The sequence below is a fragment of the Mchenga conophoros genome, linkage group LG15 (assembly GCF_057382185.1).
Source record: "Mchenga conophoros isolate Kocher_MC1m ecotype Shallow Benthic linkage group LG15, M_conophoros_male_GT1.1, whole genome shotgun sequence".
NCBI classification, from domain to species: Eukaryota; Metazoa; Chordata; class Actinopteri; order Cichliformes; family Cichlidae; genus Mchenga; species Mchenga conophoros.
This window is the reverse complement of record NC_140540.1, coordinates 18,585,981-18,646,533: the sequence shown is the minus strand read 5'-3', so window position 1 is coordinate 18,646,533 and position 60,553 is coordinate 18,585,981. Positions and strand designations below refer to the sequence as shown.

Here is a 60,553-nt window from a genome sequence, read left to right as displayed (position 1 = left end):
TGTAAAGAACAGCTTTATTACTTTCAGCCTGTGGCCTTCATAGTATTCAGTTAAATGTAAAGGTTTTTTCAGGGAGCTAAAGGAGCTTTTATTTTTATAGCAACAGCATAATGCAGCAAGAGTCAGATTAACATAGTTTTAGAGTAAATATTTTACATGCTTCAGCATCCCCACAGGGCTGTATATCGCAACTGTTTGTAAAGTACAAATGACTCTTTTATAGGTTTTTTGGTTTTTGTATTTGTACACTATGTTTTTTATTTATTCATTTTTCTCATTTAATTCTAATTCACGTTTTTTTGACACTTGTGCTGCTGTGATGTCTGCATTTCCCCAATATGGCATTAATAAAGTCTGCTTAATTTACGCCTAGTTTTCTAACCCACCTCCACCTAAACGTCTCTTTCTAATTCTATATCTGACTTGATATCGATTATTATTGATGTCTGCTGGTCTCCTCATCCAACGCATGCACAAAATATATTAAAATACTATATTAAAGAATTTTTGCAGTGCTTCTGGATAAACCAAAGATCGGAATATTCTTCTCCATTTTATTTTGCCCTGAAATCCTAAATTGGTGTGTATATTTTTTAGGTTACTGGGTCATCTAGTCTAAAATAGATGATGCCTTTGTTTTCCTAATGACCCAGAACTTCATGTGAATGATTAAAAACACTCTTCTCCATACACCTCACTTCTCAGGTTTCTCTGGCCTATAGTTTATTTTTCTGGTGGTTCTCAGTGAGTTGCTGCAATATCCACAGGATTTAGAAAAGCTGTAAACCAGATGAGGGAAGTCAAGGAATTTTACAAATGGATCACTTTCCAAGAATACAGCGGACTGCGGTCTCCAGCTTGTTTTACAGATTTATTACATTAGATATGTTTGTTTGGCCAAACTGCGCTGCATAGAAGACCAGAAGGGGAATCGAGGGCTGAGATCATGGAAGAGGTAATTATATATACACTTTGGAGCCTTGCTCGTCCTCCAGAGATCAAGACCAGCGCACACAGAGACCAAAGAAACTCCTAGTTTGATGTTAAATACTATTTATTGCAGATCAAACACAGATGCACACTTATCACTCACACCATCAGCTCCAGCAGGCGCAGAGCTGAAGGTGTTTACAGCTTCATGTCAGGACGCGCCTGACCTGTCGCACTCAATTTCTCTCACTCACTTACTTACTTTCTCACACACACATACACGCAACGAAACGTGAGCTCATGTATTTATTAACTCACTCACACAGTCAGTCAATCATTTGGCAGACTCGAAAAGTGATAATCCCAGTCGCAGTAAGTCAGTCAAACAACCTGGAGGGCTGATGAAAGGGAGGGAAACCGATCTGAAAACGTACAAAACAGTAAAGAGAGCAAACCAACAACCTGTACAGGTGTTTAAAAACATGCTGCGGATAAAATAAAATCTCTTTGGATTTGAATACAGACATAATTTTTGGGGTTGATGGGCGGAGAAGTTCGACTCCTGCAAATCCCCTGCATTTTGGAGGAAGCTCTAAAAGGCAGTAAAAAGTAGCAAAGGATTGGATTGTTTTGAATATTTTAAATAAATCCCTTCTGATGTCTTTGGTTTGAAGTAAAGTTAAAGTAAAAACAGTTTCCTGTGTGGTTCAGTCAGAGCATATATGTCTTCTCAAACTTTCTGACTTAAATCAAAGCACTTATAACCCTTCATAAGAGGCAGACTTCATCTTGATGATGTGAAAGTATTCAGATTTTCACACGGAAAAGCAAAAAGCTACAGAAAAGTCCAGCAAAACTGCTCAAAACTGTTGATATGATGTTTAACTGTTCATTTGGTGGGTGTAAGTATTTCCAACTTTGCTACTCTTTAGTAAAATTGACCCTGTTGAAGTTACACACACTGCAGTACCAGGATACACAGGGAGGCCTGAACACCCTGAGCTGTTATCATTACCGGCAGGTTTCACATACAGACTGTATAGAAAGATGGACAACATGCAGCAGTCTCTGAGGGATTTGATTTGTGATCAAGATCAGGCAGCAAATCAGTTCAGAGACACGGAAGCGGTTCTTAAGCCTTGTGTTTTTTTGCATTTGAGCCATCTTCATCTTCATTTTTTTGGAGCTAGAAGTCACCATATTCAGATGAGATGGTGCACTGTATCCACAGACTGTACGGGGGCAATTTAAAGACTCATACCTGCTATTTAGAATACTAGAACTTCACTTGCTAAAGCTGGAGCACAGGTTTCTTTGCACAGGCTTTTAGCACAGTTAACAGCACAGCAAGCAAGGTTATCAGTGCATAAAAATGCCCCCAATAACACCAAACTGAAAGGCTCAATATAGTTCAAGTAGGTGCTTTATTGAAATGGTACCCCATGTACAGCTGTCTTAAATGGGTATGGTTGCTATAGAGAATAAAAGAGGCTGTAAACATGCTTATTTCTGCTGTGAAGTTGGAACTTTTCAGCCATCTAGACAGAGCAGAGAGAGCAGCCGCAAATAATGCTGAACTAGAAAGCCATAAGCTGAAGATTTTCCACTTTTCCACAATATTTTCTAGATTTTGTACAATGGAAGAAAGTTGTGACACGATGCCCATCTTCTACATACAGCCTGTGTTTTTAGACACCAGGACTTTAACTCTCCACTCTGCCGGACTTGACGCAGCAGTAGACATCCCATTAAAGCTTATCGTCTCAGCAGGACCCGACGACACTCGTACACACAAAAACAATCAAACCGGAAGAATAAATGGCAAAAACCTCAACAAATTAAAGCAATAAATACTAAGCACACAGTGCCAAATCTTAAAACTTTACAGCTCGCCTCTAGTCTTTGACTTCTCCTCTTCCTCCACCTCATATGTTACATGCTTTATCTCCTTCCTCATCCTGAAGCCTTCATGCTCTTTACACCTTTACAAACATCTTTCTTCTCACTTACTCGAACCTTACTCGTGGCTTAAAAAAGAAAAAAAAAAGAAAAATGCTGAGCGCACACACATGCTACAGTACAGATCAGTAGGTTTCAGATTCCTCATTTAGCTATGCGTGATCAAATCAAAAATAATCAAAACAAAAGTAAAATCACAGTGAACAGACGCACACAGAATCACATCTATACATCAGTAGTGACCCAGCGGCCGTTTGGTGTCCAGCATCGTGATTGGTTGATTGGGAAGAGAAGCTCTTCCCCTCCCCGTCGGCTAAAAACGAATATCTGAAGATGTACTCCGTCAGTCTTCTTTGGCCGTGATGAAACATGACTCCACCTGAGGGACAGGCCAACCAATGAAAAGTTACCGAGGCATGTAGGAACGGTAAAGCGCTGACACACGTTATCACTTTATGCTCTTTAATCTGTTCGGCCGTGATTCATCTGTTTATGTTAACCAATTACAATCTGCTAAACCATTCGTTGGTGTGCGTCAACATGCAGACTTGGGTCAGGAATAAACTCCTGGTGTGTGATCGTGTGTAACTAGTCTCACAAAGGTTTACAAATGTGTGCGTAAATTTTGATGGCTCACAAATGCACGCTCCAAACCTCGCAAGCATGATGTCGAGCATGAAAATCAGGTAATATGACAAGAAGGGCACCTACAGTAAGTGTCAACCATATCCAGCTGAGCAGCTGTTTTGTTCATTTTCAGTTTATACACAACAGGTATTTTTTATGTTAATGCAATCTTGTCATTTGACTCTTGGAAGGAGAACAGAGTACCAAACTTCTACTTAATTTAGCCTAAAAGCCACCAAGGCACCATTTTTAATTTGTTAAACCCCAAACTTAAAAAATGGATTCCTAGAATAAAACATATCCTTAAGCTGTTGTTTGTTACTATGAAATTAGATGATTTATGATTCAGACACACACAAAAAAAATCTCATTGGATAAAAAAAATATATGATTTTGTTTAAAACAAATAAAAATCTGTGACCTAATTTCAAATGCAATAACCTTGATTTGTGTCGCTTCTTTTAGTTAACAGCTGAACATGAACTAAAAATAAGATTTGAAAACCAAAACTGCTCCTGTAGGAGGATTTTGTTTGCCGCACACAAGGTTTTTCCTCAGAACTGCTTGATTTGTTTTCTGAAGCGGAACCTTCCTGTCGAACACTGGGGTGTGTTTGCCTCTTTGATTGCTTCTGCATGAAGCAAAATTAAAAACCTCACAAAGCTGACCGCGAGGAACCAGAAACAAGCCATTTGGAGGCCTGTGCAAACAAGTTCAAACACATAAACAGCTCGATTGAGTCATCAAATCAACCCGTTTTCCCCCATAAAACATGAACGCAGCATCTTTCTTGCCTTTCCTTACATTTCCTTTTTTAGAGGACGCCGGACTGAGTTTGAAAAACTGCCTACACAGCCCTGTTCTTCTGCTCTAGAGTAGTTCTGATTATCATGCAATTAATAAGAGGAAATGCATGAAAATACTTACTTTTAACATTGTGTCCTGTCAGCATTTTAACTTGCTAAACACACAGAGAAAGAGAGAGAGAGAACAATTCATTAGTGCACAGCAGAGCAGTCTGAGGCTAAAACAAGTGCTAAAGGTTCCTGCCAGAACCTGTAATAAGAAGCAGAGCAGCTCCTAGCACAGAAACATAAAAGAAGCCCTTACTTAGCAGGTGCCACACAAATTAACTCCAGAGACAAAAACTCTATTGTAGGCAGCTCTAATGCAGTAGTTTTATTTATCCTCCAAGACTTAACTGTGGCCTCCTGTTCGTCTGTCTGTAGGGGAGGGGGGGTTTGGATTATTATCACAGGTTAGTACTCTAACGAGCGCTCAGGCCGAGACCAGGAAGTAGTTTCGCCACTTCTCCTCCGCAGGCGGTCCCCTCATAAAGAGGAGGGGCTCCATAAAGCATGGCTAATGAGACGGCATGCTAACGAAGCTTGCTACGGTGCAGGCGAGCGCACCTGGAGAGGAGAAGGCGAACAGGAAAAGCTGCGAGCACGAGCGGATTTAAAGTGTAAGCAGAGAGACAGCGATGCGATCCACAAATCAGATTTGGCTCTATCATCATCAGAAAAAGTCGAGAAACAGAGCAGAGCTTACTATCTTATATCTGGAATTGCTAATGCTGGCTGTATTTCACTAGAAGACATAATAGTGCTGCACTACTATATCATGATTAAATTATCTTGGTAACATTTTTCAACAAAATTTCCTTTCCTCTGCACAGATCAGCTGTTTGCACCCGTTTAACAGTTGTGCAAATAAATACACATAATCCTTTATTACATCCAATTTCCAGGCACGTTTCAGAAGGAAATATCGCCCTTTTCCTTCCACTTAACTCAACTGTAAAACACAGCTACTCTGATTTTCTATACAAACCATATGAGCAGATGATAAAATACGATGCATTACTGCAGATTAAAGGCCTTTTTCCAGACAAGCATGTGTTTTCAGTTTTGTGGCTTGTTAAAATTGTTCGGATTGGAGTTATGTAAAAGCACCGCTGGGATTTATGTGAGGTTACCAGCATGAATACAGGCCCCAAAGGAAGAGAGCTATGCAGGCCCACGTTTGCATGCTGTGCCTGTATACAATCACCAGGGGGCAGTGTCAGAAATAAGTGGATCGAAGATTTATGTGCTCAAGTTGGTTGTTCAAGTTCAGCCCCTGCAGGGAACTCCCACTGTTTGAACTTTAAGATAGTACAGAATGAATGGGTCTCTAAGGAGCTGTAGAGCAAGTATAAATCATGATTTTTATAGGACTTTTTAAAAACTAGATTCTATTCTAGTAATTCTAGTTCTATTCTTCTTTCTGTGGCTCGTACAGGCGTAACAGCACCATGAGCCACTAAAATTTTGATTTTAGGCATGAAGCGGCACAGAAATCGCTTCTACAAAAATAGAAGCTTCTGATGTGGCGCAAGTACTCTTCCAACATCTAGTTATTGTCTGAAAATGAGCGCCATTAAGAAAGTGTGTCCGCCTCTAAATTTTTAAAAGACAAATCAGTTTATGGACAAAATTTGCCGCACTGTAAAAGAAAAACTTGCAACTTTATGCAAATTCGGGCATTTTACAGAACCTGGATTTCTTTTTGGTTCATGAAGAAGTTTCACCTCTCAGGAGTAAAGAGAGAGAGAGGAGTCCCAAAAGTTTACCCCTAGTTGAGGTTGTCCTCGCGGTCACTGTCAACATAATCGTTAAGGGTGACATGAGATAAGGTGTGAATCAAAGGTTTGGGTCGTTATAGTCACAGCAACAACTCCACCTCATTGTAAGTCGATTTAAAAAACTTTCCTCTACATTTTGCCGCGACGTTTCAAAGAGTCGTAAAGTAAATAAACGGCAGACAGAAACAACGCAGGTCGAAGAATATTACGTTTCACGCATGCGCAATACAGGAACCTAAGTGCTTCAGTCGTTCCAGTGTGCATGAACAACTGAGCTGAAACGACTGAAAACGATAGTGTAGATGCGGACCGTTTTCAGACAAAAACACTGTTTTTGAATGTATCCGGATAAGTCACATCAGTCTCCATCAGTCTTTATAACTTAAGAAGCTTCGTGTAGATAAGATCTTCATAGTAGATCGAGGCGCGGGTCATTACAGTCACAGGGACCAAGGCGTGACTGCTTTGTGATAAGATCTTCATAAAGATAAGAACTCCAAACTTTACTATTCAAGCCAACTTTTCAACCAATCAGCATTCTGCCTCACTCAACATCGGCCTACGTGTTCTTGGCTTTTTGTAGGAAACATGCAACTCCGAAGCATTTTATGCTGGTTTAACTGCCACAGGCACTCGCCATGCATATCCGAAGCACTACACAAACAGACGCCACATAAATCCCACAACATAATGACCACCCTGGGTCTCGTGGTGCTACAAAAACAACAAGGAAAGCTTCTGAAGACTTGAAAACCTACATTTTTATCAACTTTTGCAAGAATAATCCCTGGTTAAATACTGTTATTATAATCATACCTTTTCAGGATATTGAGAACACTTTAAAAATAATATAACCAAATATAAAAAGAACATTTTGAATCAAGTAGAAATAATTAAATCAGTCAATTTAGCTGTATGATTCCTTCAGTAATTGCACTTAACATATATACAGGTTTTGTTAGCCAATTAAGCGATTCAAAACAGCATAAATGCAATTAAAAAAAATGTAGGTAACAATACTGTACCTCTTTCCTTCCCATTCAGCAATCTCTCCTCCTCCTCCCGACTGTCATCTGCTCAGAGGAGACAGTAAAAAGTGACGTTATTGTAGAAAAATGTGAAGACTTGGTTTTAAAAATCTAATTTCTTGTCCATGTTTAACAGCTTTGCACGCAAAACTACAACAAAAGGAGTGCGTTTCTGTTTGTGTGAACCTGAGTGAAGCTCTTTGACCAACGAGGACACGGTGTTGGTGATAGAGTCGGCTGCAACCAGGAGGTCGTTTCTCAGGTTTCTCCTCGGGCCTGGAGCAAAGAAAACAATCATTATTTTATCCAGCACTTGTATTTACAGTAATTAGACAGTTTTGTTGTTCCCTGATTATTTGTGCTGTTACTCTGTCTCGCTGTGGCAGCAGCATATAATCTGGTGTGAATGAAAAGAGCTGTTTAAATGATGATGGAAAAGAATAAAAAGGGGCTGAAATGCGAGCAGAGCAGACGTGTGAAAAAGCACTTTGAGGCCAGTTTGAGATTTGTGATGCTGGTGTGCTTAAATACAAGAGATTTAAATGTTTTTCCTCCAATTTTTAGGTAATGAGGAACCTGTTAAGCTCATTTTCGTCTTTGCACTTTTATTCTTAGTCTCTACTACAACAGCTTTGCATAATTCACAGCTCAAAATAATCCTTATTTGTCTTATGCTCAGTTAATTTCTTCTGAAAATTAACCGACTTATAGTTTTGCATAATTAGTGAATAAAGTGCAAACTGTGTGTGGCATTGTGACGGCAAAGTGCATGTATTTATTTGATGAATGAGAAAATGTATAAAATGCCTTTATTGAGGATTCTGACTTGCTGCCGAGTCTCTTTCACACTGCTGGAATTGCAGCAGTCAGGACACCGAACACACACCAAGAATGCCTGATCAATCAGTCAAACCAATTTCAGTTTGATCTGCCGACAAATGGAAGTAATTTCTACGTCCATATGCGGGGCATATCCCTTCTCGTTATAGGGAAGGACACAAAGACAGAAGGTTAAAAAAAGATTTGACGAGGACAAACAGGCACACCGAACTATTTATGCACAAAGAGCTGAGTAGGAACAACCTCAATGAGATAACAAGACACAGGTGAAGACAATCAGTGGACACAGGACTCGAGAGAAAGCAAACCTCCAAAGTAACAGAATACAGATGTAAATCCTAACACAAACACCAACAGAGGAACAGGAAAGACTAATTCTTATAAAAAATAAAAATACCAAAACTAAACAATACTAGAGACAAAATTGTCAGGGCTCTGTGTGCGGGCAGGAGGAGAAACCACAGCTTTCTTGCTGGCAAAGAACAAAAGCATAAACTGAACAATGAAAGCTGAGACCGGAAACACACAGGCAAATCTGAGGGTACGACACGACGCTGAACACTGGAGGACACGCACTATAAATACACATCAAGGAATGACGAACAGGTGGGAACACAGCCGGGAGAAATTTTACCTAACAAGACAGAGGAAGTGAAACTAGAAACACTGACATAAGACATAAACCTTCAAAATAAAACGGGAAACAATTCACTTTTTTTTTTTTTTTTAAGGTTGCCATGTGGGAGAGAAATGAGTCCTACCTTGAGCAAAAGCCTCTTGTACATCACCTCCCACCCCAGCGAGGGAGTCCTGAGGAGGATACATGTGTGCCTGGGAGGGTACAGCACCTACAGAGCGGACGGCTGACGGGCTCGGCCGAGAGGGAGAGGAGTGAGAAGAGCCGGCTGCCTGCGCCTACAAGATGAGAGGAGTTATCAGAGCTGGTTAATGTTACTTCGAGAAGGTTTTAGATTACAAGATCACACCTTTTGCATTTTGCTTGAATATACGTCCAGTGTGTGGACTTATCTAACTTAACCTTTTAGTTTGGATAACAATTAATTACTAGAACCAGCTGACATGGCTTGGGCATCTGAACAGGATGCCTCCAGGCACGTCCCAGGTGACCTGCTTAAGCTTGATTTAGACTTCTGCGGTAAATCTACGTTCTAACCGGAAACCAGTTTTAACCCTACATCACAACCTTCCGCACCATTCAAGTCATTTGAATGGCATGAGGTGGCGTCGACCCAAAATATAGTAAAATTTCTCATGGGGGGGGAAGGTCAGGTTATGGCATAGGATTAAACAGAGTTTCCAGGTACGTCGTAAGTTAGGACGTAGATTGCCTATAAGTGGCATAAAATAGAAGAAGTTAATTATTAACTTAAACGATGAGGATGAAAACGAGACCAGAGTATTACAAAAACAGGCACACTTAGAAATGGATGGTTCAGGTTAAAAACCAGGCTTTGCTTGACTGGAGTCATCACAAACACACTCACTCTAACGTCACTGTGTTTCCAGAGTTGTTCACTTGCTTTGTGTTAGCATGTTGCCTGTGCAAGTGCTTGCAAAGAGTCATGAGTCACCTTAGCGGCTGTTGTTTCTGGTGTGATTGTAGTTTGCACTTTACCATGACGCTCTGGGCCTTTTTATGCGCTGAAAATAAAAGTAACGTCCAAATCGCCGCTCATCCGCTCAGCTATTTTCCTCCCTGCACATGAACTGAAGTCAGCTGATTGTTGTGCAAGTGTGCAGGAAAAGGGAGTGTTTTGGTTTCTTTTCTGTCGTGAAGAGGTTTTCAATCTTTGCTCACCTCCTGCCCTACTTTCCGTGATTTTTTTTCCTCTTCCCCGAAATGACTTTAAAGTTTAAAGACTGGGTTTGTGTGGCGGAAGCATCGTGACAGGGATCGCCAGAAAAATAACTGCAGTGATGCACATGGAGAGCGCTCTGAAGGCGCGATCAGCCACATTTAAATCATGTACAGGCCTGTTTTTGATTTGACTTTTTGATTGCATGTGATATTTCAGGTGACTAATAAGGACTGAATCCCACAGTTACTTCAGTGTTTCCAACAAAAAGGTATGGACTTACTGCCTGTCGCTGTTCCTCATCCTACAGGGACCACAACATGGGCAGCCGGAAAACAAAGAGGGCGGAAAAGAAGAATGGAAAACAAGAGGTCAGACACAATGAGAGCCAGAAAAGTCATAGAGGAAGAAACATCAGAGGGGAAAATGAGGCTTGTTACTGCAAGGACAGAAAGAGGGGGGTGTGAGGAGCAAGGGAGGCTTTGCCCTCTAGTGTGAGAAAATACAAACTGCTGGAGATTTAAATCAGTGTGTGTGTGTGTGTGTGTGTGTGTGTGTGTGTGTGTGTGTGTGTGTGTGTGTGTCACCTTGAGCAGCTTCATCAGTCCTTCCAGCTGCACCATCAGCTCCCTCCTGCTCTCCTGCAGCGACGACATCCTCTGCTCCAGTTCGTCTTTCCTCTGTCTGGAACACGAACACACACACACACACACACACACACACACACACACACACACACACACACACACACACACACACACACACACACATTACAAAGGCTTTCTGAAGACAGGAGCTGGAGTAAAAATAGATTTAAGTCCCAAAATGTGGAGAAGATCAGAAATGCAACATGAAAGAAAAACAAGAGATTAGATTCACAGTCCTGAAGTGCTAAAACAATCTGCAGAAGCAGCTGTGTGATGAGGTTAATAAATAGATGAATAAGAGAGGAGAGATGTTATTGAAGAGCATGTAGGAGAGCCTTTCCAGGGAAAAAACCAGCTAGATTACGTGAACTTTTAGTCAGAAATCCTCAATGTTTTGTAAGATGGCAGGGAGAGAAACACCAAGTCTGTTTGAGGACTTCAAATTAAGATGAATATATACACAAAAGTGCACTCAAAATACTGATAAAATACTCTGCAGCAGCAGGGCTTTCTGGAAACAAAGCTTTAACAGCAGGCATAGAGTTTAACATTCACAATCTTTTCCCACCAAACAGTATGCGGTCTGGATGAGACATTAAAGCGAAAGCAGAGCTCGTCTTTCTTTCCTGGCTTCCCTTCACGTGGCAAGATAAATGAGTAAATAAACAAATGAAAACAAGAGTCTGACTCATTCAGTAAATAGAGTTTTGTTTTATTGTTATCCCAGAGTAACGCTTTACCCGCAAGCTAGCCAACAAGTTCGCCAACAACCTCAGAAACGCCACTTTATCTGTATTATTTAAGATATAGCTTAGCAGTTTTCTCCAGTAACAATATCTAGCTCTGAGTCTGTAGCGGAAACACGAAAGAGATTACGAAGACAGTAATATTACTGATTACAGGCTTGTTAAGACATGAAGATGGGTACCAAATTAACTCTAGTTGGACATAGCTGGTGTGGTCAACCATTTATTCATTAAGTCCTGTCCTGAAGAGCATTTTCACCGCTGTCATTATGAACAAGGGGTGGTTGTGACTGAACCGGAGGACCCTGCGACAGTCTAAAGCGTGCCCTACCTTACCCTCCTTTTTGACTAACGGATACCATAATTTACAGAATGATCACCACGGTGCATTCAGTAAGACTGGAAACTAGTGACTCATAAAACCAGACCAAGGGCAAGAGGGAAAATTGCTGGCAGATTCACTTTGCACTGGGTGACATTTTCTTCTTTTTTTTTTAACCCTAATCTCATCCTGTAACAGCTGGAATAGCCTCCAGCTCCCTGTGACCCGAACTGGAAAAAAGATTACGAAAGAAGATGGAGAATTCTGAAAAATTGGCCATCAGAAAGAATGCAGGTTTTCAGTAAGAGGAAACACTAGAAAAAGCACTATGTTAACTTCACTGCAAGACTACCTCATACCATTTTAAATTTGGAGAGATTTTACCTCATTTGGAATCATGGCCACCAGGAGGAAGTAGAAAACTCCAGACAAACAGAAACAAAATAGAAAAGATGGGCTCTTACGTGCTGAATCTGAAAAATGTTTACTCTACTGCCGCCATGTGGCTGTTTTATCAGGTATGTTAGCGTGAAAACTGGAATAAAAACTAAAAATCTAATATAACAGCTCTGTTTCACACTTTAAAATATACACTTTTAAAATATTCGACCGTGGTTCAGGGGGTTGGGAAACTCATCTTGTAACCGGAAGGTTGCTGGTTCAATCCCCTGCTCTGTCTGTCTCGGTCGTTGTGTCCTTGGGCAAGACACTTCACCTATCGCCTACTGGTGTTGGCCAGAGGGGCCGATGGCACGATATGACAGCCTCTCTTCTGTCAGTCTGCCCCAGGGCAGCTGTGGCTGCAACTGTAGCTGCCTCCACCAGTGTGTGAATGTGAGAGTGAATGAATAATGGAATTGTAAGGTTCACGATAAGCGCTACATCTATATGCAATCTATTACTATTATTATTATTATTATTATTATTACATATTTAAATTTCCATAACATGCTGGAAAAAATGCCTGACTAACATCTCTCAGGGCAGAAATGTTATCGTTTACGTCAAAGCCAGGCAGTTTCCATCACTTTCAAGTTCCTCTCCTCTGCTTGAAGGACTTGTTTTTACTGAAAACCGCAATAAGTGCGTTGGAAGGGATTCCTTCTTTGGTGTTTTTGTGAACTCCACCATCTGTTGGTACCATCTGCCATAAAGAACTCTCCCTCTGCGCCACAGAGCAACACGGCAAGTTTTCTCGCCAATTCTGACCGCGGCGGTGTGGCAAAATCCGGAAACTATAGCGCAGCGAGCGAAAAAGCGATTGTTTGTGAAACATATTTTCTGTGGGTGTGACTGACAAAGTTAAAAGATGTACATTTTAACTATTATATGTATATTTTCTGTACAGAAACAGCAGGTCTCAAAGGAACTGCGTTCACCTGAGCAGACGGAGCTCGGCCAGCAGAGTCGGGTTGGTGCTGCTCTTCTCCGGGCTGGTCTGGCACGCTGCGTCATGCTCTGCACGGAGACGTTTGATCTCTGCCAAGATCTCTCTGGGAAATGAAAATCACACGGGTCAGCTGAAGCCTGATACCACAGTATTTTAGGAATGAACAGCCTGTAAATAAGCGGGGCAAGATGGCGAACTTCAGCAGGCTTTAGAGGAATCTTTTTTTGGAATGATGCACAAGTTTAATTTAGAGAGTAAAAAACAAACAAGCTAACAGCCAGACCACAGATGTTCACACAAACAGTGCTTTTATTGTGAAAGAACAAACTGTAAAAACTGATCATGCCCCCTTTAAAGTAATTACTTGGTAACGGTTAATCAAATATACGACCACAAACCATTCAGCTTCTTTCTGTCACTTTTTATTGATTTCGCTCTCATATATTAACCTTATATCTTTAAATAATTACATCTTTTTTTATTTGTATATTTTATGAGACCTTAAGCTCAAAAGTTTTTCCCCCCCCAACAAGTTAAATTCTCCACCTCGCTCCTGTTCACATATTTCTACCTGTTTTTAGACTCCAGCTGAGCAATGAGCTCCCTCTTCTGTTTGTTCGCGTCAAAGTTGATGCTCCGCGTCGGGATCACCTAAAACACAAGCAAACGGTTGATGGGTTTCATGTACAAACCAGAACAAGATCCCCGTGTAGTCGGAGCATATGCATGCATATGCACTATTAAAGTTAAAGGCTTAGAGGAGATGCGCTCGACTCACTCCTGTGCCTTCGGTCTCTGCCAGTCGTGTGGTGTAGCGAGCGATCAGTTTGTGCTCGTCGTCTTGCCTGCTGGGGCTGTCAACACTGAAACACAGGAAATCTCTAATTTACTGAGTCTAGTGTAAAACTGTATTTAAACCAGCAAAGAGCATGACGCATGAATTTAATGCAGGTAAATATGATCACTTTTAAGTTTTCAGAAATAACCCATTTAAGTACATAAATGTGGTAAAATCTGTGTCTCTCTGCATCTCTTTATCTCTCAGAAAATACTTTTAGGAAAACACCTCTTTTCACCATCTGTGTAAGAATGAAATGCTCTGAACACAGACAGGAAAAAAACTACAGAGTTTGTAGCTAAGCATGGCTCAGAGGGTGAGGACACCCAATTTTTCAGTAAGCATTGGAGGAAGCACAATTAACGGGGCAAATTTTTAACTAATAAGTATCACCAGTAAACGTCCCCAGGTGATTACTTACACCAAGACTGTACATCCTGATGTGGGGACATTTTGGCTTTTTAGCACCATATACATCATTCTGCTCTATAAAGTGTTTTATACTTTGTTAAACAAGCATTTTATTGGTTGTACTGTAAAATAAACCTAGTGTCCGCATATGAGGACCTTTTTTAATTAACTGCTTTCTGCTGGGTTAAATTAAGATAGCTCCCAGATCAGGTTTTATATTATAGTTTGCTGATGCATTATATCATTAAACAAGCATATATTTGCATAACAGTACATAAAATAGCTTTTTCTGCCTGTGGTGTCTCACCTTATTTTGTAAACATGTAAAAGCAATTTAATATTTTTCATAACACTGTTAGCAGGTTAATGTATGAATGAGCACTCAACACTTAACCATTTGCCGTGTGCGTGTGTGTCAGATTATTTATTTTAAAGCAGGCAATGTTTTTCTTGTGTTGAAAAAAATCCTCAGAGCTAAAACAGAAGACTACAGGAAGAAGGAAGCTTTTGCTCCTTCTGGTTTCTGAATTTAAAAAATAAATGAATTACTTCATAATTTTATTTGGTCTGTATTTTATAATGCCAGAGACACACTTCCAAGACTGCTAATTGTCCTTTAACGGAAATATTAGGCCGATATTAAACACTTCTGCATTATTCCTGATTCTCCTAGATAATATTCTATATTTTGAATTGACCCCATCTCTGAACTGAGGCCCAATATCTATTTTATTTAGCCCACACTCCTGGTTTAATTAGTGCTTCTCACCTGTTAGGATTAGTACTAATGCTTGTTTTTGTACTTTGTTAATGTTTTATAACAATGACTTATTGCATTATTGTGAAGCACTTTGATCTGCCTTTGGTTTTAAATGTGCTATATAAATAAAATTGTATTGTATTGATATTTTAAAAATGTATCTGTGTGTTGTTTCCAATGTAAGGCAGTCATAACTGTAATTTTATTGTATTGCAGTATTAAAAAAAAAAAAAAAAAAAAAAAATCCAAAACAGGATTTTATTGTAGATTAGAAAAGTTATTACAAAACCTGGGCAAATGGAAATCATCATTATTACAGGAAAACAAACTGAATTAAAAGCTAAGAAGTAACACATTAATTTAACAGGTTATTCTGTAGCTGCAGATTTCTCTCTTCATAAGAACTATAGCAAACTACAGTATTACACTTGGCTTCAGCTAAACTGTGCAGCACGGTGCCCTCCTCCTTACTGCCTCCCTGACTCCTTTACGTAACCACCCCTCCCTCCCTTCTCACCGCGGGCTGCCCTGGAGGCGATTCACATACGCAGCGATCAGAGCATGCTCCTCGTTCATTCGCTGAGCCGCTGCCAAGCTGGACGGACACAAAACAGACGCAGAGTAATCAGCCAGCATCAGATAACAGTCTGTCTTACAGGAATTACATCAGTTTAACTTCAAGTCAACACAAAATCTCTCTTAATAAATGTGCATATGAGTAAAAAGAAAGAATATTTTCATAACACCTGAAAAATGCATGTAGATTTTTATATGCAATGAATATCTTTTATTATTTCAATTATTCACTAACATGCAATGTTTCTTATTAGTTCATTTTTGGTCCATAAAATGCTAAAAGAAGTTCAGAAGAACCCAACGCACCAGAGTTTAAAGTGAGCCTTTTTTGCTTGTTCTGTCATATTAATCCAGTGCTGGATGCTCATATTAAACATGACTAATAATCATGAGGTCAGTGTATGTACAAGCCAGACATTCAGCCACCAGACAGCTTGAAAAGCTTCGTTTCACACAGTTTTTTTAACTACTGCAGCAGCTGGATAGCGTAGTCGTAAGACCCCCCATGCTAAAAACCAGCCCTGGAGCTGCGCGGCTATGTCTGCAGCCTGTCCGCAGTTCAGGACACAAGCATTTCACTGCATGTTCACAATGTTGCACTGTGTATGTGACAAATAAAGTTTGCATTTATTTATTTATACTGGCGATGTACGATGTCACAGAGGGGATAGCCCTAATATGGACGTCTCCTCTGCCTTTTAAAGCTGGTTGTGAGGGACAGGCAATCAGAAGAAAGTTGGATCAGTAAACATTGAATAAGGCTTAGTCTGAAGTGTGAATCACGCCTCTAACGGCACATTTTTCCACTGATTATTGCTTAAATGGTAAATGGCCTGTATTTATATAGCGCTTTACTAGTCCCTAAGGACCCCAAAGCGCTTTACATATCGTTAGCTTCATAGCATAATTGCCTAAGTCATTTGACTAAGTCAATGACTTAGGCACTTATGCTATGAAGCTAACGATATCCAGTCATCCACCCATTCACACACACACATTCACACACTGGTGATGGCAAGCTACATTGTAGCCACAGCCACCCTGGGGCGCACTGACAGAGGCTTCTGTCAGAGGCTTCTTTGATTAACCTTATTAACCTCTGTGAACTCTGTTTTTCATACCAAATATTGATTCACTGTGGAGGCTCACCTTCATGTATACAAACCCAGAGAGGGTGGAGAAGCTAGCATTCCTAAATCTGCACCAACTTTTCCCTTCAGCTGTTTTTTTAAATAGCTTTGCATCCTTTAAGTTACCACTGTCCACTGTGTGATTGGTTTACGGTAGGGCTGAACGATATATCGCATTTGCGATAATATCGCGACATGATCAAGTGCAATTTTCTAACCGCAAAGGCTGCGATTATACTCTGGACATGTCCAAATTCATGGGCTGCATCCTCCTGAGGCCGCATTTGTAGACCGATTACGTCACAGCAACGCGCCGAAGGCTGTCCAAATTCGTAGACTCCTCCGAATGTAGCCGACAAATGCGTCCTCCTTTTCCCCGAATTTGAAGGATGGGTCGGGTGTGTCCTTCGTGGCCTACCATATCCCAGAAGTCATAGCGCGGCCCAGCCAAACTCCAGTTTCCAGCAATGGCGGCCGCTACTAAGTTTTAAAATTACTCATACTAATCTTTCTGGGTCACAAAATAAACTTTTAACATATTTTCAGGCGAGAAAGTAGTTGTGTAAACATCAAATATCTGCTCGGTTTATCAAGATATCCCATATTTGCAAAAGTGCTTCGACGTTTTCAGAGGCGTCTGCTACCCACCAGCTCGACAGCTAGCCGGGAGCTCGAGGGTTACTGATGCGGCCGAGAACGGCACAACTCCCGGCACATCATTTTCAGATCACCGCGGAGTTTCGCTGCTCGGGTTAAACGTAATATATAAGTCACTTAGACAACCTAAAAATGTTATTGTTGGGCTTTTTTCAGTGTTTTGTTTGTTCGTGAGTAAATCGGTTTGGCTGAGATTAAAGTTATTAGATTAGATAAAAGAAAACTTTATTAATCCCCCGGGTGGGTTCCTCCTTGGTTTTCACACAGCTGACTAAACGTCAAACAGAAAACTTATTAAACAGAAGTATGAGACAGTCGAGAATTTACGCCAGTGTCTGGTTATATTTTAGATAGCAAGAAGCAGACGGCTGAGTTTATTAAACTCCACCGAGACAGCGGTGACGCTAATCAGAACTAGACCGTCCAATTTCACGCCTTTAAACTTTAAAGGCGTGTTTGTGTGTGTGTTTATACAATTGCTATTATGTTTGCACTTTATGTGTAATGTTACTGACTGCAGAGATCAGTAAGATGTGTGTATTTTTTATTTATTAGTTTTATTTATTTAATATTATTTTTTAATTGAATGACTGTCTAGTAGTTCACAGATGTCGAAAAACTGAGTGTGGTAAAGCCACCGATTTTTTTTTATGTATATTTCTGCAATCTGCACATTGTACTGACTTTCATTTTAATGTTTACACCAGGGTTCCTTGTCAGCACTTTATGCTCAGATGTTTGTAAGCTAAAAATAAACTATTGTGTATGTTCAAATATACTGTTGTGATTGAAGAAGTTAAATAAAAATGTCAGTCATCAATTCATGCATCACCTCATGTCATCATAACAGAGGTCTGTCTTCCAGGAAAGAACAGTTTAAAATTAATGTAATATAGTATTGGCCATACTATATGATGTATTGCTTGTCTTTGTTTAATAATACAGAAGACAAAGACCTTAAAAAATAATCGCATATCGCATCGCAATCGCAATATTGGGGCAAAAAATCGCAATTAGATTATTTTCCATAATCGTTCAGCCCTAGTTTACGGTGTTCTCTCTCCCTTGTGTTTTGATCGATTCTTCCTTATTTGTGATAAGTTTTGTAAGCAATTATTTCTGTACTATTAAAATGTCTTTTGACTGGAGCAGTTTCGTGTAAAGAACGGAAATAAGGAGCTGCAAACGAGCATTAAAAACTATTAAATCATCTTTCCATCCATCTTTTTCCACTTATCCAATTCAGGGTTGTTGCGAGGCCGAGAGCCTATTCTTACTCTTACAGGACGAGAGACTTAAATACACAATTTTTTCATTACTTGCAAAATAATAACGGTCTAAAATCTTACAAGCTATGTAGTGGAGTACGTGTTTTGGTTTTAGACATACACCTGTATGGTGGTGTCAGAGATGGCTACTGTCGGCTTGCAGGAAACTTCACAAGAAATGTAATAAATGTAAAAGTAATGGAAAACTAAACTTTTCTTTTAACTTGCACTTAATTCAACAGCTCTTTCACAGTGTCAGATCAAAGACACTGCAGACTCCTTCACCTCTCCACCTGCTTCCTACTCTCACTAACCTATGACAGCATCGTTTTACTGGCGTCGAGTTGGGCTGAATCTCGTATTAGTTTTTATTCACCCACCACGAGCCCTTAAATCGCTGTGAAGAGTTCACATCTATTTTTAACTGCGTGCAAGTGAAGCGCTCATGCTATCGAGCCCTGTGTCACCAGTATAGACCCTCTGCTGTGTATCCACGCAGCTAAAAACAGCCTCTTTATTTCTGTTAACTCATGATTCCTTTAATGTGAAATTACTAATAGAACAACCTAGTAAGCTTTCACTTCACCCAGTTTGCCTCACACTTCAACTCGGAGCTGTGATTTATTGAAACAGCAGCTGGCCAACCAACTTGCCTGACACAGTGGTTAAGGTCTTTATTTGCCTTGAATATTAGAGAAATATTAGTTTAAACAGAAAAAAGAAACGAAGCCACAAGATTGCACACTTTTAATCAGCTCTAATGTCAGTCTTTACCTTTTCGAGGACTCGCGAGCTGATGAAGACAGCAGCATGGCTTCACTGGTGTTCCCAACGGGTCTCGATGGTCTGAACAGACAAACACAAACATGCGTTAGAGGCTTATTATCAACAGAGTTCACACGGAGGAAGGATAGCGACGTTAAATCATTAAACTGCCGAAGCCTGCCTATCAGAAAGCACGCATTCTTACGCTCCCATTCACACAGTCACACACTCTCACATGCTTTTGAGTGCATTCATGCAACAGTGAACTGTAAAAGGTCTGAGCAAACACAGACAGGCCAAAGATCAAACGAGGGAGAGAGAAAAGAAAGTAAGAGAGGGAAGTGGAGTGAGGGCACATCCAGAGGAAAATTTTAAAAAGACTATAAATAATCACATTTTTAAGTCTGAAATTGAAACTGCATTTAAAAAAAAAAAAAAAAAGCATACTCACACCCGCGCTAAATTCAGCCTGTGTGTGCTGGCCTGAGTATGAGCCTAACGCCTGCAGGTCTGCAACGACCTGGTCGGCTTCAGTGTGGAAAATTAAACAATGCCGATACGCCACAGGGGGCGGAGCAACCGAAGCGTTTGGATATACAGAGGCGGGACTTTTGCTTGATTTACGTTATCTGAGTTTTCTAGGTAATGTAAAATTTTGTAGTTCGAATAGTTAGCTTTTAAGCTGTAGATGTTTCACTTCCTATTGTGAAAGTGTTTAAATGTTTAATTGTTAAACATTAACATCACGGCTACAAGAAAGCTTAATCTTTTTTGTTCTCTTTGTCTCTCACATCTAATGCGAGGAGGCCTCATAGTGAATATTCCTCCACAGCTTCAGTGACTTTAGAGGCACAAAGAGACAATAGTATCTGTACAGCCCAGCAGGCGTTTAACTTGGGCACAAAAAAATGAGCAAATCAAGGCTTTTTTGGAAATAAATTCAATGCAAAAAATCAAACAATCTTCTTTTTAAGCAATATGAACATTTTACACACTACAGAGGTCTATTTTACAGGGTAGATACACATGAATTCAATAATATGCAATCCAGTAATATTAACATTAATCATACAGTCATCATTTTTTTAGCTTTATTCACACAGATCTCCTGTAAGCCTATTATGTCAAATCTAGAATAAGTTTTAGAAATAGTTTAAAGGTCGTTAACGTTACCATCACACAGTTTAACTGGCACCAGGTTCAATACTTACAGTCCAAAATCATAACCAAACTATACAGGCACATCAATTAGATTGATTAGTAGTGAAGGGCTCTCAATATGGAAGCTCAAAAGCGCCAAAATAAACAAATGAATTGAAAATGTTAAACATACATGTATAGATTGGTTAACTGACACTTTTAATTTGCTTCTAAATTTACTAGATTTTGTATTAATTTTTTTATTTCTTTATTCCCATGTTTTAAATTTTCATTTTATTTAGTAACTTTATTTTCTATAAACATTTTTCCAACAATTTCTCTATTTTCTTTTTGTTTTTACTGTTCAACAACAGCAAAAAACTAATAAAAGTAAAAGCATTAATAACAACAACAATACTCATGAGAAGTCAAGCATCATTTCAACAGACACGTCAACCATACATACAACACTGTAAATCAATTATCCCATTTTCACCATCGTTTGAAGTCTTATGCAAAAAAAACAAAGCTAAACAAAAAAAACCTCAGAAAGGGTCAGATTAACAGAAATGTTTCCACTTTTTTGTAAAAATCAAGGGATTTATTTCGGACCAGGTAACTCCAGTGGGATGTGTTCCAATATCATCCCGTGCCATCTGAGTTTTACGAGAATAGTGCATTTTTCTTTGTGCAAAAATCAGAAGATTAAACCGCTTTCTGAGATTATTTTTTTGCATGCATGTATTTGGGAGACCAATGAGAAGTGACACCAAGTAAAGATCAATTGCGGTTCCTAAGATGTTCCTAATTTAAAAAAAAAAACAGACTGATAAAAGGTGGTGTGTATGACTGACAGCATTTATTTTTTCTCCTGCATTTATGTAAAGCATGTAACAAGGTTAAGTTTACTTAACATATAGCTTTTTAGTGTGTATCTAATCTAAAATAATAAGGTCAGTACTGTCATACAGGCCAGTAAATGAATCAATTCATACAAAAGCAAATAAATATAGAAGCATATTATTATTATTATTATTTTAAATACTTTGATATTTTTGTTGGCACATGTAATGAAACTTATATACTTTGTTAGTTTTAGGCCTCCATACCTTGAAACTATCACTGTAGGTTAAATTAACATTCTAATGAGGTGAACTGAGTGACAGGATAATTGGCACCAAAGGGGACATAATAGAATAGAATAGAATAGAAGCTGAATCCTTTTGTGCCTCACTGAGTAAGACCGCACTGATCTGACAGGAATAACCTGCATTATTAAAAAGCAGTTGTTGAAAATTTCAGTAACATTTAGCTTTTTGATATTTGGTGTAATAAATGTGTGAGTGCTGGGAGGTCATATCGTACATTATGTTGGCGAGGTTAAGGGTCCTCTCGGGTTCTTCTGGGTAAATTGGGTGTGGCGGCTCCCTAGACGACACGCATCCCAGAGTCCTGCTCAGGGCTCGACCGATCTTTGTCGCCGGTGACTTCTACACACAAAAACAAACACACAAGCATCAGTTTATGAACCCACACTGCATGAATGCAGTAGATGTGTGAAGCCCGTTTTAAAGAATCAACTTTAGCACTTATCGAAAACAGAGATACCTGCTAATTACTGCTAACTAAACTGCAGCACAGACGTAGTGAACAGACTGCTGCCCTTTAGCTAATCACTCACTTGTATATATGTACTCCCAGTTTCCCTTTGTTCACTGCCAGATCACTTTCTATTCTTTCCATTTAAGGCTTCTAGTGATTTCCATTGTTGTTGATCCTTCTCATGTTTCTTGTTATTATCTGTTGTGTTCACTTGTTATCTTCTCATGTATTGCCCTTGTACTGGTTTTGAGTTTCTGTAGTCTCCCAGGATTTGTGTATTTCCTGTCTATGATCTCTGCCTTTCTGGGTTAAAGATCTGGATTTATGGGCATTTATTCTGACTCTCTGTGTCCTGCTTTTGGGTCCTTCTCTGTCAGCCCTTACGCCACTTTGGTGCAATTTCTAGACTACCACAGTGCAGCTGTGCAACTTATTTGACAGATAATTTAATGAATCTCAAGGACTTTACTGTACGTGTGCATATTTAACCCTTCAAATGCCATTTTTTAACCTGAAAATGCCCTGACACTTAACTCCTGAGCACAAATCTTAAAATCAGGCATCTGTTTTCCCATGAACCACATTCAGGTTGCTGCTGTTGGGTGTCTTTGTTAAAAATAAAGAAAGAAAAGGACATATACTGAGAATAAAATGAAGCACAAAGCCCAGTCCTACAGAAAATCACATGTAAATATATGTAAAGCCTGAGCTACAATGAGTATATAATGTTACATGATGACAGGCAGGAGCTGCACTAGTTAGAGGCTTTAGACCTAAAACTGAAACATTAACAAGAAAAATTATGCCAAAGACTTACTGATGAATAATTCAACAACTATATCTTCTTCTATTAATACATAATTTCTTCATTAAAACATTTATTCCTTCAGGCTAGAGCAACTTTTATTTAAATTATCCGATTCACTTCAAATAAATACATCATGCCTGAGTATGAAGCTATAAATATTTGGGTATGTATACACTTGCATTTAGCTACTGACCCTTTGCCCACAATTATCAAGGTGTGTTTACAATGTGTGCTTTTATTTTTGAAACCAATTACATTTCCCAGGAGGCTATGTGACTGGTTCAGGTTGTTTTATACCAGAATGAGGGTAGAGCGAGTACGGCTAGAACAGGGGAACAGGTTTAACACCTCAAATAACTTAAAAAAAAACAAAACAATTTTTCTTTGCACGTGTGTACAAGCATCATCTTTGATTTTGAGAAATTCATAGCAGGTGAAGTGTGCACCTGAATGTTTCTTTCAAATTGAATAGATCATTGTGTTTGTATCACTGAACTTAGAGCCTGGCAACTCCATATTCAAATTCCTTTTCCCACTAACCCTCTAACTACGTCTCCAAACTGCTCAACCTGAGCTGTCCCTCCGCTGTACTCATTTTCAATCGCGGTCACTCCAAATGAAAACCTGAACATCTTCAGCTCTGCTTCTTTATCAGTGCCACCATCTCCAAACCCTACATCGGATCAAGTCTCACTACCACCTTGTAAACCTTTCCTTTTCTTTTTGCTGCTATTATTCTGTCACAAATCAGCTCTGACACTCATGTTTTTACCCTGCCTGGACTTTTTCCTTCACCTCTCTTATGCACTGTCCATGTCTTTAGATGTTTGACCCCAGGTATTTAAACTCATCAACCTTCACTATTTCTACTAATTGCACATTCACCTTTTCCACCTGTCTCGCTCTCATTCACACATATTTCATTCCTCTTCTCTCCAAAGCATACCTCCACCTCTCCACCTGCTTCCTACTCTCACTACAGGTCGAAATGTTGTCTGCAAACATCATAGCCTGCAAACAACAAAGGGCTCAGAGTCGATAGCCAATGTAGTCCACTCCCACCCTGAACCCATCTGTCCCTCCGGTCTCACCACCGTCTCGCTGTCCTCATCCATGTCCTGCATCATCCTCGTCCCTCTCTGGCACTCCCGACTTCCTCACGTAGTACCATTTATTAACAATTTACATATTTAATAAATAATTGACAGGACACTGAGTGGTCTCGATTGCGATATGTCAATTATGATACACGATGGATTCAAGCTCCAAAGAATACCAATGCTCTAATGGACGCCACAATTACATTTGTGCCCACTGTGAATTTTAATGTTTTAAAATGCTATTGTTATGTAGTTGTAGCCTCCAGTGTTATTATGTTGTTGTGGCAGGGGTGTGGTCTCTGGCTCTGCTGCAGTGGAGGGGTGGTACGGTAATCTCATAGGGTGGTGCCGGGAGGTTGGAGGGGACAGGTGAGAGGGATTGCAACTAATGAGCTCTCCCCCTTATTAGTGTCTGGAACCGGGAAGGAGTGGTGTGTGTAGTGTGGGAAGGCACTGGAAAGCTGGCTTCCCAGTTGAACACAAGGTGTCGAAGTAGTGGAAGACACTGTTTTTCAAAATAAAGGTGCTACGACTGACACTCAAACACTGTGTGGGTCCTGATCATTTCACAGTTGTTTTAAATATTTCTCAAGAGGGAAAAAAATATAAATATAATGAAATACAATAATTTTGTATTTGTAGTCATTTGCAACTATTTTACAAATGATCTGTTTTTTTGTTTTTTTTTAACTGTTGCTCAATAAATGAAATTATTCACTGAAATTAAATATTTTTGCTCAATGTTTTTCAGCCAACTGTAGAAAACATTAAGTACTATTAGATTATTCTGTTATCATATGTTACCTTATATATGTAATCAAAGTAGTTGAATTAGAATACTGCTGTAGATCATATTATACCCTTTAATATAGAGTGTGTGAGCTGTATGTAGTGTAGTTCTCATTATACTTTTGAGTTAACAGAACATATTCACATATTAGTTCATTAGATAAATGTGCATCACTCTGTATCCTTGATCTGCTGGGAATGTGTTACACTGTTTTCTTGACATGCTTAATTGTTGAATCATGAAGAGAAGGTTGTAAGCAGGAGACTCTGTGTCTAAAGACAGGGGAGATAGATAGACCACATTCCACACCCCCATTCCACACCCCCACCTTACAGAAAGCAGAGAAACAACTGCCGAGGTCATAACTTAGGCGCTGTAACAGAGAAAAAATGTGATGTTTTGGCTTTTACGACTAGCTGGGGGCCACTAGAGAGTATAAAAAGCTGAGCAACCCGTCACCATTTTGAGACATGTGCCTGACCCTCTGGTAGCATCTCTCCCGTCCGGACGTTGTAATGCTCTGACTGTTGAATTGTATGGAAATAAATGATTGTTGATTGAGCATTGATACACCGAGTATTGTCCTTCCTTCAGCCCAAAGATTCAAAGAATTGGGAGATTTCAACAGTACTTATAGGCATTACTTATTATTACTTTTACAGTGCGCAAGGAAAGGAAACATCACATGAATTATAACTTGTTTTCATTCATTAGCTTATGTGCAGTAATGGAAAGAGGTAAAAAAAAAAAAAAGTGTCCCCGTTGTACTACAAATGAGTCCAGATGCGCCTCCGCACAGCGAGAGCCCCCTGCTGTGATGGATGAGTAACCGCTCCGTGACTCACCCAGGAAGAGTGCTCCTTCATCTGATGCTTGTTGCTGTGCGAGCCGCTGGTGTTGCCACGCCAGAAGCAGTTCTGGCAGAGCTGGTAACCGCGGCAACGGAGGCAGCGATAGCGGAAGCCCGTCATGCCGTTGCTCCGACAGTAAGAGCACGAGACGGGATGATAGACTGAGAGAGGGGAACAAAAAAAGCATGAGATTGAGAAAGAGAGAGCACACTGTACAGTGGTTTTTATTTTCATATAATCAGTTATTACCACAATAAAATCCATTTTACATCCAAGACCTGACTTTACAAAGAGTGCACAATATCTAAAGGCACGATAAAAACATAAGGGATGACAAAGGGTTCTTTGCACAGTGGAGTGGAGTGGAACACAGTGTTTTTCTGTTCCCATGCACTGATGTGAATCACCAGCCAAATCTGTGGCTAATTAACTTTCTGGATACAGAACATTGATTGGCACTAACAAAATTACCCTTTTTTTAAACAAAAATACTGTTTCCACTTGAGGCAAGTAGCAGCACTTTTTAGCACAATTCTATTTTTAATTTGTACAAACATCTGAGGAGAGATGAGGGTGAAACAGGGGACACATTTAGCATAATTCTATATTTTTGGCTATTTCCCCTCCAGTATTTAGCTATCTTAGTTTGTTCACACGGTCAGGCAAAAGGTGAAACGCGATGTAAACTCAAAAGGTTTGAATGAATTCTGATAAAACTGAGTCTAGAGTTGAGTGGAGTCGTGTTAGGAATCCATTAGATTTCGTCTTACAACCACCAAACAAAAAAACCCTTATAGCTTAGAAACTATGGTTCTTACAAATGTAGCGTTTATGGTCAACATATAGAAAGTAGCATATAAAGATTTGACCTCTTCTTCAAAGTCAATCGATTGATTTAAAGGTTAAAATGATAATAATGCTATACAGAGCTATTTAAACCCTTTTGACAACATATATTGTACTTTAAGAGGCTTGTAGTGCAGTAAAAGTACAGTACATATAGGGAATGACATATGGAGATTCTAAATATTAGGTTACTTTGGACCTCTAACCTCAAATAAGGTCAAATTCCATAAAATGTATTTTTTAAATTATGCTTAAAAGTTGCCTACCTTTATTTATATTGGCACCATGTGTGAGATGATATACTGGTTTAAGGGGGACTCAAAATACCCCATTATCATTTGCATCTAAATATTATGTCACATATGACCTCTGACCTCACTTTTGCGTTTCTGTAAAAGTCTTTCTTTCAAAATGACCTCAAAATATTGTGTAATCATGTTTTTAAAGGAAGTATTATAAAGAGAATAATGTGCCTAGTTGGTTAAAAATATGCAGCAGAATAATATTGTATAATAAGCTCAAGTTCTTCATTTCCAGTTACTTACAAATCAGTGCCTATTATCTATTACCTATTCCGACATATTATATATATAATAAAAATAAACGTGTCATTCCACCATTATCTGACTTTTACTGCACAACAAACCTCTTAAAGTATGTTTAAAAACAGAAAATAAAATAAATATATGTAAAATGTAATACTGTTCTGTTAAATGTAAATACTGCCTTGGTGAAGGGTTGCAAGTAAATTTCTGCTAATAAACCAGGTCTGCTGTTAGAAAGTTTGCATTATATCGACAGTGTCTGTACCATGCTCCACATTGGCCAGGCGGTGCATCAGAGGCAGCCAAATGAGACACTGAGGAGGGTCGGCCACGATGTCCAGGAACATGTTGAGCATCACTCTCTTCTACAAAATAAGAGCAAGACTGTTTATGAACACAGAACCAACACAGAGGCTGTTTCATCCTTCAACCAGTTAAAATGAGTATGAGTGTGTGTGTGTGTGTGTGTGTGTGTGTGTGTGTGTGTGTGTGTGTGTGTGTGTGTGTGTGTGTTTACCTGTTGGGGGAAGCAGGAGCGTGCTAAGGTTTGTGTGTAGCCAAAGGAAGGCCCTTCATATACGGCAGTGGGCAGCTTGAGAGCCTCCCTCAGAAATTGATCAAACTTGGATAGTACCAATACACCGTTGGAGTCAGATACCTGAGAAAACACATCTACACACACACGCGTGTGCACACAAATACACACAAAATGAAGAAGGCAGCTTAAAATACTACATGTCCAAACCCCAGTGCCTCCCTTAACCTTGACTTTAACCAGTAAGTGTGGCAGATTAAACCAGTGAGTGTCATAAAAGCCAGACTCTCTCAGCTGAGTTTTTGTTTAACTTTGGAGCTTTTTAATTTAATCTTAAATCTAATTTAATTTTTAAAGCATTTTTGAGACTTCAAAACTTCTTGAGTACAGGTGCACATGATATTTTCAGGGTTTTTTTTTTCTTTTTTCTATTGCCCACTCCATGTAATTCGAGTCTGTGACATGGACAATTTTCATAGTGTGAAGGTAAAATTGGTCATGCCTTCATTAAATTTACTAAAGTTCTTTAAAAAAAATCAAATCAGCTGAGTTTGCTTAGGTTAGCAGGTACATTTTTGGAAATTTGACTGACCCTAACGCAAGTGAAGGTAAATAAGCATAAGCAAACAGCAGCACTGATATTTCTCGTCCACCAGGTGGCGCATATGCAACATATAAACAGAATAAAAGATTTCCTGTAAAAAACAAATATAACTACAGGTAAATTGTACCAAAGCTTGTACTAAAATGCTTTAGGCCACATCGAGGATATGCTTTTTACAACTTAATAAAGTTTTCTGAAAGTTTAGTGAACCATCCACTTAGCAAAAACAAGTGCAATCACCAGTCTGTGCACTCACAATACGAAGATGAACATCTGCATGAATTAACCACCTTACTTTGATGTGTTGTGACAGACCACAGGTAAAACCTTTGTCAGTGATCCAGATCTCCAAGTTGGATAAAATTAACATTTTGGACAACCACTCTTATCATGCAATACTTGTTGGCACAAACTGATGCAGTTTTTTGTTTGTTTGTTTTTTTCATTTTAAGAAACCTTCTCCACCCCTGTTTTAGGATTTCATCATAATATAAAAAACTCCAATTTATAAACAAAAAAAAAGTATTGTGTTAAACTTTAACATGACTGTGTGCACCACAGCCTGAAGAAAACCTAGATAAAATTCAATCAGCAATCAGGTCGACCTCTCACAGTGAACATCATTTGCTACAATGACAGTTTGCAGCTGGAAATAAGATTAAAACGATCCAAATCATTCAGAAAGTAAATGGGTATCGACTCTATATACTCTGCTGTTCCTCTTTTTTTAATCTTTGAATTCAGGTGTTTTCAGTCCCACTGCTGTAAGTGTATTAAAAAAAAAAAAGAGCTCATTAAATTTGAGCATGGTACTATAATAGGATGCCACTGTTGTAACAAACCTGTTTTTAATCCCTCCTCAAAGTGGCATCCTTGCAAAGTGAAAATGTTTAAGATGCACAGCACCTCAGTTATAAAGTGTCAAACCACTTGTGGTTTATGGTGGTTTATGGTGCATAAAAGTAACCAAGGCTCTCTCTCTGCAGAGCTCCAAACCTCCTCTGTCATTAACATCAGCACAGGAACTGTGCACCAGGAGCTTCATGGTATGGGTCACCATGGCCAAACACACAGTTCCACTGTACAAACTGGCAGATTAAACCACAATAAGTGATCAGGTTTATGCAGAGCAGATGTACCCTTTATCCATCAATATCACATCTGTGTTCTGATTCGTCTCATATTGCTCTGCCTCTCTTTCCCTCAGTCTCTATTTTACAGGGTTTTTGTATAGTTTGAATTTTTATTTGTTCGCTTGTTTTAATATGTCAGTGACTTCCCCCCACGGTTTTCTAGGTTTTCATGTCATGGGCTGTACAAAAGAAACTGAGTTGACTCATATGTAGCACATGGCAGGAAATAGCAAGCACACTGAGTGACGTTCACACTACTATAAATACTGTGGTTTAAGCAAACACACATGTGCTCCTCAGTCACTAACAATAAACACACCAAACTATTACTGCAGATTGGAGTAATAATTATGATAATGATTCGTGTCTGTTGTGATGTATCGACTGGTACTCACAGCGGAGTTTATCCACCAGCTTCCCTCCACACAGAGTGGCCAGCATCGCCTTTACAGAGAAAACTGTCAGACGGCTGTCCGGCTCACTACGGCACAAACAAAAGCATGTGTGATGACATTTGTGAAACTATGACAAAGACACTCATTTAAAGGCAACAACAGGATGTGGATGGCCACATCTCACTGTTGCCACTTCCTAATCATTACCACTCGATGGCAGCCAGTAAGAACTCGACCAGCAGGACGGTGCTCTGCTGCGGGTTGATGGTGTGTGTGGTGGGCAGGCGTTTGCTGAGCTGGTTGAACAGAGAGGACACGAGGTTCTCCAGTCTGGTCACAGAGATGCCAGCGTTCAGCTCTACTGCGTTTAGACCCGCATCCCGCACCGCTTCGATCACATTGTAAATGTCAATGAGATGCACTGGAAGAAGAGGAAGGAAGTCAAAGTATTTAAATTCTTTTTAACTTTAAGAATCTTATCGTTTGATAGGTGTTGAAAGATGTGCAATGCTTCACTATTTACAATAAAAGTAAGATTTTGATCAAATTTTTCTGCACTCATTTTATTATTATAATAATATGTCACAATGTAAAAATTTTCCCTTTTACATCAGCCTAAACTGACACATGAGTATTTTAATAACGCATCTTTCTGTTGTAAACGAGGCCAGTTCTGACTCACAGTTGCATCTCTTCTGTATAAATCTGAGCTTGCAGGCTGTTCGATATGTTGACAGATAAATGGCATCAAAGTTCTGCTCCCCTGTCAAAAGAAGAAACACAGCATCAGTAAATAGCTCTCCTCAGTCTCAGTGCAACTAGTGTGATCTATTTAAGAAGGTATATTTATTTTTAAGGAAGCGTTGACATGGTTGAAGAAACATTTAGGAGTTAAACGAAGGCTCAAACTCGCTCACCGAGCTCCAGGAAAATCCGCCTCTCCTCTGCTTGCGCCGTTGCTGGAGCTCTCCTCCCTCTGTCTCTCTGCCCCCCCTCCTCCATCACCATCCTGCACAATACACACAAAACATTACAATAAATGCTCAGTACACAACAAGGGTTATAAAGGGTTTAAGTTTTAAACAACAAAGAGCTACAAAATCGGGTAACTCACAAGAAAAACGAGATAATTAGCTAAAAGAAAATCTACATGAATAGCTAATGAGGCTTGTTTCTGCTACTGAAAAAAGAAAAACACATTTTGCCATCTGCAAGTAAAAATTTCAACTTGACAACTCCAAATTAATTGCCCAATTTTTAGTAAGTAAATTTGAGTAAAAACTGATTTAATATTCTGAAATTTTGACAGACTGCAAAGAAAATATTTCTTTTCAGTGGACTTCTGGCCAGGTGTTTCTGCTATTCATGCCCTGGAGCATTTCAAATAAATAATCTGACAATATATCTGGACTTAAAAACTAAATTAATTTAAATTAACTGCTACAGTGTATCAGAGTGCTCTCAAAGCTCTTATTTCTGATTTCCATTGATGTTCTTTCTTCTGCGTTTTGAGTTTATGTGAATTGGTTTGAACTCCGCACATTTCTATATATGGTCTTCACAGAAAAACATTAAACAAAACAACATCATCAGGGTTCTTTTTTGTATTAGACCTGTTAGAAAACTAAGTCTACAGGAAACAACTGGTTTAATATAACGAAATACTGTAACTTTACTGTGTACACATGCAGACTCATGCAGACACTCCCAGCTGCAAACAAAAACTAGAGCCAGACAGTCAAGTTCAGGGCCACCAGAGGATGAGCTGAGAGCTTGGTAAATAAACTTAATAACGAGAGCAGCTGATGAAACCTGAGCTGTAGGCTGGCACTGAACAAGGACAATTAAACAAGGATTAAACAAGGATACAGAGGGAAGAGCGAGGAAGAGAGGGAAAGAAAGAAACAAAGAAATTAAACAAAAAGAACAAAAGACATGAGGACGTAAAAAGGAAATAAAATAAGGTGAAAGAAAGAAAGAAGTTGTCAGGTAACAAAGAAATCACCAGAGGTCAGGGTCACCATGGCAACAGTTACACTACACCACAAAAGTGAATCACACACAAATATTTGCATTCCCTGTTCAAATGTGACACACACACACACACACACACACACACACACACACACACACACACACACACACACACACACATTCCAGAGAGGATTTGAAAGCTTCCCAGGAGACTTCATGCTTCATTCAGACAAAAGAAGGATCCCTCCTTCCAGTTAGTCTCTCACACACATTTACATGTTTATGCAGCAGTTAAAACTTGCTGTTTCAGTGCTACTTCTGTCTCACACAGACTCAGACAGGCTGATATAAGTTAGTCAAGTATATGTGTAACTTGCAGCCCTTGTAAGACACTGCCGTCTTTACAAGTCTGTTAAAGTGACAACATTCTGTCATATAGTGTTTGAGTGATACCAAACATTTCAGCTTAATGAGGTCAGAGCTTTCACAAGTAATCCCCATGAGCCAAAAGCTGCTCTAAACCCTCCTTTTCTCTGCTCTTAGCTGTGTATGAGGTGAGTGAGAGGGCATAACCTTTAATAGGGTTATCTCAGATTCACAGAAACCACACCCACCTGCTGATCAAACCTTCTGTTTACAAGGTGCAACCAATCAGAAGGAAGTTTTCCAAAAGGGAAGATGATCTTTAAAAAAAAAAAAAGAAAAAAAAAGAGGTGCTAGTGTAAGATAAATAAGAATTACTTTCAGACTGTGAGTCATGCAAAGCTACTCGAGCAGATTAAAAAAACAGAACAAAAATGAAAATAGGCAGAACTGTTCCTCGCTCCTATCTCTACTAATTCTGGACACCAAAACTGGGGCTGGCCCTCTTTGTGGCGTTGACAAATTTTTAAAGCATTTTAGTGCAATGTCTATGGGCTCACAAAATGACCATACCCTGGATAATCATCCTTAGTCACAAGGGGTCACCAAATCAGGTAGCTCTGCATGTTTGAGTTGGCAGATTTTTAATGCCAGATACATTTCCTGACCCAACCCCAAAGAGTCCCAGGATCAAACTATGGGTCTTACACTTGTTACACCATACTGTAAACCACTACACTCTGGAACAACTTCATTAATACGACCTAAAACTAGTGACAAAGCCCACAAGTCGTGAGGAAATTATTTACGAGGGCCTGAGAGTGAGGAACCTAAAGGCTTTTTTTACCCTGTAAACTTCTATACAAACAGACCTATTTTTCTCTGCAACCACAGGAGTCGCCCCCTGCTGGCCATTAAAAAGAATGCAGGTTTTAAGGGACCGCATTAGCTTCAGACTCTGTGGCTACATCCCTTTTTACAAATTTCATAAAGTCAATGGATGCATGCGACAGCAGAGTGTAGTTTGTGGAGATCACATGGTCCCAGAACAAACAGATGAAGCTATTAAACGTGTAAAATCTGGAAAATCACAAATAAATGCATTAACAAGCTGACTCATGCCTTCACCTGATTTGGGGCCTGAGGAGCCATTCAAAGTAAGCAATTTTGTTTTGGCATCTGTTCCTACTTTGATAGAAAGAGGGTAGACCTTTATAATTTTGTTTACTACTGCATGACAAATGCACTAAATCCCCAGGCGGTCCAACTGTGTATTTTGTCCAACCAAGAGTGAAATTACAAAGTTATTTAGTGTCCAATCACATGTAAGAATGTGCGACCATTAAATTTTAAGCATCTCTGCTTGTAAAATGACTGTTAATTGACTCTCAAAGTAGCATATGTTTAATTAACCTCTTAATTTACCTCAGAAATATCTTTAGCTTCCAATATCCAAGGGCAAGGCGCCTGAATCGGTGGCTGTTGAGGGTAAATTAAAAGTTTAATGACTTCACTGAACAGATTTTTTTTTTTCACTGGTCACAGGCATGAGCCAAAAACAGAACTGTGACTGTTTCCAAAAGTCTCACCAGCTCCTCAGTTACCACAGTGGACTCTCCTGGTGAGTAAACTGTTATTTCCAGCCTGGCCTTGGTGATAACTACACCCTGTCTGTCTGTCTGTCTGTCTGCATGTATAAAGCTGACACAGAGGAACATTTGGTCTGTGAGCTGTGCTTCCTAATTTAACTCTAAAACCTTTAAATCATCATAGATATAATTATGCTTCCCACAATTAACCAAAACTATGCAAAAAAAGGATAAAAATAGCTTAGCTGTTGTTTTCCTAATCACTAGTTCAGAGTACAAAGTTAAGTCACAGGGAATCCACTCAGATTTATTTAAAACGAAACTCTGATATCAAACAAACTTTCACCCAGGTCACTGAACTCGTGTACTCGCAGCTGCCTAAATAAGCCCGACATCATAAAATAAAGGCTGAATTAAATACAGTAGGCTGGTGGGTGAAACAGTTCCAGCACTATTTGTGTCAGGACCCCTTTAGTCAAAACAGGACTGCTATTTCCACCTGCAGTGATTTATATTTCATGGCATGGCTCTGTTTTCGGACCTTCCCACCCTTCTATGTGCATGCATGTGGAGAGTAGCAGCATCAGTAACAGAAACTATGACGTTGCTTCAGGCAGAAATAGCATGAAATGGAGGTCACAGGTCACCTCTGGTTTAAAGGGGAACTATTATGCTTTCCTTCATTTTCTGTCAGCCAATATTATTATTACAAGAGCATTATTCTAAACAGTGACTAATGCAAAGGTACTGAAGTGCTAATTTATGGGCTAACACTATCAGATTCAGCTGTGAGAGGTGTGGTGGAAGATAGAGGATCCAAATGCAGTGGTAGGCAGAGGTTGAACATAAAGTTAAGACTCTATTGCTTAAAATGAACAACTGTCAGTCCAGAAACAAAAAGAGGCACTAGGAAGCACTGGGAAAAACAGTAGGAACAGCACAGCTAAGTGGGACAACTCAAAAAAGGGCCAGTGGAAATGATCACAACAAATACACAAGGTGATGAGGGAAGAGGAAACAAGAGGGGAACACGGCTAAAGCTAATCACAGAAAAATCAGACAAAGGAAGTAAACAAAATGGCAAAATAAAACAGGAAATAAACAAGTGGAACATCACAGAGACTTGACACAAAAGGGCTGAACACGAGGGAAAATGTAATATACAAAACTAGGTACCAAAAACAAAGAAGCTAAAGTCATGGTGGATTACTGCTGAAGTGGTCTGTTTGCAAAATAAAAGTGTCTTTACAGTAAATACCTGTATTACTGATTTGTAAAGCTAAGTGTTGACTAACAGAGTAGGGGCTCTCATTACCTTACTTTGTATACTTGAACTCCTAAAGTACAGGGGGCGAGAACTTAAAAGAGAAGAGACCTGGAGAGTATTTACAGCGGCTCCTTTTCTGTGTGGGTGGAGATGCACATTGGTGTTGCACCCTGGTGTTTTATTAGCGCTAACATTTGCTGAGCTTTATGGAAACAAACACATTACTCTGAGCACACACTCTGTATCCTAGTGGTGATGTATGTTGCTAGGACTCTCCGATGACCCAAAGAAGAAATACTCACTACTGTCAGGCTTCATAGACATGGCACAGACAGTCCCAAAAGGGAGCCTTGCTCAGTGCAGGGATCAAACTGCTGACAGCCTCTACCTCCTCAGCCCTGACTCACCGCCAGTTATCTTTATTGGTAGTTGGAGATCAAAGTATAGGAGTAAACAACATAGAATAGTCCCAGAAGTCAAGTAATATTCCTACAGAACCCCATCGAACCTTACAACATTTTAAATTTACCTCATAATTCTCACCACACCATCAGTTTTGGTTTCCTTGAGACCTCTCTCTTATTATCCTTGATTTTATCATCAACAAAACTGATGTTTTCCCGCTAACAGAGACCTGGTTAAATTCTGATGACAATTCCACTGAGGACCAAAGTTGATTGGTTCTTTTGACATGACATCACTATTGCCATTTAAATCCCTCTTAAACACATATTTTTATTATTTCCATATCCTTACATAATTTTTATTAATCTTTTTCTTTTAATTATGTTATATTTGCTTTTTATTCACTTGTTTTACATTTTTTATGTTATTTTAATTAATTTTATTCCTATTTCCTTTTTTATCGCCTCTTAAGTGTTTATTTTCCTGTTTGTTTCCTGCTTTCTTCTAAAGCACTTATTTTTGAAAGGTGGAATAAAGATGAACTTCATTACTATTATCACCATTATATGAGTGTGTGTGTGTGTGTGTGTGTGTGTGTGTGTGTGCGCGCGGTCATACCTCTCTGTGTCAGGGGGGTCACACAGGACAGAGGAGTCTCAATAAAGGTCGTCTAGCAGAGAGACAGAGACAAGAGAAAGGCAGTTTGAGTGTTTCCAGCCTTTCAAAGACTCTTTGAGGACTCACCACACCTCGAGATCCCTACACATTAGTTGGAGACCCGCACATATGTTTATACTCATCTACAATCACTCTTTGGTCAATTTAGTTTATGATTTGAGTTCTGACAGTGCTACTCATCAGCCTCCCACTAGACACACATATGGATTTCAAAATCCTATGCCGCCTTGTTCTCAAGTTATCGCATTCACAAACATCCACACCGCCTACCCGGGTGGCTGATGACAATACCCCATCAGCCCTTTTACAGCTGTGGGGTAATAAAACTTTTCTTAGCTTTTCATTGTTTTTTTTTAGTCCAAATGAACGGCACCTTCCGCAGCTTATATACCAGTGGACAATCTCCATGCTCTTATGTTGGAAGTTTATTGCCCACTTACGAGCCAACTGTAGCCCCTCATGTCTTGTGTTTCATAACTGCTGTGCGGTCACTTTTCTACCATTCAGCTGATTGAGCCCTGGCTCAAAACTCCCCTCTGGGTAGGAAAGTGCAATTTGTCCACATATAACTTTAGCAGCGTGTTTAAAGCAGCGGTTTAAATTACTTTGTAGAAGTCCACACATTTCTCTGTTATTTGATTAAGAAAAATAGATTTCATGACTTTGGCCAACTCTCTAACCAGAACCTGCAGCAGGTGGAAAACTGGTTAATGACTATAGAGCTAAACGACGACTACAGAGTCCATCCCTGGCATGAGAAACTCAATAGTGTTTGAGCTGATTACAGTGCTCTGGTATTTAATTGTCACAATTCCAGAGTAGATACTTATTAAGATAACTGAATGGTACAGTGTCCTCCACAACAATGTTTCCACCACAAGTACAGCCCAAATCTGAGCGAAACACTGATTAGAGCAGGGGTAGGCAGATTCTTCTTTTCACAGAGGGCCAGACTGAGAAAACGTTGGCAAAGGGCGGAAAAGAAACTTGTTGAAATACATGGATTTTGGTACACATGACAGACTGTTTTAAAGTAAGTCTTAGTAAATAGTTAATTCATTATTAATCATCTCTCCTCCACAATGTCCTGTTTCCTACCTGTCAAGCCCAGAGATCACCACCCCTACCTGAGCCTGGTTCTGCTAGAGGTTTCTTCCTGTTAAAAGGGAGTTTTTCCTTCCCACTTTCACCAAATGCTTTTTCATAGGAGGACGTCTGATTGTTGGGGTTTTCTCTCTAATATTATTATAGGGTCTTTACAATACAAAGCAAGTTGAGGCAACTGTTGTTGTGATTTGGTGCTATATAAATAAAATTATATTCTGGGTCTTTGTTCTAAAAACCCAAGAACTTTGCATTAGAAAAGGTTAATTTTTGTGTGTCAGTCTGGTGCACAGTCAGCCCTTAATAAAATGACTGAATAAAACATAAGCATTTACAGACTGAAGTGATTAACAAATAAACGGTCATATTTATGGATACGAATTACTTACACAGTACAGTTAACTCAAACTTTTAATATTGTCACAGAACAGACCTGCACCACTGCATGAGGGAAAGCTCGGCCAAAGTTTTAGCCACTGTGAAGTGTATGTTTTCATCTTCATTGATCTATTTACTACTGGACAAGTTCTATGCTCTTATTTTGAAAGTTTAGAAACTTAATGAAGAGACAGCTGATGCTTTCTCTGTTATTTATAATCACAAAGTATATATCAGTAAGTATTATTATTCTATTTAATAACTTGTTGGTGTGTGGCTCTTTTGGTGCACACATGCACACGACATTCGCTGCAGGATTTGGGGAAATTTTAGGGAACTGATTAGTTTTCCTTTGTCCCTTTCCTTGTACCCATGTATAGATTAAACCATACTTTTTCATTTCTCACGTTGCTGATCTGCATGCTGAATTTATAAAACTAAGACTCGACACTAAATTAATACCATACTCTCTTCCATATTCTCTAAGAGCTGGAAACAAAGCATCATTATTTTTGACTGACGCGCTCCATTCCTTTGTTAAAAGCAACAGTACATGCTGAGTGCTTCTGCACCAGATAATCTAGTGTTTTATAGACAAATATAAGAAAAGACAGCAAAAACCGAACAGCTGCCAAGTGCCAACAAAACATAACTATAATGACAGGCTCTCAACAGCAGCAGAGTCAGCAATCCACCCACAACAAAGAATATTATTTCTCTGGTCCTTCATGCCCCACCACTGGCTCCCACAAATAAACACTGCCCCACAAATATTGTCCAATAAAACTCTAAAAGAAATATGTGAGAATGCAGGGAAAACAGTTTAAGGCAAGTTTCACACAGGATTTTAAATCTTTCTCCACAAATGTAGATGGTCTGAACTGCAGTCGTAGCACTAATCAGCTATTAGTTGTGTATGTGAACTCTGAATGCTTATTTTGGTTGTTTTAAGCACTTTCTTAACGAACTCTATACAACATTCACTGTATATAGTTTCAGCTCCTGTATGATGTGAGTGGATTTCCCAAATATGGTCATTTAAGACAAACAGCTCTGGCTGTGCCCACAGACGCTCCACCCACCTGACTACTGCATCGCTCTATGGAAGCTTGCATATATAATGATATAATAATAATAATAATAATAATAATAATAATAATAATAATAGCCATCCTTAAGTCCAAATTTCGAAGTTATATCTCAAAATTTGAACTTAGTTATCTCAGTTTGAGATAAACAGTCAGTAAGTCAAAATTTAAGCTGAAATTTTGAGATGGCAGTATTTTGTTTTCAATGGCAGAAGCAAGCATCCAAACTGATCAGAAGGCATAAAAACAAAAAACAAAAAACAAAAAAAACAATCACAGTGACATGCTGTCTGTTAGGAGCCATGCATTTGTTTTTGTCCTTATCGTTCGTCCAATCAGATAAATTTTCATGATCACACAGTATGGTGCAAAGTCTTATGATTGCAAAGACTTCCACTTAAAAATCAATTTTAAGTCCATTTTGCAAATTATGGTCATTTACTGAGTCATAAAGGAGGAGTACCATGTCAACTTTATTTATAAAGCACTGGAAAAATGGCAAAAGCAGATAAGGATAAACACTGTACACAACATAATGTATACAATGAAAACAACTTAAAAAAACCAATTATAATTAAAAACAAGTAGGATCATCGTCTCATGCTGAGTCAAAGGCCAAAAAGTATAAAGGCGCTTTAAGATGAATTTTTAAAATGGACAATGTAGGTGCCTGTCTAACGTACTAGGCAATTTATTCCATAATCTAGGGGCAACAGTGAGCTTTCTCTGAGCTTTCTTTAGATTTCTGTATATGCAAGAATAACTTTTCAGATGATTTAGCAGCTCGGACAGGAGTTTAAGTAAAACAGCTCAGAGAAGAAGACTGGGGCAAGACCATTTAAAGATAAAAAACAAAAACAAGAACTTCACAAGGACATGCAGCAGCATTTTGAATCAGCTGGAGACGTGAGATGAAAGACTGGCTAACTCCGAAAGAAACTGACCAACAACTTGTCAGTCACAAGATATTAGCCAATGAGCATGCACTGACAGATCCACCCCTCGCTCATCACATCTGGTGTCAAAAAACACTGGTGGCTAAAAGCTTTGAGCTTCATAACCAATGGGTAACTTCATCCATCTTTTGTACCGCCTACGAGGCTGCCTGTGTCTTTATAATGTTAGCAGAGTAAATAACCAAAACAAATATAACATCAGAATTAACATTTTAAAAAGCGATACATGCCAAGAACTTTGCACTCGATGCATCTTTAGTGTGCCACGTATGTTGTCATAGTGTGAAAACTGGGCGTTGCACCAGTGCTGACCACCCAGCCAGTGCACCTGTTCATTAACAGCTACCCCCCCACACACACATACACACACACACCACCTAAGTACCTCATCAAAACAGCAGTTACACTTTTACAGGCTTAACACGTGAGCATGACAAATGGTCCTTGAATAAAAAACAAACACACATGATATTCCCTCACACAAACACCACTTTCTCTTTCACAAACACACACACCTACCAGTTTAAATACCAAAAATCCCTCTCTTCCAGCACCCACGCGCAATTCACCGCTGCGATCTGTGCGTGAATCCAAAAGCTAAAACTTTGACACGACAACACCGATACAGAAACGGGCGTTAGGCAGACACGGTGTTGTTTACCACCCTTCTAACACTGCACGCACACTATACATGCCACATGACCACATTACCACTTGCAGCTGCTCACTATTCTCACCGACTGCCTTGACGTGTCACACATGATGAGCTTACAGTAGTGCATGCTGCAACTTTAGACACTGACGTTTCTGAAATACCTCCGAGCTCCATTTATCCTCTAAATGACACGTCACTGTAAAACAGGTGAGGCTTTTTGGCCAGACAAAAAAATAAAAGCTCTGCAGTATTTTTCTAAATTAATTATTTAAAAGTTCAAGTTTCACACAACTGAGACACTTGAATTTTTCTGTGGCTGAGTGCATTAATGGCTGGTTTGGCTCAGTCTCAAGGGTCCTGAAGCTTAATGGCGAAAGCTTAATGGCGAAAGCTTAATGGAGGCCAAATAAATTGTCACTTGGTAGCTGTATTTGTACTAGATTTAGTATTACCCTGGATCTACTATGCTCAGTCCCATCTCCGTATTTTTATTCTGTGACTCAGCTAAAGAAGCTTTACAAGAGTCACAGTTCAAAATAAACCTCATTGGCTCCACTTTAACATCTCTTCCCCCAACTTTTAGCTCAATATTTCACAAACTGCGGGCCGTGAAGGGCCAGTATCTGCAAAGTATGGAGTGAAAGTAAGTTGACTAAAATACTGAAAATACTGTGGCATTATATACGTGACAGAAAATAATGTATAATGCTTAAGAGGTGGACTTTAAATTTTCCACAGTGGGGTAGTTACAACTTCTTGCAATTCTCTTCTAATATGTGACACTACAGGGGGAAAAATGACATCAACAAACCCATCAGTAAACAGAAGTTGATCATTTCTAATTTGACAAGTTCCAAATATTTTACTTTATTCCTCAAAATAATAACAAAAAAAGATTGCATTTGTCATTTAAATACCTTGACAACTCTAAGAAAATTAAAAAAAAAAACCAAACAAAAACAAACTACAAATCAAAACATAGACTCCACTAATGCCCTTTCTTAGGGCCTTTTATTCTTTAAGGGACACTTTTGATTGCACTGAACTGAAATCAAAACTCTCCCCGCGTCTCCAGCCTCTCCCCCGTGACCTTCAATCTCTAAGCTGCAAAAAGAGACAGTCAGACTGACCCTGCGCAACCCCGGGGCCGTCGCCAGGCAGGTAAAAACAGAAGCAGCACATCTCTCATTTCACATTTAAGATATACAGCTAGCATGCCACGGCTGTCTGGAGGACTGACAGAGGAGGTGCATGTTCTGATCTGCAGATATGAAGCGATTTACTGTAAAGAAAGTTTGTTTTTTAAGTTTGTTGTAGGGGTTATTGAGCTGTTTAATAGCTGCATATCAGACAGTATTTAATGCACTTCTTTGCAACAGGTGACAGTAAAGTAAGTCTGACAAAACAAGTACAGTCAGGTTCATAAGTATTAGTAATTTTGCCTCTGTATACCGCTGTGGTTAAAAACATTATGAATTACAGCCATTTTTAAACACAGTGCCTCATTTATGGATGATCTAATTTTATTTAGAAGTGTGCAGCAACTCTGCTGTGGCCAAATTAACCCTCATACAAAATATTTTATCAGAGTACCCAAACATATTTTTCACAGAAATACCGTTTTAATGGCTGAGTTTGTGTTTATCATACCTGTACTGTTTCCTTTATCCATGAAAGCATTTTAAATTGTTCTAAATTTGATTTATTTAGACAATCTTGGTCTGTTGCTTCTTTCTTGTTTCAGTGATACTAGAAAAAACATTTTACAAACATTTAAAAAAAAAACATGTTTGACTGGATTATCTGATAATAAAGTCATCAAAGTCAGACTGCTTTTGGATTCAGACTAATAAAAAATCTTGGTAATTTGTAATATTTAAAAAGTTCTGTGGAGAATCACTGAAGTAGTAAATCTTGCTACTCTAGTTCAGGCCACAGTTGACTTCAAAACACTGCAATGTGGTAATAGCAAATTGAAAACTACTATAGAACAAGCCTTTAACTTTAGCAAGTATACATATATTGCCACTCAGATTTTCATGATCTTCCTACATAAAATATAGACCGACAAATTCACATAAAACTGTTTTTTGTTTTTGACTACATGACAAAGATTTGAAGATAAGAAGAAAAACACTGAGAAATCGAGATCCACCAAGAAGCCGGAAGGAAGCAAACGGTGAGAAACAAATGTTGCAAGCAACAGGATGACGAGGCTGGAGAAAAACAAAGTGACAGAGATGGGAAGTGAAAGTTGTGTCTCAAGACAGCACAGAGACACCAGAGTAACACTAAAAATGTTCAGTTGGTGGGACAAACAGGCAGCTCCAACCGTGCAAACTGTAGTGTCAATCATCGCGGACTAACTATTACAGGAATTTAAAACAAGCTCTTATACAAATTTACTCCTAAACTTGTAATTCTGCACTGAAAACAAGCCTGTCATTACACTGCATTTTACTGCACTGCTGCAAGCCATCAAACTCAGAAGCATCAAGCATGCCTGAGAGTAAACAGTCAGAAATCCCTATGAGCAGCTGCTCCAACATGCAAAATGCAGAATGCTTCCATTTCACTGTAATTTAATTCCTGAGAAATTATACAAAGCAGAGGTGGGTAATCATAGGTTTCAACCTCACCTCTATTATCTTCCCACCCACAGAGGAGACAGTAACACTGCTGCAGATCAGAAGACAATGAAAGCTTTCCACGAGGAGACTGAGATGAAACGCAACGAAGTGAGAGATGGTGCAAAGACACAGAATCTCTGCAGGTAAATCAGGTAAAACAGTCGCTACTTTTTAAATGCCTGGTTATCGTATGCAAGGTTTTGACTGGATGCCTGGAAAAAAGGAATGGCTAATTTTTGCTTCCCCTTTCATTATGTTCCACTAAAGGTGTAAACAAATCGCCCACTGCTCAATTAAAGTGCATAATATGTATCTACCAAGGAAAATGTGCCTTCGGGGGATAGTGTGAGACACAAATAATCAGTTACTGCAATCGCTCTATTTTCACTGCCTTCCATCTCCTTTCAACTTCCTCCACGGGGAGGAAAAGTCTGAAGAAGTCTACTTTTCCTACAGTTTCCTGTGTTTAGTCACAGCTACTCTGATTGCTATGAACCTGACTGTTTAGATATTGTTAAAAAAATAAAGACTGTTTATTTTCTACCTGAAGTTTGAATGCCAATTCAGTTTGGTTTGAGGACAGAGAAACACTGACACTCTGAAATAATCTCATTATCAGCCAAGTAAATAATACCTGAGAAAGTTAAGTATCATAATATGCATCAATTTTGACACTGATTTAACTTTTTCAATCATGATTCAGGTAAAAAGGACACACATTATTTGGTTGTAGTGTCTCAGGTAGGGCTGCCACAAACGATTATTTTGATAGTCGACTAGTCACCGATTATTTTTGCGATTAGTCGACTAATCAGATCATCATCCACTGGACGTAAAACTACAGCTTATATAACTATCATTAGCTTACAGCTTTAAGCTTTTAAGGTGCTAACTAAAAATAAAGACAAGATGATAGTTTATTCAATTTTAATGAAATTTGCAGATTGTTTCGGTAAAGTTTAATAAACTCCTTGCTATCTAAAATATAACAGGACACCGGGGTATATTCTCCAGCATCTCACACTTCTGATAATCAGCTGTCTGCTTGACGTTTATTCAGCTGTGTAAAAACTATAACTTTAATCTCAGCCAAACCGATTTACTCAGGAACAAATAAAATACTAAAAAAAAAAAAAAAAAAAAAAAAAAAAAGGCCAAACAACAACATTTTTAATTTATCTAAGTGACTCATATATATTTAACCTGAGTCACGAAAGACGGCGGTGGGTTTGAAAACAATTTGCCGGGAGTCCGGTGTTCTCACGGCGCTAGTGACCTAGCCCCCGGCTAGCTATCGAGCTAGTGGGTAACAGACGTCTCCGAAAACTGAGCCGATATTTGAGGCTTACACAGCTACATTCTCGCCTGAAAATATGTTAAACGTTTATTTTGTGACCCAGAAAGAATAATAAGAGTAATATTAAAACTAACTAGCTACCGCCATTGTTGGAAACTAAGCTGGGCCGCGCTATGAATTCTGGGACACAGCTACTTCTTCTTCTTCTGGGTTTAACGGCAGCTGGAATCCTTGTACATGCAGTGCTGCCATCTTCTGTTTCAGTCCGTTATTACACTCTTAAATCCTGCTATTATTCCTGCGTCTTTTGCGATCTTACAAAGCTTCAAACGACACGTCGACTATTAAATCAGTCGTCGACGATTTTGATAGTCGACGTAATCGTGACTAGTCGACAAATCGTGGCAGCCCTAGTCTCAGGTGTGCAGATTTGACGCCCTTCTTGTTAAACGTAACAGTAACGCGAACATTTTTGAGGATTTTAACTGCTGAAGATGCCACGCTGGGATCTAAATAACAGTAAAGTGAATTTTTTATTTTTTTGAATGGACTGAAGAAAAATGCATTAGATTAACTGAGAATGAAAATTAGGATTCTGGCCTTTTAGGGGCTGACTACACTTATAAGCAGGATTGGACATATGCTTGTATATATACCATTTATAGGGGATTTAAACATAAACCTTTCACAGTATATTTTTGTTTCACCATCCCAATGAAGCCAGACTGCAATTTGGTATTTCAGGGTCAATTCGGAGGGTTACTTCACACTTCTAAATGTAGAATGTGAGACTTTATCAATTAAATTTGTGATATTTTCCTCACTGCAGCAAAGAGAAGTGCAGGAATGTAATCGACTTTGAGTTTAACTTTAATATGTGCTACTGCAGAAGGAGACCCAGCTGAGCACACTTGAGAGCTGGATATGGATGGCTTGGGTGCTGTCATGCTCTGCTAGACTCCCCCTAAATGCTTTGGTTATCTCCAGTAGCATCTTTTGGCAGGCTGTGGTGTCATAAATCATTTCATTTGACCCGCACATGTCACATGAAATGGCTTATCAGTGGTTTCGAGTTATTAAAACATTTCCTCTCACCTAACCGGTCACATGATTGATTATGAAAAACCAAAGCATTATCAGCCAACTACATCTGTTTGCATTCAGCGTATTGACCATAACTGCACATAGGCACACACACATATTATATATATATATATATATATATATATATATATATATATATATATATATATATATATATATATATATATATATTATATACACATATATATGTATGTGTGTGTGTGTGTGTGTGTGCTTTAATTACACCCCAGGTGTGGGCCGAATTTTATAATGACTCTTTATAATGTCAAAAAAGTATTAAATTATGCTTTAGAAAGTTTAGGTGTTTGGCAATCATCCAAGAAACGTAAAATTGACAGTTTTTTGAATGGAGTAACGTTCCTCCCATATGAGAGGACTAAAGTTTTGATTTAAAAAGTGGGCAGGACTTAGGTCTAACACTCCGGACAGGGACGGACACCGCTTTGGACTCTCGTTTGAGTCTAACCTTTCTTTAAACAGGTTTATTAAAGACTTTCTGGACTCGTATTTACGTTTAAATAGGGTCGAGTGAAAGCTCATTTTTAGTTCTGCCTACTTCTGGGAAGCTGAGTGACATCTGAGCGGCCATGTTGCAGGAAAGTTTTAACTCCCTGTTCACCTTGTTCCACCGAATGAATGTGTTCCTCAGACCTCTCACTGACTAACTCTGGTACATTTCACACCGAAAGTCGTTGTTAATGCGGATAAATCGTGAAACTACTGCTCCAGCATCATGTTATAAGCCTTTAACATCCTCTGAGAGACGAGCTGCACTCACCGGGATTATTTTCGGCAGGTATTCGCGTCCAAACACCAACATCAACACTGAAACGTGTGGCTCCGACTTTAGATGTATCTCGGTTTCTTTCTTTCTTTTTTCGCGGTACTTTCTGGCGTCCTCCTCGGTTTAAATAACAGCGTCCCTCGGTCCCGTTACTTATTTCCGTGACGAGCCATGTTTCATACCCGCTGCTGCTGCCTCTGCTGCTGCACCGGTTGCTGCTGTGATGAAGAAGTGAACTATTTTTGAAAGAAAGTCACTCCTCTCAGTCAGTCCTGCCCCCTCCCCTCGGCTCAGAGCTGCCACTGACACAAAACGAGCACACTTCACAGTCAGTAGTACAGTTCGTCCGACTTTACTCGCTCAATAAAAGGACATGTACTTCAAGAATAAAAGGAATGCCGACTGAGCTGCATAGGGGGCCCAGGGCAAAGTTAGCGTTTGGGTTCACATCCCCCCCCCCCCCAAAAAGAACCTTATCATGTCCCATCTCTAACTAAAAATACTAACTGTCTTAGTGCTACAGTGCTGTGAAAGTATTTGCCACTTTCCTAATTTCCTACATTTTTGCATATTTTTCAGGCTTAAACGTGTCAGATCATCAAACAATTTTTATATTAGAAAAAAATAATTCAAATAATTACAAAACGTAATTTTTAAATTATAATTCAAATTTTTTTTTATTTATCTATCAGTACTCCTTCTTAGTATGTCATTTATAAATAGAGATATGTTCCACCATGCAAAGAAAAAAATATGATCATAGTCATAATAATATATTTGCATTTATAAATGCCATATTAAGGATGACTATGTATGACCGATGAATTAAATTAATACCTTAACAATATTTAATAGTGTGTCATTATTATATAGTGCTACCAGTGTTTGACATCTATCAGTCTGGAAAGGGTTACTCCAGCAAATTACAGTGAAAGCCATTATCCGCAAATGAGAAAACTTGGAACAGGTGTAAATCTTCCCAGGAGTTCAAGAATGTGTCGACGACTCATACAGAAGGTCAAAATACAACCCAGAACATCTAAAGAACTGCAGGCCTCTCTTGCCTCAGTTAAGGTCAGAGTTCAAGATTCAACAATAAGAAAAATACTGGGCAAAAATCGCATCCATGGGAGCATTCCAAGATGAAAACCGCTGCTGACCAAAGAGAACACAAAGGCTCGTCTCACATTTGCTAACAAAACAAAACAAAACATTTTGTGGACTGTAACAACAGTTGAACTTTTTGGAAGGTTTGAGTCCTGTTACATCTGGTACTTTATGAAACTAGTACAGCATTTCTTGAAAAGAACATCATGCCAACAGTTCTCTTGCTTAAAAAAAAAGAAGAATTTAGAGGAGTTTCCTTAATAACTTTGTGCACAGTTTCCATTTTTCCTCAGTACATCCATGTGCATGAACCAGAGAAGCTTTCCAGGTGCAGCTTGCTGATTATTGCACTTCCTCCCCCAGGCCCATTCACACTCTTACCGGGCCCATAAACTTTATATTATGATGACATCACACAAATAAAAGCCACTTTTTTTTTACTTGGTTTTTCAAATATGACTCTCATGGGCTGCAAGCAGCTGTTTTTACAGATGTTGTTTTATAATGATAGTCTACAGGGATAATGCTTTTTGGGTCACATGACATTTGTGTCATTGCCATACTGTGATTGACCACTAGGATAAACCAGCCCCAAATATCAATGGTAGTGCTGTGTACTGCGTTCATGTCCATTATTCCGTCATTTTGGCTACACAGAAGGGAAACATCCAGCATGTAGCCTGACAGCAATGATCCTGTGCCAGTAGGTTAAATGCTGATTGTTTGAAGAGTTTCCTTTAACAGAGAAAGACACACAAAGATAATATCAAAGATCAAAAAGGACAGGTCAGAAGCCTACACAATGTCCCAAGTGGACAGTGTGTATTGTTTTTAAGTCTCTGTTTGACTCCACTACAATAGTTCTTTGTCTAATACAACTTAGCAGGGCTAAACTAAAAAACAAACTACATGAACAAAAGAAGTCTAGATTACTGGTTGTCCACCCATTTATTTTTTGCAGTCATGTTATAAGCAATGAGCATTTTCATTATTGCCATCTTGGCGTTTTGAAACCAGACGTGATGACCTAGTGTGCAACTGCTCACTCACTGGCTGTCGACTTGTGATTTACAAATAGCAAATGAGCATATCCTGGATTACCCTCCTTGCTGACTCTTGGAATGACCATAATTTACCAAATGAGCTCAATGTTTTATTAGGTAGGACCTGAAATGTGTGACGATCCCATGAAGTCATCAGGAAAGTGTTGATGAGGTCAAAGGTGAGGGCCAGAAGTCATTTTGCCAACCACAGGAGTCACTAAAGGAACTGCATGTTTAAGGAGCTCCCATCCTAGCTTTTCAGACCCAGAAGGTAGTCCATCGTTTACATTCTCTACCACTACAATGGTACAGCACTTAATGCATCCATTCCTGGCAGTTACCTGGAAGCCTCTGTAGTGGGAGTCTGCACTCCAGCAGCTTTGCATTGCAACCATACACCACTGCAGCTGCTTGAATGAAATTTGAGGATAAGGAGGAAAATTACCTTTGAGAATATTTTAAATTAATGTTTGTACTAAAGTGATGCTAAAGCTGAGCCTACAAACTCCAGTGACTCAAGCAAGGAACAAGATCCAGAGCTGTGCTGCAGTTATGGCACAAAATGCATTACCACCTGTATCATAGTACTCTTCACAAACAGTGACACCATGTTCTTTGAGCATTACAAAGTCTAAGCTTAACTCTCCATCTGCACTCATTACTTGCATAAAGCTGCACTGTAAAGATTACAGTGTAGCTAATGTAATATCACATTTATAATATATGTATCTGATACATAAGTTTTTTGTGAGACCTCTACATCATTAGTGGGATTTTTTTTCAAGAAAAACCCAAATAAATTGATGAAAAATGCCATATGTAGCAAAAATGATACCAATTAAAACACATATATAAAAAAATTATTTAATTTCTTAAAAGAAAAAAATCCAAATTGTTTGATAAACACTCCAATTTGAAAATGTTTTTAATTTTCTGGAAATGATGTCATGTTTCAGGTTTTTTAGCGTTCAGCATTGTTTTTTGTCTTAAGTATCACAAGTCTATTTTTAAAAGGAAAAATGCAATTAATTAAGGTGAATATTTGCTAGTTTCCAAATCTGCTGTGAAATTTAACTGAGATTTGTTCATTTTTTTGGTTTTCCACAGCTGATTAGATAAAGCCATTGGAATAAAGACATTCAGTATGTCCAGGAAGAATACTTGAAATGTCCAGGCAACTTTTTAGTACTGAAAATAATGACTGACACGGCACTGTAGCCTTACAATATTGTTATCATGGATTGTTGTGACCTTCATCGTCAGCTTCTGTGTGTTAATTACTGCTGTAGCATTACTGGCACAATGCCGGGCCACCTCTGTGTCTCTTCCTTTCACGCAACCTTTACTCTCCCAAGGTTGTGAAATTCAACAGCGCTGTGTGATCACACCACACACACGCACACACACACTTATCTACACTGGAGTGTTTCATTAGAGTAGATGAGCTTACAATGAAAATTAAAATTTGATCGTATTATGACAGCTACTTGTCTTTCTGATTAAGTAATTACGCACACTCCAGTAAACACCTCTTCTTCCCACACTGAGAGCTGTTGCATTATAAACACCTCTTCACTGATTATGCAGCTAAAATATTGGAAATCATTATTTGACTCTTTACTTTAGAGTGCAAACTGACTTGTTAAGCAGTTTCAGATGGCTTACTCATCACTTTGAGACATACAGTACACCTCTGTGCCGAACTTCCCTAGGTGAGTACCAAAAGGATTAATCAACACGTGACAAAGAAACCAGAAAAGGATTGATGCGTGAAAGAGCAAGAGTGCTGTTGGGAAACTGTGAGAGGAAAGAGAGTAACTCAGTGACATAATGTACAAATTGATTGCATAACAGGAAAAAAAAATAAGAACAAACGTGACTAAAACGGTTTCCTGTTACAGGTACATCCAGATGTGTCCAAATATGTTCAGCACATAAGAGAACTTCACATCTAACATCAACACCTGCAGATGAACTGAGCTATTCATATCTACAGGCTATTAAAAAGCTATCACATCAAAATCTAAATGTGGTGGGAGAGATCAATTCCAGAAGTTCAGAGATAAATATGTTGTAGCAGGCAAAAAGACTGAACACACCTAACAGCAGCATAGCTTAAATAGAGTACAATAGGACAAAAAAAAGCTCAGTTGAAAATAAAAAATAAAAATGAGGCCAAAATGTGCAAAACAGACAGAAGACATAAGAAGTTATACAGATATCTGAAAACATGGACAAGAGAAGTAGAAACAAGAACACTAATAAACTCTAAATAAAGGTTTTTATTTATTTAATGTCACAATAGTTGAATAGCAAACATGTCAATAATAACATTAATTATAATAACAACAACAAGAAAAAGTAAAAGAATAAAACATTTAAAAAAAAAGGTTACGGGCAGTAAAAAGCTTTAAGAGTTCAGAGCAAAGCCACAGCATGATGTCATGTTAAAGTAATCAATGAAATATGAAAAGGATACTGTCAAAAAAGGCCTTTTAAAGGTAAATGCATCTACAACAAGCTAATAACAAATAACTATTGATTGTCTATATACTGTAATGCTAAACCATGCCAATTGCAGACTATTTGGCTACAAAAATATCTACAATGCTGTTCAGGGACACTAATATGTCTATTAGTGCCTACAGTTGAAAGCTTTTTAAAGGCTGTAACATGATTGCACATCCTGAGAATCACTGAGAAAAATCCAAAGCAGAATTCAAGGGGAGCAAACAGAAATCCCAGCCAGAAAGAAAAGAACATGGGAGCCAGGTCAAAAAGCAAAGTCCAAAAGGAAGAATGAATAAATACAGAAATGAGCATAAAGGAAACCCAACAAAAAAAAAAAGCAAAACAAAGATGCAACTTTAGGCTTTTCCCATTTCTCTAATTTGTGCTACCTTGTCTCCTTTGTCCTCCTTCCTCCTGCCTGTGACCTAGAAATCAAACTCACTGTGATTTGTTGTAGGATTTTCAGATCCTAGAAAACATCCAGAGGATGTATAATCTAGGATGCACAGGTGTATCCTTTACAGAAGGGTTCTTACCTTCAGTGTGTAAAAGAGGAATATTCAAACTGTAAGACAATGTCATTCATACCCACTGTTACACATGAAGTCATTAAAAACGTTTTTTTAATAAGAGAAAACAATTTATGAAGCATTATATTTAACCGACATCGCTTCACAGTGATGATGCCCCATTCTGGCCTGCTGCCTTGATTCCTTTATGCTTGAATCTCCTTCCTCATGTCTTCCGGGGGCATCTGAAGGAATAAGACATAAGGAAAGGAGCTAAGAGGACTGAAGGACGTGTAGTTGGGAAAAATGACAAAGGCTTTCAGGCAGAACGGAAGGAAAATCCAAAACAAGAGCAGGAAATGACCAAAAGACAAATCGTAAACATGGAGACAGGAGCAAACACAGTAAACACAGACTGGAAACATCACAAAAGCAAAACAGGATCCCAGATCCCAACAGCATCACAAAAACTCAGAGTCACCAAACAACAGTGTAATCAAAACCAGAACCATGGTCTTCAAACATAAACCTTTAGATAATATCATGAAGGCTGATGGTAACTTGCATAATTAAAAACCTGCAACATATGTTTTTGGACCAGTTGTGCAACCTGGTGTACTGGACTAGCCCCAGGACGTAAACAAGGTACTTCCCTTCATGTTGTAAAGCTGGACTTTGCAGAAGAAAATAGGAAATCCCTTTCAGCGTCATGGTTACGCTGTGGGGTCGATGTACCTCCCAGCACATGTCACGCAAACACTCACAGATAAAAACGCTGCGGTAAAGTCTTCTGCAGAATTCAGATTTTTGCTTTCGACAGGCCGCATCGGGGGTTTTTTTTTCATCGAAGACCGAAGATTCAAAGAGGATTTCTTTAAGGAACAGGATGATGTGGACGGTGGGACTTCAGGCGGTTGCCATCTGTGTTTTCCTGCAGGTTAGTAATGTAAACTTATCATACATGTGAATTTTTATATAGTGTGTGAGATGTAAATTATATACAAAGCAGCTCTGAATGTGTGGAGGGAAACTACTCTAACTGAGAGAGGTCAAAAATGATTTACATGTTTTAAAAAGAATAGTTTGTTTTGGGGTTGCTTCTGCTCGTCAGCTTTCATTTGCACTTGATTTATTTCTTTTGTCTGTGGTGCTCAGTGTTATCACTGTATTCTGATATAGTTCAAATCTTTGAGAGGACTCTGAAATTATTCAGATATTAGCGGTAAATTTCTCACAGTAGGAGAATGATACAATTTAGAGTCTAATTTTTGCCATTAAAACAAACATAAAGTCCTTAACAACTACAAAAAAGAATAAATACTTGATAAATACTTAAAGTTTTGAGAAATCCTACTATTATAGATCCAGAATAATTACAGTGATAAAAAAAAATAACATCAATGATAACAATAATAGCAAAACAATAAGAAGAAGTAAAATAAAGGATTTCAAAAACAACAAAGCAACACAGAGATGTATTATGATAACTCATGTGTGGTATGAAAGAGCTTCTGTATCTGTGTTTGTGGAAGCTGACTGATTCACTCTGATGACTGACTGCTTCGACTATATTTCTATGTGCAACTTCCAGGTGCCGGGCTGTTTCCCATCATGCCTCATAAAGGGCTCCATAGCATACTGTGGTTTCCAGAACCTCCGCTCGGTTCCTCCTCTCCCTCCTGACATCACCCATTTGTACCTGGAGATGAACCACATCAGTGAGATCAACTCCACCTCCCTGTCAGGCCTCGAGGAGCTGCAAGTGCTGGACCTCGGACGACAGCATGCACAGCTTGTGATCAGGAACCACGCCTTCAGCAGACAAAAACATCTGAGGAGGCTTTCACTCGACTTTAACGTCGGGCTTCAGCTGGAGCAGCAGGCCTTTGATGGGTTGGCAAGTCTACAGATTCTCAACCTGGATTACTGCTCACTTAAAGAATCTATACTTAGGGACAAATATCTAGAACCGCTGCTGTCCCTACAAACTCTGAGCCTCTTTGGTAACGACATAAAAAGACTCCAGCCTTCTCCCTTCTTTGTCAACATGACTCATTTGAAAGACCTAAATCTCAAGCTGAACAAAATTGATAAAATTTGTGAGTCTGATCTTGCTGCCTTTCAGGGAAAAACCTTCACAGTTCTGAACTTAAACTCAGTGTACCTGAGAGAGATGTCCAGCGGTAAGTTTGACTGGAACAAATGTGGGAATCCTTTCAGAGATCTGACCTTTCAGACACTCGATTTGTCAAGCAACGGGTTTGGTGTGGGCCAGTGCACGCAGTTCTTCAAAGCCATCGAGGGGACAAAAATCTCCCATCTGAAAATATCAGGGCACATGGGCAGAGGATTTTCATTCAACAATCTTCCTGATCCAGATCGCAGCACATTTGAAGGCTTGCACAACAGTTCAGTCCTCTCTTTGGATCTGTCTAAAAGCAGAATATTTGCATTGCAACAGGGGGTGTTTAGTTCACTGAAAGAAGTCACAATCATTGATATATCCCAAAACAAAGTGAATCAAATACACAGAAATGCCTTTGAAGGTCTTCAGGATCATTTAAAAGTGCTCAACCTGTCACACAACCTGCTTGGGGAAATCTATTCTTACACATTTGCTTCTCTGACAAACCTCCAGGTATTAGATTTGTCTCATAATCACATTGGTGCATTGGGTTATCAGTCATTTAGTCGACTTCCCAACCTGAAATTATTATATCTAACAGGAAACACTCTGAGAGATTTAGGCTTCCCTGCTCCTCTACCAAGTTTAGATTTTCTTTTACTAAATGACAACAAGTTGGCACCCTCATCAGTGAGAAGCATCTCTCAGTTTGCCAGTAACCTCATGCATCTAGACCTTCAGGACAACAGATTAACAGACTTGGAGGATGTCTCCACCATTTTGACCGGTTTAAAACGGCTGAGGCATCTCTTTTATGGAGGAAACAGAATCAGGAGTTGCTCCTTCAGCAGACGAGTCAGTCTGAATAATCTCACAGTTCTTGATCTTCACAGCAGCTCCCTGCAGTCTGTTTGGGCTCAGGGTAAATGTCTCAATCTGTTTGACAATTTTGGGCATGTTGCTGGTCTCAATTTGAGCTTCAATGCGCTGCAGTCGCTCCCTCAAGGTGTTTTCAAGGGCCTCACTTCAGTAAGAGAGATGGACCTCTCGTACAACGCCTTAACATATATCCAGCCTGACGTATTTCCAACAAGTCTAAAAGCACTCTACCTTTCCAACAACTTCATAGCCTCGCCTAACCCTGCCACTTTCCGCTCTCTGAGCTTCCTCGATCTCCGGATGAACCGATTCCACTGCAACGCTGATCTGAAGAGCTTCCTGACTTGGTTGAATGAGACCAACGTGACGCTGCTGAGTCCTGTTGAAGAGCTCAGATGTGAATTTCCTGCTAGTGTCTATAATGTTCCTCTGATAGAGTTTTCTGCTAGGGTCTCACAGCAGTGAAAGCAGCTAAAAAAGAGCAGAAATGTATTTCTCAGCTGAAAAATCATGATGAAATAATCGCTGGAGGAGTGTACCAGTGTCATGTATCATTGATTAAAGTTGTGCATGTGAACTGAATTTGAAACCAACCCAGATGTAATAAAAAAAAAAATCCAGTTAAAGCTATGGTCTCTTCTCATGAAAAGCTGGGGGTGAATTCAGGATGTTTAAAAATTCAGGGGCCATTAAGGGGCCGCATAATATTGTGGCATGTTACTTACTTTTTGTTGAGTAAAAGTCCAGACAAGCTCAGTACTGCAATTTTAAGTCTTGTTCTTTTAGCTGCTTCCTTTAGGGGTCGCTGCAGCAGATCACCTGCCAACATCTCGCCCTATGGTCTTCATGCCTTTTGCCTGGAGGTCCATCTTCACCAGTCGTCGTCCAGCATATCCTCCATTCCTCGTCGGCACACGTCCAGAGCATGTCAACCTTACTTCTCTAACTTTGTGTGCAAACTGCTCAACCTGAGCTTTCCTTCTGAAGTACTCATTTCTAAACCTTCCACAAAAGCGATGCATGTTATTCTATGATATCAACAGCAGATGGAGCTCCAGAACAATCACTTGCTGTCCTGTCCAGGACCCCTGTGGATGCTGGAAGAGGCTCTACTTAACTTAAACAAGAAGAGGATCCATATAGGAGACAAACAGATGGATGAACATTCTCCAGTAGATTCAGGCTGATTTGAAGCTGCCAGAAATTCAGGGGGTTTTAAACAGATTCATCCACAACAGCACCCTATGTAGAGGTCGAGGCAAATTAAGTAGTCCATGCAAAATCTGATAGGGGTCAGGGAACGATTAAAGGGATAAGAAGTGAATCCTTTAAAAGGAAAAAAAGAAAAGAAAAACAAGCACAAATTTGAGGGAAGAGAGAAAAGACTAATTGCACTTGCTGATCTATTAAACCTTTTTCAGACTGACTCGATCACACAGATATCTGCAAGTACACATTGAACATCATCCACTAAAACTACAAAACTAATCCCAGTTACAAATATGGAGGTAAACATATTTAACATTAATTAGTTGCTTTAAATATTTTGTTTATTAGTCAAGAGCCAACATGTTAGTACTAAATATGTACTTAAGGACATGACGAGGCTGACGATATTCAAAGTTTTTGCACAATCTCCTTTTTCCAAACATTTCTTTTCTGAAACTAAACACCACCTGAGGAAAATGAAGGGGAGTTTAAAGGTACATCCCATACTACAATGTTGTCTCTCCCTGTTGTCTTAATCAGTTTCCTCTTCTGCAATTAATGGCACAGTAACTTAAGACGAGTAAAAATAGAACAAACTTAAACTTTTTAAAAGAAATGTAGACATAATGTGACTTACTGCCACAAAAGGCACAGTGTGTTGTAGCACTGCAACATCTGCTTGGGTGAATCATTTACAGTTTATTCAAATCGACGTCATATTTTGCATGCATGTTGGTGAAGCTGTAAATTTGCACATCAATCGAACGTGCTATCATTGAAAGTGTAATACCGGCTCACTTATAAGCACTTTATAGCCCAACAAAGACTGCAAGAGTATTTGTTTCTTGCATGTATTTTACTTTAGGTAGAGATTTTATATAGCGGTTTTAGAGCTCAAAAGGAGCTGTGTGTCCTTCAAGTAAGTTCAGAAATTTTATGATAAGGCGGCTGGTTTCACTGGCATCTTACAGCAGAGCCAGCCTCAGTTTGGTCATTAACTTCCTAGCTTTTCAGTACAGTATGGTCACCTCTAAAACAACACCAGCAGGTCTTTTCGCTGGTGGGATTTCTTGCACCATTGCAACAGTCAAACGTTTGATTAGTTAAATATAAACATTGAAGCTGCTTCCAGCTTGTTGCTTTAAATATTCACTCTGGTGTGATTATATAACATATAAATTCAACTGATAACCGCTGTGGAAAATAAGTAGGGAAAGAAGTCAACAACAACAATAATGTTCATTTGATTCATTTGTAATGAACGTGTTTTTAACCAAAAACAAGGGAGATCATACAAGCACATCTTGTTCATTTATGAAGTTGCACATCTGGAAAATCCACAAGAAAAGTCCAAATCAACAACCAGAGTCCAAGGGGAACAAAAAGAACGGGACCCCCTACCAGAAAAGGACACATGAGCCGAGTCAAAAGGCAAAGTCCAGCAGGAGGAAAACATACACACCAGCAGAGGACTGCAGAACATGCAAGGTATTTCCCCTCATCATGTAAACCTGGATTCTGCAAAAGAAAAAGGGGAATGCTGTTCAGCATTATATTTATCCTGCAGTGACTGATGTAACACCCAACACATGTGAACACCCACAGATAAAAACCCAGCCACAGAATCCTCTGTAGAATTTAGCTTTTCACTTTGGACAGGCAACATCATTTTTTTTAACCCAAGAACAAAGATTTAAACTTCTTTTTTTAAGGAACGCGGTGATGTGGACGATGGGCCTTCAGGTGGTTGCCATCTGTGTTTCCCTGCAGGTTTGTAAGCATAAACCTATCATAAACGAGAATGTGTTAGATATAAAGAACTTCTGCAGAGGTGGGAAGTAACAAAGTACAAATACTTAGTTACTGTACTTAAGTAGAATTTTCAGGTATATGTACTTTACCTGAGTAAAGTGACTTGAGTACTTTTGGTTTAACATTTGAGGGGAGTTATTATTTTCAACATCCAAACCGATTTGAGCCTGAACTGGAACACATGAAAGTTGATCATGCTTGTGTATTAATCACCACGGGATGGTGCGTAAAAACAGATAGAAGAGGCGAAATAAACATTGTCCATAGTCAGGGTTTAAAGTGGAGGAAGAAGAGAGGTTAGATTTAAAGGTAAGGACTGCTCAATGCTGTTTGATAAACTGGAAATTTAAAGCTTACATGTAAATTCTCATGTTTTTAAATGTGACGTGTATGTATGTTTTTTCATATTATACAAATCAAACTGAGGTAGACTAACTGTGCTATTTAATGGTTGCATGAAAATGCTTAAACAGGTTAGTTAGGTCAGGGCACATGGGCAGAGGATTTTCATTCAACAATCTTCCTGATCCAGATCGCAGCACATTTGAAGGCTTGCACAACAGTTCAGTCCTCTCTTTGGATCTGTCTAAAAGCAGAATATTTGCATTGCAACAGGGGAGTGTTTAGTTCACTGAAAGAAGTCACAATCATTGATATATCCCAAAACAAAGTGAATCAAATACACAGAAATGCCTTTGAAGGTCTTCAGGATCATTTAAAAGTGCTTACCAGAAATCTTTGCAGTGTGTCTTTAAAAAGAGGAAATTGGGGAAATGTTACACAAAAAAAGAAGTTATGAGCCTAAAAACCACCTACAGCAAATAAACAGTATCTCTAAAAACAACTGTCCTTAAGAAATAGGGAAAGAAATCCAGAAAAGGCCAGACAAAGGACTTGAGCGCGAGGAGAAAAGGCTGATTTATGCCACAGTAAACAAAAACTGGACTAAAAATCAGTTGGAGCAGGTCTTTTGGTTCAAATTGTCATTTGAAGTTAGATCACAGACTTGTCTCACAGTCTCTTCTGTCCTGTGGTCTTGGACATTAGATGGGCAAAAAAGAGGACAAACTTAGATTCCTGCCACAAAAGTCACCTTTTTATCGGTCTATACAACAGAAGGAAACTTGGGAGAATCATTTATATATTCACAGTCATATTTTACACGAGCGCTGGTGCTACTGTAAATTTGCAGTCAAATCAAACTTGTTTTCACTGACATTGTAGAACCATTAATTTAAAGGGACTTTCTAACTCATGTAAAGACTGTTTGTTTGTTTGGTTTTTTGCAGGTATTTTATTTTAGCCTGATGTGATATACTGATGTATTTTACATGTAAAAATGAGCTGTGTCCTTTCATGCTAAAGCAGCTGTTTTTGCTGACATCTTACAGCAGAGGGCAGCCTCAGCTCAGTCAATAATCACTGACCTCCATGATGCTTTTCAGTACAGTAAGGCCACGTCTGAAAACACACCAGCAGGTCTTTTCAGTGCTGGGATTTTTGTGCAGCAATGCAGCGATCAGATGTCTGATCGGTTAGATATAAACAGTGAAGCTGCTTCCATCCAGCTAAAAAAAATAAATCAAGGAGTTCACAAGAGATAAAATGAACTCTGCTGCATTAGCGGGTAAATTAGGTCTGGTAACTGCTGAGGCGAGATAAGTAGAGAACGAGGTCAACAAAAATAATGCTCATTTGACTGTAACTGAAGCGTTTTTAGAAACTACACAAAAACACATTATGGTGTAACAGCTAAACCGGGACTCCAAAATGAACGTCAGCAGAGCTCATTCTCTGTTTTCTGTGTTTCCATTTGTTATAATCTGCTTGTAACTGCATAAATTATTAAACCAAATGTGCTTCTACCATCCTAATAAAGCAGCTCTCTCCTCTCTTCATTAAATATTAAAGATCAAGAGCAGGAGGACTGAGGGCAGACTGCTGATAAGACTCAGATTTATAGACCTGTGCATGTGTGCGTGTGTGTCGCGGAATCATATCTAACATGATTGTGTAATTATATATTCATATAAACACTTATATATCATTGGAAGACTTATAACTAAGCAAATCAATAATCTAATTTAGGTTTGAAACATTTAATACATGTGATTTTAATTTAAGATATAAGTGTTCTTTTATGACTTGATAATAATGTAGTACTAGTGAGGTAATAAAGTGTTAACAAGAAGCTAATAAAATGAAAATAGCAAGCTATTACCAGTTAAACACCAAGGTAACAACCAATTACCCATAGTATACTAAAATATTGATAACATATTGGTATTGTAGCTTATTACACATTAATAATCTATTGACTCAAATGACAAGAAGTGTGATGATTACCTGGAAACTTGTGTGCTAGTTTTCGAGTAATAACCAGCAATCAGGGCTGCAAAATTCAAAACTACATGATTCTAATAAATTCTGTAACAGCATTTCTTATAGCTGAAAATCTAGAACTACTAAAACATGTCAGTGATGGCTATTATGGGTTTTTTTTATATCACAGCAAAGGGAATTAAACAGTGTATATGTAGCTGAATGATGCCCTGACTTCAATTCATAGTTCACTAAATACTTATTGACGTGCAAATACAAGATCCGTGGCTATGCAAACCCCATAAGACCAATAAAAGAATCATGGCTGACCTGCCACATGGTCTCTCATGGTTTCTCTGAAAAGTAATTAGAATTTATATTGATAATAACTGAATAAATCTATTCGGCTTAACGTGAAGTTAGAAAACAAACATTGTTGATGTAAAGTTACCCTTACAGGAAGAGTAATCAGGACGATGAAATCAAGTGCGAAATATAGCATTATAACCCGTTGGATTTAATCTATTTGAGCCTACAACATCATCTCAGTCACAAAATGCTAATCTGATAGGCTGGACACAGTTTCACATTGAAAATCTATTAGAAATCTTATATTGTTATTCAATCCTTTTCACAGGATGAAATAAATGATGACGAACCTTTTGCTTGTGATTCTACTTTCCTGTCACCTTTTGTCCTTCCCTCCTCCTTTTCTTCTGCTATCACTTTCTCCTTTCACAATAAAAGCATCAGACATCACAAGCCTTTAATGGCCCATCAAAAGATGAAAACATTTCTCTCACCTTGTTTGCTGTTACAGATTCTCTCCCACAGATACTGTTCTCGGATTTTCACAGTGCTATGTGTCCTCCTCATATTATGTCACTCATTTTAGACAGTATGAGCAAACTATTCTTCATGCAAAGCAAAGGTCAGTATTAAAACCTTCATTTGCCTTTATTTTACTGTTTTATCTCATTTTTGTTTCAGCACTTTTAAAATGGCGTAACTTTTAGCAAATTTTAATATTTTGTGTCCTAACATGACGTGTTAACTGTTTCTACCTTTATGTTGATTG

The 60,553-nt window shown here is 38.9% G+C and overlaps 2 protein-coding genes across 7 annotated transcripts; one reads left to right on the top strand and one right to left on the bottom strand.

Moving 5' to 3' along the window:
• Positions 1 to 1,036: 1,036 nt before the first annotated feature.
• Positions 1,037 to 46,250, bottom strand: LOC146558185 (dystrobrevin beta-like). 6 transcript variants are annotated; one of them, XM_085247973.1, is made up of 23 exons: positions 45,953 to 46,250; positions 35,903 to 35,954; positions 32,275 to 32,343; positions 30,604 to 30,695; positions 30,369 to 30,449; positions 29,894 to 30,107; positions 29,687 to 29,772; positions 27,537 to 27,691; positions 27,285 to 27,384; positions 25,623 to 25,789; positions 21,843 to 21,967; positions 19,347 to 19,418; positions 15,459 to 15,536; positions 13,711 to 13,795; positions 13,504 to 13,583; positions 12,922 to 13,035; positions 10,415 to 10,511; positions 10,111 to 10,131; positions 8,772 to 8,925; positions 7,357 to 7,446; positions 7,168 to 7,215; positions 4,444 to 4,477; positions 1,037 to 3,268 (listed from the first exon to the last, which is right to left on the bottom strand). In XM_085247973.1, the coding sequence occupies exons 4-22, from the start codon at positions 30,692 to 30,694 to the stop codon at positions 4,470 to 4,472; spliced, it is 1,866 nt and encodes a 621-aa protein (XP_085104099.1). In that variant the 5' UTR covers position 30,695; positions 32,275 to 32,343; positions 35,903 to 35,954; positions 45,953 to 46,250; the 3' UTR covers positions 1,037 to 3,268; positions 4,444 to 4,469. The 6 variants fall into 6 exon arrangements, with proteins under 6 accessions (XP_085104099.1, XP_085104101.1, XP_085104098.1 ...); XM_085247975.1 differs by lacking the exon at positions 45,953 to 46,250 and adding an exon at positions 40,008 to 40,162; XM_085247972.1 differs by lacking the exon at positions 32,275 to 32,343 and having other exon boundaries at positions 45,953 to 46,249.
• Positions 46,251 to 51,946: 5,696 nt separating this feature from the next.
• Positions 51,947 to 54,747, top strand: LOC146558184 (toll-like receptor 5). Its single transcript, XM_085247971.1, has 2 exons — positions 51,947 to 52,065; positions 52,720 to 54,747. The coding sequence occupies exons 1-2, from the start codon at positions 52,015 to 52,017 to the stop codon at positions 54,595 to 54,597; spliced, it is 1,929 nt and encodes a 642-aa protein (XP_085104097.1). The 5' UTR covers positions 51,947 to 52,014; the 3' UTR covers positions 54,598 to 54,747.
• Positions 54,748 to 60,553: the final 5,806 nt, after the last annotated feature.

Coding starts and splice junctions, on each gene's coding strand:
- LOC146558184 (XM_085247971.1), top strand. CDS start 52,015: ATGATGTGGACGGTGGGACTTCAGGCGGTTGCCATCTGTGTTTTCCTG. Junction 52,066..52,719: donor CCATCTGTGTTTTCCTGCAG/GTTAGTAATGTA, acceptor TGCAACTTCCAG/GTGCCGGGCTGTTTCCCATC.
- LOC146558185 (XM_085247973.1), bottom strand. CDS start 30,694: ATGGTGATGGAGGAGGGGGGGCAGAGAGACAGAGGGAGGAGAGCTCCA. Junction 27,385..27,536: donor GCTCCTGCTTCCCCCAACAG/GTAAACACACAC, acceptor CTTATTTTGTAG/AAGAGAGTGATGCTCAACAT. Junction 10,132..10,414: donor GACTGATGAAGCTGCTCAAG/GTGACACACACA, acceptor TGGTCCCTGTAG/GATGAGGAACAGCGACAGGC.